General features: G+C 46.6%; 4 protein-coding genes and 1 long non-coding RNA gene across 5 annotated transcripts; 3 read left to right on the top strand and 2 right to left on the bottom strand.

Moving 5' to 3' along the window:
* Positions 1-13,983: 13,983 nt before the first annotated feature.
* On the bottom strand, positions 13,984-16,053 carry LOC120692298 (THO complex subunit 7B-like). Its single transcript, XM_039975565.1, has 3 exons — positions 15,792-16,053; positions 14,737-15,348; positions 13,984-14,393 (listed from the first exon to the last, which is right to left on the bottom strand). Exons 2-3 carry the CDS (start codon positions 15,328-15,330, stop codon positions 14,259-14,261), a joined length of 729 nt encoding a protein of 242 aa, XP_039831499.1. The 5' UTR covers positions 15,331-15,348; positions 15,792-16,053; the 3' UTR covers positions 13,984-14,258.
* A 2,248-nt stretch (positions 16,054-18,301) lies between these two features.
* LOC120691867 (pectinesterase-like) lies at positions 18,302-20,550 on the top strand. The gene is made up of 2 exons (XM_039975067.1): positions 18,302-19,586; positions 19,675-20,550. The coding sequence occupies exons 1-2, from the start codon at positions 18,551-18,553 to the stop codon at positions 20,397-20,399; spliced, it is 1,761 nt and encodes a 586-aa protein (XP_039831001.1). The 5' UTR covers positions 18,302-18,550; the 3' UTR covers positions 20,400-20,550.
* A 2,057-nt stretch (positions 20,551-22,607) lies between these two features.
* On the top strand, positions 22,608-25,037 carry LOC120689197 (inactive anthranilate O-methyltransferase 1-like). Its single transcript, XM_039971514.1, has 4 exons — positions 22,608-22,682; positions 23,265-23,534; positions 23,788-24,016; positions 24,756-25,037. Exons 1-4 carry the CDS (start codon positions 22,608-22,610, stop codon positions 24,893-24,895), a joined length of 714 nt encoding a protein of 237 aa, XP_039827448.1. The 3' UTR covers positions 24,896-25,037.
* Positions 25,038-50,215: 25,178 nt separating this feature from the next.
* Positions 50,216-52,134, bottom strand: LOC120693000 (F-box only protein 13-like). Its single transcript, XM_039976405.1, has 2 exons — positions 51,796-52,134; positions 50,216-51,655 (listed from the first exon to the last, which is right to left on the bottom strand). Exon 2 carries the CDS (start codon positions 51,629-51,631, stop codon positions 50,420-50,422), a length of 1,212 nt encoding a protein of 403 aa, XP_039832339.1. The 5' UTR covers positions 51,632-51,655; positions 51,796-52,134; the 3' UTR covers positions 50,216-50,419.
* Positions 52,135-66,409: 14,275 nt separating this feature from the next.
* Positions 66,410-67,358, top strand: LOC120687764. Its single transcript, XR_005680828.1, has 3 exons — positions 66,410-66,507; positions 66,742-66,832; positions 67,037-67,358. It is a non-coding gene; the product is annotated as an uncharacterized LOC120687764 (long non-coding RNA).
* The last annotated feature ends 4,153 nt before the right edge of the window (positions 67,359-71,511 follow it).

The raw sequence follows: 71,511 nt of genomic DNA, 5'->3' as shown, positions 1-71,511 counted from the left end.
TATGCAAAGGCTACGGCATTTATTTCATGCCATATTTAGTTCCTAAAATTTTTTTCTACAGTACCTATCACATCGAATCTTTGAACACATGCATGGCGAATTAAATACAGTTGGAAAAAACTAGTTACATAGTTTAACTACAAATGACGAGACAAATTTTTTAAACCTAATTAATTCATGATTGGATATTAATTGCCAAATAACAACGAAAGTGCTACAGTACCAAAATTCAAAAAAATTTGCGAACTAAACACTAAACACAGCCGCAACGTCACTTTCTTGAACTAATTTGAATTTTTGAATTCCCTGGAATCTTACGGTTTAGAAAATCCTTTATACGCCGTGTGATGACATGACAAATAAAGGAGTGACGGGATTATTAGGCACTGACAGAGAAACGACGTTGACTCTATAAACACACCGTATGATCTCCTATGATGGTTTTCCTCTTTCTTGGCTTTCAAGTGAGCGAGACGGAATTGTGTCGACATGATTGTGCTGACGACCCGACGAGCTGGATAAGATGTACGTACGTCGGGGGGTATTTAAATTGAGAGGAATGGATAGCCGAGAAGAGGCCGTTCCCTGGAACTTTGTGACATTTTCCCCGAAATGAGCTGCCAAATTTTCAGCTTTTGTGGCCTTCAATGAATCACGCCACCGCGAAATCCCCAAAGTTTTCCTTTTCAACTCGCCGTGCACGCAATTTCAAATGTTTGAATAAGTTTTTTCATTAAAAAGATGAATAAACTGAGGAACCGAAACTGGCGACCAGAGGGGGTGAATGGGAGCCGAACAAAATTTCTCCGAAATTTGAAACGTCGGCCTATGTCCCAAAATCACCGCAAGCCCTCGAACCTAGGTCAGCGAGAATAGGTATGGACAACCTATCTCGAAGCAGAAGACCCAGGTTGCAGCGCGGAAACAAAGCGAGTCGAAACGTAGAACTGGACTGCAGAGACCGGTCAGACCGGTTGCACAGACCGGTCAGATCGGTCGGGCTGGGAATTCAAACTGCAGACCGGTCAGACCGGTCGCTCGCAGACAGCCCGCCAACATAGCTCCAAATGTCAAATCTCGAGCAAACGAAGTCCAAATCCAACGAAACTTGGAGGAAAGGTTCGCATCTACCACATGAACATATTCCCAAAGATCTTTCCCAAAAGATTAACAGATCGTGAGAAATTAAGGGAAGATCAAAGAGAATTGGGGTTTTCTCAAGAACCCAAAAATCTCAATCCGTGAGAACTCGCGATTCCTGCAGGTTTGGCACTAGGCTAGATAGATTAGAATCGTCACAACGAGTCCATCAAACCACGAATCGAAGAACTTGACTCCTCCAAACACAAAACACCTCAAAGGAGGAAAAATCAAGTCCAAAAACACAAAGGGAAGGGGAGGACGAAAAGCTCAGCACACACGGGTGAATCTCAACACAATTTCATTCATAATTCACGAAGGAATTCACCTATACAAAGGCTAGAGCTGACCACACCATCATCCACCCTCTAAATCGAAGAGATTAGCTATAATCTAACCTCCCTTTGCGTTGGAGACCTTGGCCCTAACCTAGAGCAGGGGCAGGGAGAAGGAAAAACGAAGAGAAAACAAAAGGCTCAAGAGACTCAACCAGCCACGGGCTGGTGGGAGGTATTTATACCCGGCTGCTGCGGCCAGACCGGTCAGACCGGTCGGGTCAGCAGCACCCCGCTGTACAGCCTCGATCGACGGCGGAGCTTCTTTCTTCGACTCGAAGTCTTTGCTGCGATGCCGCCACGTCGACGAAGATCCGGTCCGCGGTTTTGGAGGGTCCGCGAAACCCGGGTAGGTGTCCGGTTTTGAGAAAACCGCCAAAACCTCACGCGCGGGAAGATTCCCGCCTCCACGTCGTGGCCCTAGACGCCGTTCCCACCTCGGCCTTCTGACGGCCCTAGACGCCGCCCGACGCCCGTCATCTCCTCGCCCGCAGCGGTTTGCCCATTCTGAAAACTAGCCGTTACAACTTGGGCAGATTAACCAACGTATCATCGGTTTAACCGGTGAGTGTAGTTGTCCACTGATCAACTAAAAAACTAAGTCTCTGGACAACTGCACTGACATTAACTCAAATCCATCGTCGGTTTAACCGGTGAGTACAACTTCTGAAATCCCTGGAAAAACCATCTCACTGGTCAATTGCACCGACGTCTCATTTCAAATAGCGTCGGTTTAACCGGTGTATTGAACTTGAAATGCCCTGGAAAAACCAACTCTGGACTAATGCACCGACGTTAATTCAAACAACATCGGTTTAACCGGTGTATAGAACCTGTCCAGACTCTGCTGACTGCGTTTAACCGACGTATAGAAAAGTGGAAGCGTTAGTTAAACCGGTGTATAGACTTTTTCTGATTTTGTCTTTTCTGATTTGAGTCTTGAGTGAAATCCAAATATTCTTGAGATATAAGAAACCTGAGTGACCATAGTGTGCATCCATTTTCAAATGACCATGTCCATGCTCAAGTTACTTGACCTTAACCCCTCTTAATAGTGCGATCACTACAAAACTATAAAACCTATACTAACCTAAGTGTCATTCTCAACCTTACAACACTTAGAACTAGAAAGATCCTTACTCTTGTTATATATTTGAGATGAATACCGAGATTGCCTTTTTGAATAACAAAATTGAGGGGCCTCTTTTGACATATGACCAAATGAGCGATAATGATCTATTAAGCTACACAAACTCATTAGTCACAATAATGGTTGTCATTAATCACCGAAACATACCTTGAGGGCCTAGATGCTTACACACGATCATACCGCACGGTTGACAATTCACTCATCATAGGCAGGGTAGAGTACTCATATTCCTCAATCTCCCCCTTAATGAGTGCATTGTCAACACACCACCTGAAATCAGAGAAGTGATAAAAAGAGAAGCAAGAAAGTGAAGAACTCAAGTAAGTGACACAAAGCTCAGAAAGGCAAGAACAGTCACTTACTCAAGCAGAGATCGATCCCCTAAGGCAAGGGCAACGGCTCGACGCAATCGATCAAAAGCCAAAAACATGACTCCTCAAAGACAGAGGTAGCGCTCGACGCAGTCATGCAAAAAGCAGAGGGAAAACGAGGAAAACCAGGAGCCAAGAACAAAGCAAAAACTCCCCAAGCAAAGCTTTTCCCTCTCACAAGTGTAACTCTCCCAAAATGATGCACTCTCAAAGCCCTGTGCACAACAAGTTTTTCAAAAATCAAACAAGTCTCCCCCTTGTTCGATCACTTCTCTCAAAATTCTCCCCCTTGTTGGCACATGCACACATCAAGCCTAAAAAGACCTAAAGCTCCCCCTGAAGCTGAGACTCCCCCTGAACAGATGCTATGCAATGAATACGATGCAGGAGGTGTAAGGGAAAGCATTCAGGGATACAATGATATGAGCGACATCTAGTCACAAGCACGTGTGCATCCATAAACAAGACCTGCATCTAGTTCAACAGGGTATATCAAATCAATCTAGAGCTAGTCAAGTTCAGTTTAGGAGAAGTAAAAGCAAAGCATCACCCATGATCTAGCACTAACAAGTAGGGAATGGAAAGCAGTGCTACTCAAACTCATACAGGTGAGCCAAACTAGCCAAAACAAGTTGCCGACATTCATTTTTCAATCAAATTTATAGTAAGCCATTCTTAATGTCAGGGGTTGAAAGCTTGTCATGCTTTACTTAGCAACGAGGCCAAGCCTATGCCAAAGACAATCAGAAGCTTAAGGCACTCGTTTCAGTCATGCATAGCCTTGCCCGGGTTCTCACAAGTGCAAGTGTGAGCCGTCCCGAAAGCTCGATCAGTGCGACAAGCAATCCCACCTGGGTCTTTTCAATCCATTTCCAGAACATTTCAAGCAATTTTATCAGATTTAGATCATTTCAAATATGAATTGCTGAACGAAAGGCTACACTAGCATGAATAAGATAGCAAAGCACATCAACACGCCCTAACATGCTAGTAGCCAAAACAGGGTGATCATATTTTCAGATTTTCAAATCAAAATAGCTTAACTCAGATAATGTCATATACACAGTGGAGCAAGCTATACATGATCAAATTTATCAACTCACACTAGCAGGCACTAGAAGATCATAGCAATGTACACAAGAATGCTAGTGCAAGTGAGATAATGCAAAATGCAAACATGTACAATGCATATGCACAGTACAACTACCAAACCTAGAAAACCAAGAAAAGCAAATAAAATCTACAAAGCTAACCAAAGAAAAGTCAGTAATCAAAAGGGGTAACAAACCCCAAGCTCCCCTCACAAGCGAGCAAAGGTGTCCTGCTCTAGCGGTTTGGTGAGGATATCTGCGGTTTGCCTCTCTGAAGGGACATGGATCAGGTTTATGTGTCCTCTCTCATGGTTGTCTCGCAGGAAATGGAATCGGATGTCTATGTGCTTGGTTCTGGAGTGTAGGACAGGGTTCTTTGCAATGCTAATGGCTGACATGTTGTCTACAAAGATGGGAACCCTACCGAAACTCAAGACATAATCCTGCAAGGTTTGTTTCACCCAAAGTATCTGGGAGCAGCATCTAGTAGCGGCAACATACTCAGCTTCTGTGGAAGAAAGCGCTACGCTAGCCTGCTTGCGAGAGGACCAAGACACCAAAGATGTACCGAGAAATTGACAAGTGCCGGATGTTGACTTGCGATCCAACCGACACCCACCGAAATCGGCATCAGAAAAACCCACCAAAACCAGAGAAGAATCCGCAGGATACCAAAGACCAAATTCAGGGGTGAATTTCAGATACCTGAAGATGTGTTTCACCACCTGCCTGTGGGAGGTGCGCGGCAAAGCCTGATACCGTGCGCAGAGGCAGACGCCGAACTAGATGTCCGGGCGCGTCGCCATCAGGTACAGGAGAGAGCCGATCATGCTCATGTACTCCTTCTGGTCCACCGCCTCACCGTCCAAGTCCTCATCAAGCGCTGTAGATGTGCTGATCGGAGTCGGCTGAGGAGACAAGTCACTCATGTCGAACTTCCGCAGCAAGTCTAGTGTACTTGGTTTGATGGACAAAAGTACCCTGAGGAGTTTGCTTGATCTGCAGCCCGAGGAAGAACTGCAACTCACCCATCATGCTCATCTCGAACTCCCTGGATATCTGCTCAAAAAACTTGGAGACAAGAGCGTGAGAAGAGCCACCAAAGATAATATCATCCACGTATATCTGAACTAAAAGAAAATCAGTGACAGATCGCATGAGGAACAAAGTTTTATCAACACATCCCATTTTAAAGCCCTGAGCCAGCAAAAAGGTTTTCAATCTATCATACCAAGCTCTAGGTGCCTGTTTCAAACCATAAAGAGCTTTCTGAAGTTTATAAACACGGTTTGGAAACTTGGGATTTTCGAAACCAGAGGGTTGCTTCACATAAACCTCTTCTTCGATAAAACCATTCAAGAAGTCAGATTTAACATCCATTTGGAAAACTTTAAAACCCTTGGAAGCAGCAAATACAAGAAAGATTCGAATAGCTTCCAAACGAGCAACAGGGGGCAAAAGTTTCCTCAAAATCAATACCCTCTTTTTGGCAAAACCCTTGGGCAACAAGACGAGCCTTGTTTCGAACAACCAACCCATCCTCACCCAACTTGTTTTTGAAAACCCACTTCGTTCCGATGGGATTACAAGCAGGTGGAGGCTCGACTAAAACCCAAACTTGGTTTCTTTCAAAATTTTCAAGTTCCTCATGCATGGCATTGACCCAATTAGAATCAGAAAGAGCGTGTCCAATATCTTTGGGCTCAAAAGAGGCAACAAACGCTGAATGAGCAAAGCCAGCGATACTTGTTACCTTGGACCTGGTGACTCGCTCGTTGAGATCACCTAGCATCTATTGAGGTGGATGGCGATGCTGAATGTGTCGCGGTGCTTCCCATGTCGAAGTCGCCTCCTCCTCAACCAAAACTGGTGCCTCCTCAGGTGCAGCTGGTGAAGCCTGAGTCACCTCCTCGATCAGCCCCCATGAAGTAGACGTAGTCGGATCGGGGCCGTCATCATCGTCCGAGCTCGTGGCGGAGGCAACTGGGTCCACAGCACGCGTGGTAGCCTCAGCCTCGCCCTCAACAGCTTCTTCCTCCTCATCTTCAAAGATGGAGGTGCCGAGCTCATCATCTCCTGCAACTTCAAAGACAGAAGAATTGCACGGTGCAATCTCGTCGAAAGTGACTTCACAAGTCTCTCTGACGATGTTAGTATCAATAATCAGCACACGGTACGCTCTAGAGTGAGAAGCATAACCGAGAAAAATACCGTCAGACGAGCGAGACTCAAACTTATCAAGATTTCCATCTTTCAGCACAAAGCACCAGCAACCGAAAACTCTGAGATGGTCAACACGGGGCTGGCGTCCAAACCGCAACTCATAAGAAGTCATGTGCATGAAAGCACGCAAGAAAATACGGTTGGACACGTAACAAGCGGTGTTAACCGCCTCAGCCCAGTATTTGCGAGGAGTCCTATGCTCATCGAGCATCGTCCTCGCCATCTCAACCAGCGTTCGATTCTTCCGCTCTACAACTCCATTCTACTGTGGAGTGTAGGGAGAAGAATACTGGTGTTCAAGCCCTTGATCACTTCAAAAGGCGTCAAAACGAGTGTTTTTGAATTCTGTATCATTGTCACTGCGGATCGCTCTCATTTCCTGGGGTAACTCGTTTTTCAACCTCAAGATCAAGTATCGAACAAACTCGAAAGCCTCATCCTTGGTTCTCATGAAAAAGACCCAAGAATAGCGAGAAAAGTCGTCCACAATCACAAGAACGTACCACTTCCCACCAACAGACATCGCCCGAGAAGGACCGATAGTGTCCATGTGTAGCAACTCTCCAGGGTGAGAGGTCATCACCTGATTAACAGGCGGATGTGAAGTGGCAATCATCTTCCCGTGGCAACACAGATGACAAACAAGGTCCTTTTCAAACTTCAATTTGGGCAATCCTCGGATCAGGCCAAGTGAGCTCAGTCTCGATAACAAGTCAAAGCTCAAATGTCCAAGTCTCCTATGCCACTTCCACAAATCAGAAGAAGGACCAGCCAACAAGCAACGAGAAGGGCCAAGAGGAGTTCCAGAGAAGTCAACCAAGAAAACCCGATCGCGAGGTGTAATCCGACAAACCAAATCTCCTATGGAATCCAAAACACGCGAGCAACCCTACTTGAAGCGAACCTCAAACCCCTCATCAAGAAGTTGCGAAACCAAGAGAAAATTAAAGCCAAGATTCGAAACCAAAGCAACTTCTCTCAGGGTAAAGCGATCAGAAACTCGAACAGCTCCAAGTCCACGTACCTTTCCTCTTCCATTATCCCCGAACACAATGTACTCCTTTGAGCGCATCGGGGAGAGGCTGGAGAACCATTTGTCATTTCCGATCATGTGGCGCGAACAACCGGAGTCCATCATCCACCTGTTCTCCAAGCCTCCGACCTGCACATCAGTAGTGAGACAAAGGGTGAGCAAATGTCTCAACACTGGGGTTAGCAAAGTGAGAAGCAAACCAGTGTCGAGCCATTTGCTCTACAGAAGGGTTAGCAAAACCAGACAAAGCGTATCCCCCATCCCGTCTACCGCGTGACTGACGAACACCACCACGAGGAAAGCGTGGAGCCTCAAAACCTCCACCAAAGCCTCGGTCCTGTGGTCCATAGTCGTACTGAAAACGACCAGGAGCACGACCGGCAAAGCGACCACCCGCTGGAGCACGGTAACCACCACCGTCTCCCTGACCTCCACCTACACGGCGCGCCCTTACATCTTGCCTACCACCACGCTGAGAAGGACCATGCACCCGAGCAGAGTACATGTCCGCGTTCCGTCTCTCCTGTTCTCTCCTCATAGCCCGCTTCCTCCTGAAGCAAAACTCCTCTAGGTGACCTTCCCTGTCACAGAACTCGCAGTGGTACCTCACCTCACGCTTGGGAGGTGGAGGCCTAGCCTGCGGACGGGGAGGAGCAGCCCTCTTCTTCTGGGCAACCTGGGCTGTGGCAGCAGGGAGCGTGTCGAGGGGGTTCCTCACCGCATTGGGCTTTAGAACCCAAACCTGCTTCTGCGAAGGTGCTTTCGGTGGTTCTTTAAGCACACCATCCGCGGGGTCAACAAGCGAAGGCTGCGTGCTCGTGCTAGCAGTGTTTCCAGCAGCCTTGCCAATCTTACCATACAACCTGTCAAAGTCTGACTTCGTGTATGTGTAACCGACCCCAAACCCATCACTACGCTTGAACTGCTTAATCATCATGCACAACTGCGGCTCACTGCTAGAAACCCAACTCAGAATCGCCCTAAGATAGGTATTCTCATTCTCTAAGTTGGCTTTCTCTACCGCAAGACTATCTAAATCAGCAATCAAACCACGGCAAACAGAGCAGTCAATATGTGGGCTAGACTCTACGACCTTAGTCTTTCCAAAAGACTTGATCAAGTGTTCTTCTCCTCTAGCTCCGACCTAAGCGTGGGACAAAACTTACAAGCGCCAAGCAAAGCAGGCCTAGATCTAAGCTCCTTTAGTTCACAAACAACAGTAGCAAACTTGGACTGCAAAGAAGCTAGATCAGACTTGAAGATAGGACACTCATCGCATTCAAGCACATCACTAACAATGGGAGCGTCCTTGACAAGTTCAAGCTCATGCTTGGCCTTGGCTAGCTAGTGAGACACGTCAGAAAGCAAAGTCTTAGCAACATCTAAGTTCGCGACGTTCTCATCATGCTTGGCACGGAGAGCAACAAGATCATTCATGTGAGATATGCAGCCAGCGCACTCATCCTCACTAGATTTCTCCCTAGCACAAGCCAGCTCAGCCCTAAGATTTCTACGCTCTCTAGCTGCTTCCTTAAGCAGCCTCTTCTGATTGTCGAGAGCGGCGTACAACTCCCTAACCTCTGTATCAAGCAGGTCGACCATGGAGTTTACCTCTGAATCGCTCTTGGATCCAGGAGAAGAGCCGGATTGCGTCGGTGTAGCATGTCCACCCAAAGACGCACGAGCACCATCAGCTTCGCCCGCCATGGTGCAGAAGCTCTTGCGCCGACCGGTCACCAAGCAAAGGCCGATGAAGCCGGTGGCTTCCTTGTCCCGCTTCTTCTTCTTCTTGTCGTCGTCGTCGGAGGTCGGTGAAGAAGAGCGGTCGGTGTCGGAGCTCTTGTCGAGGTCGTTGAGCTGCGCCAGGAAGGCCTTCTCCCGCTTCTTGGCCTTGTACTGGAAGCGCTTCTTGAGCGACTCCTTGTCGAAGCGTCCTCCCCGGTCACGACTGCGGTGCTTGTGGCGCCGACGCTCCTTGTTGGAGCCTCCCTCGTCGCGGTCGTGGTGGCGGTAGTAGTCGAAGGAGTTGTTCTGGCCACCGCCGGACTTCTTGGGGCAATCGGCGATGAAGTGGTTCAGATCGCAGCAGTTGTAGCAACCGGGGTTCTTCTTCCTCTGCCTGTTATGGTAGACGCGCTGGAACTTGCTGATGAGGAGGCACAAGTCGTCGTCGCCCAGCGTCTCCAGCTGCTCATCTGAAATAGAAGGCAAAGAGGCAAGAGAAAAGCTAAGAGCAGAGTTAGCGTTAGAGCTCGATCCACCTGGGCCAGTCACAAGAGCGACGCTCTTAGAAGGAGGGGCACCATTGAGCTTGGCTCGTGTCTGGTTATCCACCTCCGTGGCATTGAGCTTTCTGAAAAGCTCGTTCACGGTCAGAGTCTCATAGCCTGCAGACTCAATGATCGTGTTCACCTTGAGATCCCACACAGAGTGATCAAGTGCGTAGAGCAACTTGAGAGCCTTCTCGTGCTCTGTGTACTCAAGGGCACCAGCAGATCTGTTTGCATTGACTTTGTTCACAATCGACTGAAAATGACTGACATCAGGTCAATGCTCTCACTCGGCTCCTGTGTGAAGTTCTCGTACTCACGCCGGTGAGTCTCGAACAGTCTGGCCTTCACCTGAGGTGTACCCTCGTGGTAGTTCTCAAGACACGTCCAAATTTTGTAGGCTTCCTGAAAACCCTGGACGCGTGAGAACTCTGCACGAGAAATGCCAGCGAACAAGGCATTGACACCCTTGGCGTTAGCCTCGTGCTGGGTCACCTGAAGAGGCGTGGTCCGAACAGCCAACACCTCGTAAAGCTGGTTCGTGGTAATTTCCCAGACCTTAGCTCCCATGCTCTGCAAGAAAGCTCTCATGCGAACCTTCCAATAGGCATAGTCCTCGCCGGAAAACACCGGGATCTTAGCAAGACTCGCCATGGTCGCCGAGTGGTTTTCGAACCGGTTAAGGTACTGAAAACCTCAACCGAGCTTTGATACCAATTGAGGGATCGAAACTGGCGACCAGGGGGGTGAATGGGAGCCGAACAAAATTTCTCCGAAATTTGAAACGTCGGCCTATGTCCCAAAATCACCGCAAGCCCTCGAACCTAGGTCAGCGAGAATAGCTATGGACAAGCTATCTCGAAGCAGAAGACCCAGGTCGCAGTGCGGAAGCAAAGCGAGTCGAAACACAGAACTAGACTGCAGAGACCGGTCAGACCGGTTGCACAGACCGGTCAGACCGGTCGCTCCCAGACAGCCCGCCAACAAAGCTTCAAATGTCAAATCTCGAGCAAACGAAGTCCAAATCCAACGAAACTTGGAGGAAAGCTTCGCATCTACCACATGAACATATTCCCAAAAGATCTTTCCCAAAAGATTAACAGATCGTGAGAAATTAAGGGAAGATTAATGAGAATTGGGGTTTTCTCAAGAACCCAAAAATCTCAATCCGTGAGAACTCGCGATTCCTGCAGGTTTAGCACTAGGCTAGATAGAATAGAATCGTCACAACGAGTCCATCAAACCACGAATCGAAGAATTTGACTCCTCCAAACACAAAACACCTCAAAGGAGGAAAAATCAAGTCCAAAAACACAAAGGGAAGGGGAGGACGAAAAGCTCAGCACACACGGATGAATCTCAATACAATTTCATTCATAATTCACGGAGGAATTCACCTATACAAAAGCTAGAGCCGACCACACCATCATCCACCCTCTAAATCGAAGAGATTAGCTATAATCTAACCTCCCTTTGCGTTGGAGACCTTGGCCCTAACCTAGAGCAAGGGCAGGGAGAAGGAAAAACGAAGAGAAAACAAAAGGCTCAAGGGACTCAACTAGCCACGGGCTGGTGGGGGGTATTTATACCCGGCTGCTGCGGGCAGACCGGTCCAGGGGACCTGTCAGACCGGTCGGGTCAGCAGCACCCCGCTGTATAGTCTCGATCGACGGCGGAGCTTCTTTCTTCGACTCGAAGTCTTTGCTGCGATGCCGCCACGTCGACGAAGATTCGGTTCGCGGTTTTGGAGGGTCCGCGAAACCCGGGTAGGTGGCCGGTTTTGAGAAAACCGCCAAAACCTCACGCGCGGGAAGATTCCTGCCTTCACGTCGTGGCCCTAGACGCCGTTCCCGTCTCGGCCTTCTGACGGCCCTAGATGCCGCCCGACGCCCGTCATCTCCTCGCCCGCAGCGAGGCCCTAGACGCCGTCGACGCCCGTCACCTCCACGACTTGGCGTCTTCAACCGCCTTCCGCCTCCTTGGTTTTGTGGCGCAAACCAAGAAACCCGCCTTCTGTCGTCGCTTGCGCCCTCGATACAGGAGTGGATGCCACAGCTGCCGTCCGGTCCGAGCTCCGGTCCCGGCTGCCCTTCTCCGCCGTCCACCGCACGGTCCATCGGCCACAGCACCTCCACGGCAGCTCCCCGCCGACACTCGACGCCCGTGTACCTGCAATCCAAAGACCAAGCGCACGATCACACCGCACGGTTGACAATTCACTCATTACAGGCAGGGTAGAGTACTCACATTCCTCATAAACAATTTTAGTGCAACCGAATCGAGTAGTACTGTAGCTAGCAGTATGATGCATCCAAGGGCGGCACGGCAGTGGACATTGCGGCTTGTCCCCAAGAGAGCCAGCAAGGCTGCACGCGTGAGCCATAAACAACGGATGCCTCCATGTAGCCACGCAACGGGGGCAATGATGGTTGATAGTATCGGCGAGTGTCCAAGCGAGCGTGAGGGCAAAGGTGCGCCAAAAGGGCTGGATTCCAGGATTCCAAGTGCCCTTTCCATGTCCTAAATGGACTCGAGGTTTCTCTTTTGAGAGAGTAGCTATGAGTGGTCAAACGATGTCATTAGTCCTACTAGTGATTATTAGCATAGGTTCCGTCTATAATGGACACATGCCCGACACTAGATGTTGTGCAATGGGGACTCATGATAAGTTGATCTTGACATTTGTTGAAGGAAATGAGAAAGATGATTGGTGAACTTTTGCGCAGACTTTGCGGAACATTCTTGCCTGATTTTGAAGCACATTTTTGCGTGATGTTGTGCTAGCTTTAAGACCTGAACTTAGAAAAGCTTTGGTAAAACTCTGGATAGCTTACGATAATACGATAAAGAACGAATTAGAAGATTGAGAAGTTGAGCAGAGTTAAAATTGTAGAAGCAGACAAACTCCAATTCAGACGCTGAACAGTGTTGTTTGGTTTCCAGGACAGACTCATCAATTTTGCATGGTGGACACTGCAAATTGTCCATGTCATGTATAGGATTCAGGATGCTAGGCACCCTCCAATTCTATGCTTTAAAATAGCGAAAAGTCCGGTTTACACCCTTCAACTATCGCAAAAGTCTAATTTTCAACTTTCAACTACGAAATCGGACAACATAAGCCACCCAACTGTCAAAACCGGGCAAATTTGGCCCCTAGGGTGGATTTGAAGGTGATTTTCCATTTTGTGAGAATTAAAAATATTCAATTTTACACAAAAAATTTATAAGTAATTCATTTTAAGTCAAAAAATTATGAAATGAGTATCAAAAGTTTTCTAAAAATATAATCTATCTATTGTCACATGACTTGTGAGCTATTCAGATCTAATTTTTTATGTTCATAATATTTGACTACTTGCAGTTATGTCTATTATTTTTAATAACTAAGATTCAAATGGAGCAATAATAGATATGTTACATTTTTAGAAAAAAATTGGTACTAGTTTCATATTTTTCTGATTTAAAGTAAATTAGTTTTGATTTTTAAAATATAATTAGATTTATTTAATTTTTTAGAAAATGCAAAACCACCTTCAAACCCACCCAGGGGCCAAATTTGTCTGGTTTTGACAGTTGGATGATCTATGTTATCCGATTTCGTAGTTGAAGGTTGAAAATCAGACTTTTGCGATAGTTCGAGGGTGAAAATTGGACTTTTTCCTTTAAAATACGATGTTCCATTTGGCTGTATTCGCTTGGCTGTGGCTGATGGCTGGTGCTGATTTGTTATAAGAGAATAGTACTACTGACTGGTTGGTAGCTGGTGGCTAGTGCTAATTTAGTACGACAGAACAGTACTGCTGGCAGGTTGACTAATAAGCCAAGCGAACACTGAAACCGGGGTGCCACTTGCATGGTTAGGGACGGCGCCACACCAGGCCCTGTGATCTTTTCATGTCAACAAAGGGGTGGGATTGCTCTGCAGTACTGCGTGGTCAGTTACGTGTGGGGTTGGGGCCACAGGCAAGTGACCCGACTGCAGCCTGCAGAGGATCCTCTTCCCAATGGACCCTCCCCAGGCCCATCCTTGCCCTTGCCCTACGGGAGTCCTTGATACCATCGATATCCAGTGTGGATTGTAAAGAAACTTTAAAGTATCTTTTCAAACCATTTATCATTTTATTAATTAAAATTATTTAATAATGCATTTCTCAAATTACAACTTAAACTGAAACTATTCTTTATAGAGAATCTTTATTCTGAGCAAAAGAACGTAAATAGTCTGTGTATAAATTTTTTTTGCGACTTCACGATTCTGATAGCAGAGATCACTTTGGATCTGTGAGAGATCCAAGTACCATGGATGGTTTTGCATGAAACAAAGAAGCGAACCTCGCAAAAGAATAGAAGAAAGGAAGAAGCAAAGATGTTCAGATGCTGTTGAGATTCACCATTCCACTTCAACCAGAATGACAGTAAATCATTGTTCAGTGCACAAACATATTGGAACCCACTACAGAGTATAGAGAACTGAGTTTACTTGTGTGCTTCAATTTCTCTTCAAAGTACACAGCCAGCCAGTTAGAAGCAGCATACAGTTCAAATGACACATCCTACCAACTTGTTAGGGTTCAATATGTCCCAAAAACAATGTGGTGATTTGTGCAAGCAAAGGTTTGCAACATATGTGAACGTATCTTGATCAGTCAACTGCCATGGCATCTGAAGCACCGCCACTTCCTTCTTCTATGCTCATCTTCTGCTCTTCAGCGATAGCTCTCAGCTCATATGCTATACTCTTTTGCTCATCTTCAATCGAGTTCTGCAATTCATCAACCTGTAAAAGGTACAAACACATAAACAGATATTTCAAGATCAATCCACTATACATGTGGCTGTATTAAACTATTCTATCTGAATATGTAAGGAGGCTTCCAACGAAAGAGAACCGCACGAGAATTACCATTTAATAGGAAAAGACTGTACACTTTCTATTTACATGACATATGAGACACATGACTGGATGCAAATCCAATGAGAAAGGCAAGTTGATAATTAAATGCTCACACAGAGTTGGCTACTAGATTAATTGGGTGCTCTATTTCTTTGTGCCACTGTAACATACATAGAGAACATGAGCTGAAAGAAAAAGGGAAAAAGGACACTATGCATAAACTCACCACATGAAGAAGAAGGGCGAATTGCTTCTTCCTTAGTTCCAAAGTCCTTACACATGCTATATTCTCACCCTCCAAATCAGCTATCTCCTTCTCAAGGTCTGCAATGAGTTTCTCAGTTTCTGACCGCGGAGGCTGCAAAGAAACCAGCTTCCGGATTGCTTCACATTCCTCTTTGTGCTGTCTCTCGATCTTGCTCTGCTCAAGTTGCTTCTTAAGATCCTCAATATCAGTCTGAGCTTGCAAGATCTGACGCTCAATCTCAACCTGCAGCTCATTAAAGCTCTCCTTCTCCCTAATGTTTGCATCAACAACAGCCTTGCTTTTCAGAAGAGGCAGCTCAAAGGTGTTGATTTCCTGCAGGAAGGCCTTGTACAGTCTCTCACAGTCACTTATGTTATCTGCATCCTTCTCAATCTCAGTGGCAAATGACATGAACTTTTTCTGAAGCTTCTTTAGTGGTGGTTCACCCCTGGTAGTTGTCGTCCTAGTCAGAAGCCTGTGTTTAATAATCGCATCATCATCTTGTGGTCCAAACGCATAATGTGCAGACATTTCTTCACTCCTTCCAGCTAACTTCCTCCCTTTGGCAAGCATTTCGCAGTGCAGGATCCCCTGAAATCAGCACAGCACTGTGAAAACAGATATATTTATAACCCAAAAGTCTGGTAATTAGGTTGTTCCATTTTTGTGATACTGCTACAACAAACTATTCATAACTAAAAATTCAGATGAGTGTTTGTTATGCCAAGCCGTCAAAACTATAACAGAGGGAGGGGGAAAGAACTGATGCGTTATGCAAGTTCTTTGGTAGTGCATCTGATTGAGCACAATTATCTCATTTCTGAACCTGGTGCGCTAGCATTTAATTGTAAGAAAATGTCATTTGGTAAAAGCTACTGGCCAACACAAAAAATAAAACAAACCTAACTAGCACATCTGAACAATTTTGCACATCTATTATCTGCACCCCACAAATCCGAGCAGCTACCTGCTACTGCTACCCTGAATCCCAGCCATAATGGATAGTGAGGAACTGAGGAAGCGAGAACGCATACCACAGAAACCAGACGGTGTCAGTTCGCGGAGTGTGAATCTCTGGTGATGGTGAGGTGCGGCGGCGGAGGGGAGGGGCCGCCGGCTCGTCGCGCACGAGGTGGGTCAGCTCCGGCGAGGTCCTGGTGGCGCGGTGCGGCCTGCGGCGACGGGGAGGGGGAGGGCCGCCGGCTTGTCGCGCTCGAGCTGGGGCGGATCCGGCGAGGTGAGGCGGCTCGCTCCGGGGCACCGCCGATGTGGGGGAGGGATCGAGGAGACGGGGTAGGGCGTAGGAGCGGTCGGCGGCGGCTTGGCGCCAGGCGCGTCCGCGCGTGAGCCGGTGGGCGTGGGCCGTGGGCTGCTGCTGGGCGTTCGCAAGCCCGCTCCTGCCAAAAAAAAAACTGTTGGCCTGCAATCGAGGTTTCAAGTGGGCTCGCCAGCTAAGGCCCTCTACGCACAATGTGGGGGGTGTGGTGATGCTAAGAAAAAGTCAAGCCCACTGGCATCAGTCTATCGGTCTCTTTTTCTTTTCTTTTTTTTGATAAGAACATCGGTCTCTTGGAAGCAGCCCATAGCGTGAGCATCCGGGGAACGGGGGCTAGCTTTACAAGGTACTTCCTCCCAAAAAGTACCTATCATCCGGATGATTTTCTTTGTAGTTATCACTCACTTTTTAGACCAATCATATAGTGACATGTCAATGTTAAATATAAAAACGAGATCTAAGTGATACAACAATTTCTATCACCTAAAAAAAGCAACAATCTCTCATAGCAAGAAAACCAAGTGAGGTATCGTCTTGGATCGGTCTTGGATCGGTCTGACCGAGGTGCAGGTCTTCCGGAAGGCATAACTCCCTCATTCGGATTTCAAATTTAACGTTCTATATATGCATTTCGATCGTCTCAACGAGATCTACACAATAGTGCAGTCTAATTTGTAATTTGACAAACTTGTCTAGACCAATCTAACCAATTCATATGAGAGGTCTGACCAGTCTTGCCCAAATTGTACCTGAATGGTGCCACTTTTGGGTGTCAACACCAGCCCAATGAACACCGGCCGAGGACCTCCTACCAAAAAATCAACACGTGAAACAAAAAAATGGAGTGCACCAACTTACCGAGGAGCAAGTCTGAAGGCAAAGAGATTGATGGAGCCGCCCGCCGGCGGCCACCTTGACCTTTCGTCGGCGCCCTGCCCTCGCGTCGCGACCCTAAGGCCAACGGCAATGGGCTCATAGAATAAACAAAAAATGTCCCAACAAACACTAACCGATTACTACTTATGTAAGGACGCGCAAATTGGCTTGTAGTCCAATGGTAGGACGGTCCAGTGAGACGTTACCCACCAGGGTTCAAATCCTGGTGCTCGCACCTTTTCCTGAGATTTTCCTAGGATTTACCGGTGTTACACGTTAAGTGGTAAGCGACGTTCCCGTCGACGACGAGGCGCGGGTGTGAGTGTGCGTGCGCGTGCGTGTTGTGGACGTCTTCGTTGTACCGTGTGATTCTAAAAAAAACTTATGTACGGACGCAGCACGAATCTTGGGATGATCTTAACCACACAAAATTGAGTGAGAAAGAGACAGAGAAGCACCCGGGTGATGTATAGAAATTTCGAAGAAAAAAAAAACTTCACAAGTCACAACCATCAGGACAACCATGCCGACGCTACGTGACAGTCGAAATTGGGTTGAAATCCAAATCTTGAATTCGATTTCTCCGTAGGTTCGGTGTGCTATCTTTCGGGGTTGAGTCATCAACCTTCTGAGCATGGCCACGCTGCTGATCTAAGATTCAGTGTTGCCTTGACAATTGGTATTGACACCAGGAGTTTCCAATGTACTACTCATTCCGGATTTCCGGTTCTTAAATATAAGATATTTTAGTTTGTATTAAATTAAAATAATCTAAGTCTGATAAAATCTATAAAGGAAAATATTTTCATCTAACTTATCAAACAAGTAAATTATGAAAATATATTTTATAGTGAATTTAATCATTCGCATTTCACATTCAAAATATTGTTACTCATACCGATCCTAAGATTCAAGAGTGTCTTTATTGGCTTCTTCTTGGCATGGCTCAAGGTGTGGGGCTTGAGGTTCGTGTCCAGATCTAGTATATATCAAACTGAAATATTTACCTATTTTTAAAGCACGTAATGTTTTTCACCTCTATTTTTGGTTTAGTTCAACTTCTACCATTAACAGGTGGATCATAGTTCATTCCGTATGCAAGCCGATACAGCCTTCCATCCATGATTCGATCATACATGTAGAACGCACAGCCAACTATACGTCTCTGATATATACACAATCTTTGTATGTAGCAATGCACAAAGATATTTGCCTAGTAAACTTTTAAGTACTTATCAAATTGTGCTCATTTCCACTATTAGTAGAACAATAATAACGTGCTCTATAAAAGTTTTTCGTTTTCTTTCCTGAAAACAAGAGGATGGACCGGGTGGTTATATATAGATAGAATAGAATGCTGCCGGCACAAAAAAATGATCCAACCAGCAACTAACCCTCTTCCTCCTCAGAACAAGGGCAGACCACAACCCCGTACCAAACAGTCATCATCAGCCAATGCAAGCACTCCTAAAACAAACTTCCTCCTGAATCCTAGTCGTTCCTAATCATAGTCTCTGGACCTCGCCGTTGGACACGTTGGCCTCCATGCTTATATTTTTATCGACCTGATCGACGCCCGCCCCGCGTCGACGTCGCCGCCGTGCCCACACCAGATCCGCCGGATCTGGCCCGCGCGCGCCAATGCCGTCGTCCGATGATGGCGACCCTTCGCGCAGGCGGCTCGTCGTCGGCGTCCTGTCGGCGCTCATGCTCGTGGCCATGGTCGTCGGGACGGTGGCCTTCTTCCTGAACGAGAAGGCCGAGGACGAGGAGGTGAGCAAGCGCAACATGAGCAAGACGATGCGCAGCGTGGAGCTCTTCTGCGCGCCGGCGGACTACCAGGGCACGTGCCGCGAGACCCTGGAGGGCGCGCTGTCGCGGTCGGACCCGTCCGAGCACCCGCACACCGCCGCCACCGCCGCCATCGCCGCCGTCGAGCGGGCGCTGGAGCAGGGCTTCAACCGCTCCTCCGTGCTGGACGCCGTGCGCCAGAGCAACGACACGCTGGTGTGGGAGGCCATGCGCGACTGCCGGATGCTCCTGGGGAGCTGCCGCGACAACGTCGAGCGCGCGCTCGCCAGCATCGCGTGGCGCGGCGTCGACGGCCCCGTGCAGGACCTCCAGGCCTGGCTCAGCGCGGTCATCACGTTCCAGGGCTCCTGCATCGACATGTTCCCCAAGGGGGAGGTCCGCGACGAGGTCCAGACCACCATGGAGAAGGCGCGGGAGATATCCAGCAACGCCCTCGCCATCATCAAGCAGGGCGCTGCCCTCGCCTCCATGCTCGACCTCCACGCCGGCGAGGACCTCAACGGCAAGACCAGGGGCGGCCGACGGCAGCAGCTAGAGGAGGGGGAGCAGCCTGCGTGGGTGTCCAGGGAGGACCGGGAGCTGCTCGCCGGCGGCGGCGGCAAGGGCGGGCTCACGCCCAACGTGACGGTGGCCAAGGACGGCAGCGGCGACTTCAGAAACATCTCCGCCGCGCTGGACGCCATGCCTGGCAACTACACCGGGAGGTACTTGATCTACGTCAAGGAAGGGGTGTACGAGGAGATGGTGAACATCACCAACTGTATGGCCAACGTCACCATGTACGGCGACGGCTCCAGCAAGTCCATCGTCACGGGCAGCAGGAACATCCTCGACGGCACCAGGATGTGGAGAACGGCCACTTTTGGTACGGCCAAGGCCAATTGTTTTGATAGAAGTATCTGCTGGATCGTCGCTGACGCTGGTGGTCTTGCCTGCATCATTGTTGGCCGCAGCGGTGGACGGCGACAGCTTCACGGCGATGAGCCTGGGCATCCGGAACACGGCGGGGGTGGAGAAGCAGCAGGCCCTGGCGCTGCGCGTCAAGGGCGACAAGGCCATCTTCTTCAACTGCCGGATCGAGGGCAACCAGGACACGCTCTTCGCGCAGGCCTACCGCCAGTTCTACCGCAGCTGCGTCATCTCCGGCACCGTCGACTTCATCATGGGCGACGCCGCCGCCGTCTTCCAGCGCTGCGTCATACTCGTGCGGCAGCCGCGCAAGGGCCAGCCCGCCGTGGTCACCGCGCACGCGCGCAGGGACCACCAGCAGACCACCGGCTTCGTCATCCACCGGAGCCAGATCGTCGCCGACGAGCAGCTGCAGGCCAGCACCAAGGTGTACCTGGGCCGGCCGTGGAAGGAGTTCGCGCGGGCGGTGGTCATGGAGTCCGACATCGAGGGCTTCGTGCACGGCCAGGGGTACATGCCGTGGGAGGGCAAGGAGAACCTCGGCACGGCCTTCTTCGGCGAGTTCGGGAACGCCGGCGCCGGCGCCAACATCACCGGGCGGAAGGGCATGCAGGGGTTCCACGAGATGAACAAGGACAGGGCGCTGCAGTTCACGGTCGGGCACTTCTTGCACGGCGCCGAGTGGATCCCGGACAGCGGCACGCCGGTGAGTTTAGGGCTGTCCGGATCCGGCGCCGGCGCCGACACCGGAGAAGAGACAGCAGAGTAATGCTCTGTACCTGCTGTAACTGATGGTCAATACGTAGTACGAGCTTTCGTGTATGTATACTGTACATGTGTGTGCATGGTTGGTTGGTCGGCTTAATTCTGATGTACGTAGAAATTAATTAATCAATCATAGTGTTCGTACATATATACACATCATACAACATAGAACACAAGAGACACAGGCGTATATATTTCCAACCGACAACGGGGGGCTACTATGTGTTGGTCCAACTGATGACCTATTTAACATTTTACTGAAAAAAAATGTTGAACCAGTATCATAAAAATATTGAACCAACATCTCAAAAATGTTGAACTAGCATTTCAAAAATGTTAAACCAATTTTAAAAATGTTGCACAAATATTTTTTTCTCCGTCTTCTTCTCCGGTGCCGGAGGCTGGCGGCGGCGCGGGGTGCGGGCGGCGCGCGTGGCCCGCAGCAGCGCTCGTGGCCCGCGGCGGTCGGCGGGGGCGCGTGCGACGCGCAAGGCCGCCGCGACGCGTGGCCGGCGGAGCACGCGGAGGCGCACGGGGCCCGTGGGGCAGGCAGGGCGTCTGTGCGTGGAGCACGGCCAGCGTTGCTGCAGGGCGCCGGTGCCGTGCCGCGCGGCGCGCGGGAGGAGCTGGGGAAAGAGAGGAAGGAGGAGGGAGGGAGGGAGAAGAAGCTAGGGTTTAGTTGGATTCAAGGGCTATAGTTGTTTACACGAATCTCAAACACTGGAAGTTGGATATGAAAAAATCTTGTGGAAGATGTATATGATTGACGACCGACAATTCCACATTGGAAGCCAGGCCCGCCACGAGAATAAGTGATGGGCCCAAAGTTGTCTCGGCCAGGGCGCCAGAGCGCGGCCCAGCTCGGCTGCCTTATACATATACATTAGTTAGTGTACGTCGGTACGTGTACATATACATTAGTTGGACTCCAAGTGCCTTGAATTGGTTTGCAAAACTCACAGTAAGAAATCAAGTAAATTTAGAAATAAAAACTCAAGAACGGAAAGCACACAACTCATTGACTTTAACATCTTTTTTTATTAACTACTCCCTCTCTCCTAAATTATTAATCGTTTTATTTTTTCTAAATACATAGAGAGCTATGTTTCAGACCAGCTGGGCTCACTGCTGGAAAAACCCACATTCGTCCGCTGTCATTAGTACCGGTCACGGTAACGTGCCAATTTAGTACCGAGCCAAAGCTACAGTGCCCATGGGAGCTGATTAGTACGGGTAGTAGCTCCAACCGGTACAAAACTGCTCCACCGACAGCGGTCCGCAATGGCTAGCGACCATTTAGTACTGGCTGGTGGCTCCAGCCAGTACTAAATGGCCCCCATGAAATTTAATACCGGTTTGTGGCTCTAGCCGGTACTAATGCGCCCACTATAAATTCACCCCTTCTTCCTCCCCGAGCCCGAGCCCGAGTCATTTCACTCAGAGAGCAGCTCGAGCTTGGTTCCTCTCTCATTTTAGAGTGGTGCCGCCATTTGATCCTTTTTTTGTGTGATTTGCTGGAGTATTTGGTCGGTGGAAATAAAGTTTTTTTTTCTTCTAGATGGTTTCTGAATATTGAAAAGAGTGTTCTCATGTAACTGAAGGGTGTCAAAATAATTAGGAATTATAAAGATTTATTTCAATTAATCTATTCAGATTTTCTGATTGAGAGTTCATGTGATTTTGCATTGTAGATCTTAGACACTTACCAGGAAGTGTGAAATGTAAACGAATTAGTGTTGCTATTGGGGCATTAGTCACATCGTGCCTGCAATGTCGCAACTCTTTCTAGACCCTTCATTATGTTGGTAGGGTGAGGCCACGAGCGACGAAGAATAAGGGCTTAGACAGAGTTGCGACATTGCACGGCACGCAATGATGACTAATGCCTCAATAGCAACTGTAATTTGATTACATTTCAGACTTTATGGTAAGTGCCTGTAAAACTCGAATATGAGGATATAATAATGTACAAATTTTAATTATAATTGTGAGAGTAATTATTAGTGTTTTTATATATTTTCATTGTTATTTGTAAGAGTAATTAATGTGATCATTGTAATTGTAATAGTAATTAATATTTGTCTTGTAATTGTAAGAGTTTTTTCAATCAATTTGAAAATTAATGTGATTTATTTCAATAAATTTATTCGGGTTTTATTGTAATTGTAAGAATTTATAATGTTGTGAAAAATAAAAGTGTTTTCCAGTAAATATGGCTTCTATAACTGGAGGGAGTGGCATCGGTGGGGGTGATCGTTGTCCTTATGGAGAGAAGGGCACAACTCCAGTAGGTCGCCGGTCCAAGAAACCTAGCGCTTTTCATAGGGCAGTGCTCCGTTTTTGGAAAAAAAATATAGAGAATGTGTGGCAAGGGGCGAGGAACCTCCGTTTGATCTTGAGGATTTGTTGCGGCGTTACGGTTCATCACCCCCAAACCCGGAGGTTTAACATATCGTTTCTTTAATCAACATAAATATTTCATAACCCATCTCTCTCTCTCTCTATATATATATATATATATATATATATATATATATATATATATATATATATATATATATATATATATATATATATATATATATATATATATATATATATAGTGTATGAGACAGCAACAATGAAACAACCTATGTGGCTACTACGTATGTGAGTACATGTTGGATTTTTGCTGCCGCAGCTCGATGATATTGTAACTATTGATAAATATTGCAAGAAAATTTTACACTATAATGAATTGTTGACTATTTTTAGATGAAGTAGTATGAATTTGGATTCTTTAAAATTCATAATAATATGAAACTTGAGAATGATAGTATGTTAAAATATTTATTTTCTTTTTTATGTTTTATGCATATATATGTGATAGGTGCCGGAGGAACTCTCAAACGGAACTTATCTGAATGAAGCAAACATTTATATTGGGAAGATTACTCCACCAACTGTGGTTAAACTGTTCCAAGAGCAATTTCAGAAGGAGTTCAAGTTGTTCCTTACATTGCGGTACAAGGAACTTGTTGGTGGTGGCCGTATGGTGCTGACATTTCTGGGCAGAAAGACTGAAGCGATGTTGTTGCACGGTGAAGTCGACAGCATGTGGGAATTGCTTTCCAAAGCTCTCCAATCTTTGGTCCAAAAGGTAAGTAAGTTTAGCTTCTGAGAATATGTCGATCATTCAAAAGATTTCCATGACTACTCATTCATCATAGAACTAAAGCATTCTATTGTCTAAAATCTCCAAATATAAGGGCCATCCAAAGATCAAACTGGTAGTGTATCCAAGCAGCAACTACACCTAATTACACAGGAGAAAATTGACAAATGTTTTATTGCCACATCCCAGCTGCAAATTGCATTATTATTGTGAACTTAAGAGTGTACTCATGCTGTAGGGTCTCGTCGAAAAGGAGAAGCTGAACTCCTCTAACCTTCCATACTATGCACCATCAGTGGATGAAGTAAAGGCATTGATTGAGAAGGAGAACCTCCTTGACATCGAACACATAGGACTCTTTGAGTCCAACCGGGATCCACTTGATGACTCAGCCAGTGATGTGGTGCTGGATTGCGCCAGTAGTGGCAGAAATGTCGCCAATAAATGCATAAGGGCAGTGATGGAGCCTCTGATCCAGTGGCGGAGCCAGGAGAAAAATGTAGCTGGGGCAGGTACAACGGGGACTTCGCCGCAGGCTACTTGCAGCCTGCAGGACCCGGACGCGCTGCAGCAGGGCGTCCCCTCTGGTGGCCCGCCGTAGCGCCGCTAGTGGTTCTCCCATCGGTGTCGAGCTCCAGCACGCTGAACTCGACGGCTGGCCTAAGCCCCGCCGCCAACAACAGCCACAATAGCGGTGGTAACGGGTCGTTCGAGCTGTCCACGCAGGAGAGCTGCAGCGCCAGCCAGCTGCCCAGCTGTCGTGGCTGGAGCTGGGCACAAGTAGCGGTGCTGCCGCCGCCTTGGACCAGTACGGCGCAGGGGCGAGCCCTTGCCGATCCTGCTCTCCCACCATGAAGGCTGCGCCACCGCCGCCGCGGCGTGCCCGCGTTGCCGATGCCGAGCGGCGAGCGCTAGGTCTGAGAGGAGGGAGGGCCGAGGGGATCGATTGGAGTCTGGAGCCTTGGAGTGGTGGGCCGTGGGCCTCTCACCTGGTTGGCTTAGCTATTAGACTTTGTTTGAGCTTGGGCCGCTGCCTGCCTTCTATGCTGGACGCGAGAGAACGAGCGGTGGGTAACCGCCGACCGGCGAGGCGAGGGGCAGCCGGAGCTCTGGAGGATTACCGGAGAAGACAGGGGTGTAGTGGAGCAACCACAGCGGTAGGTGGGGCAGCTGCCCCACCGTGCGGTATGGGCAGCTCCGCCTTTGCTCTGATCATCGAACACTTTGGTGAGGCCATACTTGATGAACTGTTCCTGGCGTTTGGCTCCATGGTTGCAGAATACCTCGAAACAATGAAGGCCAAGTACCCTGTCATTGTTGTCTCCTTGAAGAAGGCCATGCATTGAATTGAACTTAGGAGTATATATGTGACGTGGTGGTTGCAAATATACACACAATATTTATCTTTGAGCAACTGTGAGCTTTATGAAATAAACCAAATTTGTGCTTCTATATATTATCCAAATAAAATGAAAGTTGACACATTTTGTTGGAAAGCGTATAAAAGCATCTCCATTTTTGACTCTTTATTTGCCTCTTCATAAAGATTCACTACAAGAAATGTAACCTTCTATGACGGATTTCTTGTGACATTTTTATAGGACGTCACGAACGCCATGACATCTATGGCGTTTTCATGTTTTCCGTCATTGATGTGCATTCTGGATATTGAGGCCCAGACTTTTGTGACGTTTTATCAAATCTGTCACAGTTCGGCCAACATGTTAGTGACGTTTCTGCAAATTCGTCACAATCAGCATGGACGCACCAGTAATGTTAGATAAATGTTTATTTAATTAAAAATAGGGTAAAAAAATTGGGCGCAGTATGGACCTACCTGTTATGTTGGACAAATGTTTTTTAATTAGAAAAGGGTAAAAAAAATTGGGCGAACCACGCTGCCTGTTATGTTGGACAAATGGTTTGTTAATTAGATTAGAAAAGGGTAAAAAAATTGGGCGCATGAAGGGACTTGAAAAAATTTGGCGCACCATGTACAAAATAGCCCGCTATTGTCCGCTATTACTTTTTTAAGAGATCTCCTGCTACGCTATACAACATTTGTCCGCTATAGGGTTTTTTATAGGATTTAGTGATAATAAATGTCCGCTACTTCCACTAAAGATGTAGCCAAAAGAAATAAAAAATCAATATAAGTATGGTGGACCATAGACAAAGCATCACGGGCACAATTAGGCAGTCAAGAGACGTGTTGAGTCTATTTTAGAATGTTAGACCAATGATGCTTCTAATTTTGTATGTATTATGGACGTATGGCTATGAAAAGTTTGCTGAAATTGGTTGCATTACTGGTGTTATTGGCCACATTATGCATATTTTTTTTGCAAACCACTAAATGGATAGCTCCGCTATAGCTCTCTTAGCTTTTTGGAAGGGTTTCCGCTAAACGTCTTAGCCCGCGATTTTATACCTTGGGCGCACCACGCTGCCTGTTATGTTGGACAAATGGTTTTTTAATTAGATTAGAAAAGGGTAAAAAAATTGGGTGGGACTTGAAAAAATTGGGCGCACCACGCTGCCTGTTATTTGTTTAAATTTTATACCTTGGGCGCACCACGCTGCCTATTATGTTGGACAAATGGTTTTTTAATTAGATTAGAAAAGGGTAAAAAAATTGGGTGGGACTTGAAAAAATTGGGCGCACCACGCTGCCTGTTATTTGTTTAAATTAGAAAAGGGTAAAAAAAATAGGGCGCATGGAGGGACTCGAACCCTGGTCACACAGACCATTCTCAACCTGCGCTGCACTACCACACGCCTGCGCTTTGTTTGTGTTTTTGCACGATTTTATTTTAGATAACACTTCTTTTCTACCATCACGGCTGCAAATGAGCCTTAGAGCACTCCAGCCGGGCTTCTATTTGGGTGACTAAACTCACATTTTAGTCATTTTGCTCAAATTTCCATCTCCAACAGGCCCCTACTTGGATGACTAAAATAAGGGGGTGACTAAATTTCATCTCCCACCCCCTCAATTTGGTCACCCTCTACTTAGGCTACCAAAAGTAGAGCCCACCATTTTTTAGTCTATTTAGTTGGTGCTGCTGGAGTAGAGACTATATTTTGGGTGACTAAACTTGAAAAGTGGGTACCTAAAATGAGATTTAGTCACTCAAATTTAGTCACTCCACTGGAGTTGCTCTAAGCGCCCTTCATCCTCTGAGTCGCCCGCTTCTCTTCCGACGGCGCCTGCCAGGCACGGAGGCGCCCGCTTCTCCGCCTCCTGCCCACAGCGTCCGCCTGCCCTCCTCCCTCCGCCTGCTCCCCTCCATTCCAACCTGCTCGTCGCCCCAAATATGCGCGACATCACAGGCGTGGGCGCAGCTGCTCCTCTGCCCCCTCTCCCTCCCTCCCGCCCGTCGCCTTCAGATTTGCGCAGCCATGTAGCCCCGCAGGTGCGGGTGCCGCGCCAACGCGCCGCCATGCCCCCAGCTCCCCCGCTGCCACGTTGGTAAAACAAATCGGCTGCCCTCGCCCTCCTCCAGCGGGTACAACAAGTTACTGACTTTTCTTCCTTCACTCTGTTAGAACGTGTAGCTTTGAATAGGTGCATAATTATTCATTAGTGGTTTTCTGCATTGTTTGGTCAGATGGATCGAAATTGGGTGCATGAGAGAATGTTTTCCACTGAACACATTGATGGAGTCAAAGAATTTATGAGCTTCGTTCAAGGAAAATTCAGTGAGAATGTTGAAATTTTGTGCCCATGTGCTAGATGCCTTATTCAGAAGTACCTTTGTCAACCCCTTGTCAAGAAGCACATATTGACGAATGGAATGGACAACAGTTATACTCGGTGGATTCATCATGGAGAGAGCTTAGATGTAGATGTAATTGATCATCCTAATGATATGCATGACAATGTTGCGGGGGTATATGGGCAATGTGTGACAGACGATGATGGTGCTGATCATTTGGAAGGGATGTTAGGAGACCTACACACTGCTGCTGCAGAACAAGCAAGAGATAATGGAGAAAACCAGGATGGTGATACAGAATCTCATCACCAAGAGTCTTTTTTACAAATAGTCATGAGAGAGGCAAAGCGTCAACTTTATCCTTGTTGTACCAAATTTTCAAGATTCTCTTTTGTGGTGCAGCTTCTTCATATGAAATCACTGTATAGGATAAGCAATTCTGCATTTTCAGCAATATTGAAGCTATTGGCTGAAGATTTCCCAGAATGCAATGCACTCCCCACTTCATATAATGAAGCAAAGAATCTTCTAAAAGAGTTAGGTCTTGGATATGAATCAATACATGTGTGCTACAATAATTGTGTGCTGTTCAGAAAGCAATATGCCAAACATGACAATTGTCCCATTTGTGGTATGTCAAGATGGAAAGACCCAGAAAGAAAGAAGATTCCACAAAAAGTGTTGAGACATTTTCCATTGGCACCTAGGCTAAAGAGAATGTTTGCGACCAAAGAAGCATCAGAAGAAGCACAATGGCACAACTTAAAGCGGCAGCCTAGTGAGAAGGAAATGAGCCACCCTACTGATGGTGAGGCATGGCAAGATTTTGACAGAGAATTTCCGGATTTTGCAAAAGATGCAAGAAACCTTAGGCTTGGCCTTGCCACTGACAGGTTCAATCCATTTTCGAAAAAGAACACAAAATATAGTATGTGGCCTGTGTTTGTGTTGCCATACAACCTTCCACCTTGGGCATGCATGGAGGAGTCTAACTTCATGATGGCTTTTCTTATTCCTGGTCCCACATCACCCGGGAAGGATTTTAATATATTTTTAGAACCCCTTGTAGAAGATTTACTTGAGCTCTGGACAGGTGTGCGTGCTTATGATGCTCTTGCTGGCAAAATGTTTAACCTTCGTGTTGCAGTTTTGTGGTGCATTCATGATTACCCAGCTTTGAGCACTCTATCAGGGCGTACAACAAAGGGATATTTTGCATGTACTTATTGTGACAAACACCCACTTTCCTATCACCTAAGGAGCAAAATTGGGTATTTTGGACACTACCGTTTTCTTCCAAAGGGACATCGCATGAGGAGAAACAATGAATTTGCCGGCCTTCATTAAAGCAATGATCCACCAGATGAATTCTCTATAGAAGAACTTCTTGCTGAATTGGAGAAAGTTACAAATGTTAGACCTGGGAAGGCGCAAGGTAGTGGGAAAAGGAAGCATTCTGACATGGAAGGTGGTCATGTGAAAATTTGGAGCTGGATTTTTAGTTTATGGAAATTGCCATATTGGCATAAATTGAAGCTAAGACATAACCTTGATGTCATGCACATTGAGAAAAATATATGCGAGAGTCTCATTGCAACAATTCTAAATATAATTGGAAAGACAAAAGATACACTCAAAGCGAGGCTTGATCTAAAAGATTTGGGAATTAAAAAGGAGCTGCAACTTAGAGGGGACGGAGATTCTTGTGAAATGCCTCATGCTCGATATACCTTGTCAACAGAAAAAAAGAAGGCCTTTTGTGATTTTTTACGGGAGATAAAGTTTCCAGATGGATTTTCTTCCAACATCTCAAGTTGTTTGAATGCTGAGGGAACCAAGGTACAAGGTCTAAAAATACATGATTGCCACATTATTTTGCAAAGAGTCTTACCAGTTGCAATGAGAGGATTTTTGGATCATGATATTTATGAAGCAATTGCAGTGTTAGGGAAATTTTTCTGGGAATTGTGTAGCAGAACTCTTAACAAGGATGTGTTGGCTGAAATGAAGAAAGAAATCCTTATAATATTAGTAAACTTTGAGAAAATCTTTCCCCCGGCATTTTTTGATGTGATGATGCACCTTGCTGTACATTTACTGGATGAGGCATTGCTATGAGGTCCTGTGCAATATGGGTGGATGTACCCAATTGAAAGGCGGTTGTGTACATTGAAGTGTTATGTGAGGAATAGAGCACGGTCGGAGGGTTCAATTGCTGATGCATATATTGCTGATGAATGCCTGATATTTTGCTCTAAATACATGGACAATGTGGAAACAAGATTTAATCGGGAACCAAGGAACAAGGGTTTTTCTAATGAAGAAGCCTTTGATGTTGACGTTTTTGGGCATGGAGTTAATTTTACATCCGCGCCTAAACTTTTATATGATGAAAATTGTTTTGATCAAATGGTGTGATTTGTGCTGAACAACTGTTCTCAAGTTGATAATTATGTGGAGTATGTTCTATTTTCTTGAGTTGGTTCATTGAATTGTGTGTACTATGCTTTAATTTACATAAGCTGACTTCATTCTATTTTCCTGCAGGTTGTTCAGAGATGAATTGGAGAGACAAGGGGTGCCAAACATTGAAAGAACCCTTCGGTGCGGATTTCATAGTTAGTTCAGGAACCATGTAGGTGTTCATAGGCATAGAGTTTTAGGCTTTTGGGTTCCACATATTTTCTATGGATTTTGATATATATCTGTTTCATGTGGCAAATTATGATGAAGCGGAATGCTGGCACAGAAGAGGTAGATGATGATCTCTTTTCCTTGGCATGTGGTCCTGATTTTAGAGTTAAAAAATACTCCTCATGCATTGTCAATGGTGTGAGGTTTAACACGGTTGACCGTGACAAGAATAAGATGACACAAAATAGTGGAGTAATGACACAAAGTATACATAATGGACAAGTCACGGATTTCCTTGGCAATTTGAAAGAGATAATTCAGTTAGATTATAACGGCGATGAGAGGTCCGTAGTTTTGTTTAAATGTGACTGGTTTAAACTAGATGGAAAGAAGACTGCACTTAAAGATGATGGGTTTTTTAAAAGCATCAATGTTGGAAGTTTGTGGTACAAGGATGATTGTTATATTTTGGCCACTCATGCTAGGGAGATCTTCTATTTGCCAGACACAAAATTTGGTAAAAATTGGCAAGTTGTACAGACATTTGACCACAGGCATCTTTATAATGTGAGTCAAACTGAGGCTATACCATATAATGCTCCTGCCTATCAAGAGGATGAGTCTTGTGAAGAGGAGGGCATGCGAAAAACAGTTTCTGACATTGCATATGAGAAGCCCTTAAATAGAGATGATGAACAAGGCCCTATCTTTGAAGCTTCTGAAATTGGTCGGATGATGAAACAAACTAACAAGAAAGTGCATCTTCACAGTGATGGTGAAGATGAAGAAGATGACACGCTTTTGGAGTACTGCAGTGACGATGAAGGAGGTACCACAATTGAGGTCGACAGTGATGATGAATAAACTGTAGTGAAATTGCTCCAATTTGTAGTGAAACTGTTGTGTTGTCAGGGCCATCCAGTATAGGACCCGGCTACTTGTACTTGAGACCATGTTTCCTTGTGGAATCACATTTATGGTTTTGTTTAATTTAATAAGATTTATTTTGACCGTACAATATTCAGTATGATTGCAAGTCCATTGGTCCATGCTGGAAAGAGTACCATTAGTCTCTGTTTAAGAACAAGGAGTCATGCTCATCTCAGCAGATTGCAAAATGTGTTCCTGTAGTTATTGCCATAAATGTGTTTCTGTAATTTTGCCTTGTTTATTTATGTAATCTGACACTTTCCTGTGATGCTTTTGTATTTTGAGACATTTTCCTGTGAAGAACCTGTGTTTCTATCATGCAAAGTGGGCAACAGAATGCAACATGGCAGTTCGAAACCATGTGCCTATCTTAAAGCACTGGAAGGACTACAAAAAGCAACTTGCGCTGTTCGATCTCTTTATGGGATGTCTTCGTGTAAGTACATTTTCTGATCCTTTTCCCCATGTATTTGCAATAAGAACCATTATTTTGTGAACTATTTGTAGGTCATATACTGTAACACCCCGTCCTCCAAAGCCGCACTGCCCAGCCCTTCCGAGGGGCGGGCACGCGTACACATAGCACCCTGCTTACACTTTCGTTCTCTCTTCGTGTAAAAGGGTTAATCCGAAGGTGCTATGACTGGGGGACAAAGGCTTATAAGTTGACACCACCCTTGCTCAACTAGCAATGTGGTACTAAACTCGCGCATACCATGCTCATGGGCCACTACTGGGCCGAAACAAATGGACCGGATGTCACACCCCCCCAAGAACTCGACGTCCTCGTCGGTCCAACTCACCCACACTGGGCAAATGTTCAGGACCGCCCCCTCTTGGTGCACGCCTGTACGTCCAGTGCCGGTGCCATATGCCATGCTGTATGTCACATCCGGGCCCACACGCGCCATGCGCCATATGCCCGCACACTGACCCGTACGTGCAATCGCGAGGGTCGGCTCTGATACCATTTGTAACACCCCGTCCTCCAAAGCCGCACCGCCCAGCCCTTCTGAGGGGCAGGCACGCGTACACATAGCACACTACTTACACTTTCGTCCTCACTTCGTGTAAAAGGGTTAACCCGAAGGAGCTATGGCTGGGGGGACAAAGGCTTATAAGTTAACACCACCCTTGCTCAACTAGCAATGTGGTACTAAACTCACGCACACCACGCTCATGGGCCACTACTGGGCCGGATGTCACATATACACCATGGTCTTTCTGGTTATTTAATCTATTCAGATTTATTTTCCTATCTGTTTAATCTATTTAGATTTATTTTCCTGGCTGTTTAATCTATTCAGATTTGCAGCAGTGTTTCTCAAATCTTTTTAGATTTATAGAATCTACTACCACCCTTGCTTATCTATTTTAGATATTCAATTCCTTCTTTTTTGAATAGGCAAAGTTTGTTATAGACACAAGTGATGCTATAATTAAAAAGACTTGTCTTAAGATGATGATGAAAGCAGTTCGCCAACAACATTACAAGCTGAAGAAGAAGTATTTTGATCCTTTCCCACTACATCTGGTTAGGAGAACTTCTCCTGTCGCTTGCATGTCCAATGAACAGTGGATTGAGATTGTGGAATCATGGAAGTGTCCCAAAATGATGGTATGTCTCTTCCTAAAATCAAAATTTTTACTTCTATATGCTATTTTATTTCTTCCTAAACTGAGGTCTAATGCGTGATTGAACAATGGATTCATTGTCTTTGATGGTAGGAAACATATCAAGTGAACAAAACCAACCGAGGCAATGTTAAGTTCCATCAAACTACTGGATCCTGTAGCTACATGGTCTTTGTTGAAAATAATGTTGTAAGTTACTCATGTTGATGTGCAGTACATTTATTTGGATGTATTCTTCTATATAGCATACACCTCTCTAGAATGACATCCTGTACTAGCATAATTCATTTGTCTTAAATGTGGTTCATAATTGATGTCGTCACTAGCTGCCACTAGCAATAGCCCTGTCTTTTTTGTTTGAACTGAACATGCTTTCAACCAAACATGAACTGAACCTGAACCTGTTATGCTTGTGTGCTACATGAACCTGTGATGCTTTGTGCAACTAGAACCTGTGATGCTTTTACTACTTCATTTTTGGAACCTGTCAGTTAAATTTGAGAACATGTCATTATGCTTCATTTCAGTATATTTTGAGAACATGTTAAGTTTTTATTGGCTCATATATGTGCTGTCCACTGATTATATATATATATATGTTGATTTATCCATCAAGGCAACAAATATGGGGACATGGTGTCCTTTTTTCTTTCAAAATTAACCATACAGATCAACAAACAAGACAGCACATTGGATGGATATACAAATTGTTTTCTTGCTGTCAAAAGTAATAGCCCTGTCTTTTTTGTTTGAACTGAACACGCTTTCAACTGAATATGAACTGAACATGTTGTTTTGTCATTTTTTTTCATTTGGAAGAAATTGAAAATAGACAATACTTTAAATTCAACTGAACATGAGCTGAACACAGCAAGCAAGTGTCTAACTGCTATATCTAAATGATATTTTCAGGGAGAGAAATACAAGGATGAAGAACCAAATGCAATTGATTTGTTCAAGGAGTGCCACTACAGCAACAAAAAGAATGGCTACACGCCTCAAGTACAGTCAGCCATAGTAAGATAACTATTCAATTGTCCTCGTTGAATGATTGTTTTTTATCTATATTTCATGATCATAACCATGTGAAGCGTCCCCTCATAAGAGAAGACTTAAATGTGATACAATATCAGTCCCAGGAGGCTGATAACACATTTATTACATCAGATGGTACATCACCGTACAACTCTTACGCAGTAATGGGCAGTGAAGCGCCACTATCACGAGGATAACAACTAAAACCCACACAATGATATTAACTACGAAGAGATCATCAAAGTCTTGCGTCATACGGAGCTCCTGCGGGTGACCCTATCCACAGGCAAGGTTGGGTGCAGGACGGAACCCCTGCTCAACGTCTTCGGGAATAAAGTCTGGATCTTCTTCTGTAAAAATTAGAAAAGGGGTGAGTACAAACGTACTCAGCAAGTCCAACCACACCCACGGAGGGGGTATAAACAGAATATAATGCACAGGGTAAACCAAGGGTAAGGCTAGGGTTTAATTTGCGGAAAGCTAATTTTTATGCATGGGTTTATTTAAAAGAAAGGAGTTTTCAAAAGCCATTATCTTGCACTGAGTAGCACGTAGGGTTGATCCACACAGGATCCAAGTTTTAAATTGCTACCGGACTTCTCGTCCACCGTAGCACACGGCACAACTGCCGGACACTTTCCCAAAATAATTCACGCCAACCCATCCATTCCCAGAAGAAACACTAGTTGTGTGACCAAACCGTAACTCGCCCAGTACCATGGGCACGGCTATTCGAATAGATTTTTAACTCTGCAGAAGTGTGCAACTTTACCCACAAGTGGGGTACCACAGCACGATCACCTTAGTGTCGGTGCAGATCCCAACAGAGCCATTACCCACCTTAGCTAGACCTGACTAGCCACCACGGGATCCACCAAGGGGCTATTGACCTATCACCGAGGTTTAACCGGGGCATAAGTCACACAGAGCTTATCCCTTCTCCTTGATCACTCGTTGTTCTCAGCTCTCCTGCTGGCTATCAGACTAACTAGTGAGGTTTATGCTAAGCCGTTGCCCATACAATGATCAAGTGGTTTGCACGATAGTGGAGTTAGGTAAGATGACACACCAACTCAGTCCTTAATTGTGACAAGATGGATATCTCCCTTCCTTGCTCAACCACACAGGTACGAGCACACCATTTGGCAATTCACACAGAAGTGCCATCCATCCCGTCTAAACTCATCTTTCGAAAATTTCACATTTTCCCTTCCCACACACACTCACACATTTTTCCTTTTGTAAAACAAGCTATATCATGTTTAAGGTCCTAAGCGTTCTAGCAGCGATTAACGTCCAAACAAATCACATTCAGACATTAATCTAGGTGGTCAAGGAATGGTTATAGCAAATCAAGGGGTGGCTATCCAACCATGTTTTCAGCAGTCAAAATGTATGCAGTTTTGTAAAACAGGCCAATAGGTTGTGTTTATAAAACTGGGACAAAATATGCATCAAAGTATGGAATTGAACTTGCCGTTCTCAAATCCTTCCGGGAAGTCTTGCTCGAGGTATTGTCCTTCGGGTCGGGGCTCACGGAACTGGTCCTTGTTCACTTGCTCGCAGTACTGCTTGTCGACGGGTTCTCCCTCGTCCACACCGTGATCTACGACGCACACAATCAAGCACACAATCAAGAAAAAGAAATAAAGGTTTTATCGTTGAGTTTGAATCGAGAACAATTAAGATATGGAGATAGGAGTAATATTTTTGGGCGGTTTCCTAATGGCATGGACAAAATTATGTTAGGGATGGCACGGTAAAGTTTCAGGTCAATCGGAGAATGTTTGGCGCATGAAATTATAGGTCGAAGAGGGGTTTAGAGGTTAAACTAGGGTTCAGGGGCCTCTTTGTAATTATTTTTGAAAGGGCAAGGGCCTGATTGGAGTTTTAGAAAATAACCAGGTTATTTAAAAAGGGTCAGGAGTTTATTTAGAATTAAGTTTATATGGTAGAAGGGTTTGTTTTGGAATATAATAAAGGAGAGGATTTATTTTGCAAAAAGGCTAGAGAGTGGAGGGACTCTTAATTAAAAAGGAAAAAGGGCAGGGGGTCTGGGCAAATTTGCACTTCTTCCACCTCCCCCCACGCAGAACAGAGGAGGGGGGCGCAGGGTGCCGGCGGCGGTCCTCGCCGGTGGCCTAGGGCATGGCGGCGGCCGGGACCAGGGGGAGAGAGAGAGGAGGCCATGGGGAGTCGATTCCTCTCCCCAATTTCAGAGGAGGGAGCCCCGCAGGGAGGGGCGCGACGGCCATGGCCGTGGTGGGCAGGCAGCGGCCGTGGGCAGCGTGGCAGGGGCGGCCAGAGGCGAGCACCGGTATGGGAAAAGAGAGAGGAAGGGCCAGGGCGCCTACCTTAGCCCTTGGCTCGAGCGAGGAGGCAGCAGGGCGGGCCGGCCACGGGAAGCAGGTGCGGTGGGCGGAGGCGCTAGCGGCGGCAGCGATGTAGGGCCGAGGAGGGGGTGTGTGGTGGCTGAGCGGCTCGCGGAGCTCGGGGGCGTCACGGAGGACCTCTTTATAGGTGTGGGAAGGCGGTGGGGCGGTCGGGGCGCGGTGGAGGCCGGCGTGCTCGGTGGGCGGCCTTAATGGCGCTCGGCGTCGCGGCGCGGGGAGCGGTGGCGCGATTTGAGGCGGCACCAGGACGATGCGACGGCTCGGGGAGGTCCTAGCGGCGCGCAGGCACGTGGAGGGGCTGGCTGCTGTGCTCGGCGTCGGGTTGTGCGGCTCGAGCGGCAAGGCGTTGCCCTGTGCTCTGCAGTGCGGCGGCGCGAGCGGCAAGGCAGCATAGGAAGGCGGTGGCGTTGCACCGGTCGACGGGCGGCATGGCGAGCGGCACGGCCGCGTGGAACACGTGCCGCGCACAGGCTCGTGCGCGTGCAGCGCGTGGGGGCACAGGAGGGGCCGGCGGCGAGCGGCGCGGCGAGCAGCGCAGCGAGCGTGGTGCACGTGCGCACGCCTGGGCAGGGGCGCGCGCTGAGGCGATGTGGCAAGCGAGCAAGGGTGCGCGCGTGCCGCGCGTGCCGCGCGTGGAGCAAGGGCGGTGGCCGGTGGTGGCGCTGTGGGCTCGGGCGGCGCCGAGCTGCCCAACTCGTGCGGCGTGCGGCAGAGAGGAGAGGGAGGAAGGAGAGAGAGGGAGGAAAAAGAAAAAGAAAAAAGAAAAGGAGAAAGAAAAAGGGAGAGAGGGAGAGAGAGAGAGAAAAGAGAGAGATCGCGACGGCGGGATTCGCAGCGGCGACTGCGTTTGGACGAGCACGCGCGCCGGTCGGCGACGCGCTGCGAGGGGAAAAAGGGAGATGGAACGGTGATTGAATTCAGGTGTCGGGACAGAGATTCGATGGGAAAGGTTTCGGGGGATTTGGGGTTTAGGGATGATTTGAGCCCAACGATAAAAGGAAATTTTTGAAAATTATTTTTAGCGTGTGGTTTGTTTTGGTAAATTTTCGGGCTGTCACAAACCTACCCCACTTAGAATGAATATCGTCCTCAAGATTCGGCTGGCTCCTAAACAGATGGGGAAACTCTTTCTTCAGAGCATCTTCTCGCTCCCATGTAGCTTCTTCTACTCCATGTCTGCTCCACTGAACTCTGCAAATCCGTACTTCGGAGTTTCTGGTCCTCCTAGTGACAGTGTCCAAAATCTTGACAGGTACTTCCTGGTACCGAAGGTCTGTTTGTAGATCTATTTCTCCTTCTGGCACATGTTCTTTCTCGGGTACCCTCAAACATCTCCTTAGATGGATACATGGAACACCAGGTGTATATCTGACATTCCTTCTGGTAGCTCCAGTCGGTATGCTACAGCTCCGACTTTGTTCAGAACTTGGTACGGTTCAATGTACCGAGGGGCCAACTTTCCTTGTACCTGAAATCTTCGAGTTCCCCGAATAGGTGAAACCTTAAGGTATATGAACTCTCCCGGGTTGAAGTTTATTTCTCATCTCTTCTTGTCTGCATAGCTCTTCTGTCGAGACTGGGCGGCCTTCAGCTTTTCTCTAATCTTGGCCACTCTTTCTTCTGCTTCCATTATGAGTGCGGGTCCGACTAGAGCACGTTCTCCAACTTCTGACCACATAAGGGGAGTTCTGCATTTTCTTCCATAAAGAGCCTCGAATGGTGACATGCCCAGGCTTGCTTGATAACCATTGTTGTATGAAAATTCCGCATAGGGCAGACTCTGCTCCCAATCCTTACCATAGGTAAGGACACATGCTCTCAACATATCCTCCATAATCTGATTCGCCCTTTCTGTTTGGCCATCCGTTTGTGGGTGATAGGCGGAGCTGAAATCCAATTTGGTGCCCATTGCTTTATGCAAACTTTTCCAAAACCTAGAGGTGAATTGGGTCCCTCTATCTGAAACAATTCTGCTAGGCACACCATGCAACTTTACTATGTTTTCCACATAAACCTTGGCTAGCTTTTCTCCACCGTAATTGGTCCGCACGGGTATGAAATGAGCCGCTTTATTGAGTCGGTCCCCTATTACCCATATGGAGTCATGTCCTTTCTGTATTCTGGGCAAACCCACTACAAAGTCCATTCCTACCTCATCCTATTTCCAAACCGGGATGGGTAGGGGTTGCAACAATCCTGCTGGCTTCCGATGTTCGGCCTTGATCCTTTGACAAGTATCACAATGGGCGACAAACCGTGCAATATCCGCCTTCATTCTCTTCCACCAATATTTTTGTTTTAAGTCCATATACATCTTGGTGGATCCTGGGTGGATGGAGTAGGCCGAGTTATGGGCTTCATCCATGATTATTTGCAAGAAGTCTCCTTCCTAGGGCACACAAATCCTATTTTTATACCATAAAGTTCCCCCATTATCCACTCTAAAATCTGGTGCCTTATTTTCTCCAGTCTGCATTTAGATTTCCATCAAGTCGTTGTCTGAACTTTGGGTTTTTTTGATTTTATCCTCCAGAGTGAGTTGAATGCTCATGTTGCGATTGGAACCTCGAGGGACAATGTGCACATTCAATCATGCCATTTCTTCCTGCAGATGGGCATCCTTGGGTCCATAAGATTTCCGGCTTAAGGCATCGGCTACCACATTAGCTTTGCCAGGGTGGTAATGAATTTCCACATTATAGTCCTTAACCAATTCTAACCACCTTCTTTGCCTTAAGTTCAAATCTGGCTGGGTGAAAATATACTTCAAACTCTTATGGTCGGTGTAGATCTGGCACTTATTTCCAATTAGATAATGCCTCCAAATCTTGAAGGCATGCACTACTGCTGCAAACTCCAGATCATGTGTTGGGTAATTCTGCTCATGAGGCCTGAGCTGTCGGTAAGCATAAGCTACTACCTTCCCATCTTGCTTGAGGACACATCCTAATCCTTGTCAGGATGCATCGCTATAAATGACAAAATCCCGATGAATATCCGGTAGGGTCAGCATTAGGGCGGTTGTCAACCTATTCTTCAATTCTTGAAAACTTCTTTCATATGACTCTGTCCAGGTGAATTTCTTATCCTTCTTGAGCAGCTCCGTCATGGGCCGGGCTATCTTGGAAAATCCTTCAATGAACCTCCGATAATACCCAGCTAATCCAAGAAAGCTTCTGATTTCAGTAATATTGGTCGGTTGCTGCCAGTTGGAGACTGCTTCGACCTTCTCAAGGTCCACTGCTACTCCTTCTGCGGTCAGAATATGACCAAGGAAAGCTACTTTCTCAAGCCAAAATTCACACTTGCTGAATTTGGCATATAACTTATGTACTCTCAGCTTTTCCAATACTACCCGCAGATGTTGCTCGTGCTCCTGGACACTCTTGGAGTAAATAAGTATGTCGTCGATAAAGACTGCGACAAACTTATCTAACTCGTCCATAAACACCTTGTTCATGAGATTCATGAAATAAGCAGGTGCATTGGTGAGTCCAAAAGACATCACCGTAAACTCAAACTGCCCGTAACGGGTGACAAAAGCTGTCTTTGGGATGTCGCTTTCTCTAATCTTGTGCTGAAAATATCCTGACCTCAGATCAATCTTAGAGAAGTACTTGGCTCCTTTTAGTTGATCGAAAAGGTCATCAATCCTGGGGAGGGGGGTACTTATTCTTGATGGTAACTTCGTTCAGTGCTCGGTAATCTACACACAACCTCATACTCCCATCCTTCTACTTGACAAATAGGACTGGGGCTCCCCAAGGCGACGAGCTTGGTCTGATGAAACCAATTCGTTGTAGTTCTTCCAATTGCTTCTTTAATTCTGCCAATTCAGAGGCTGCCATCCTATAGGGTCTCTTAGCTATAGGAGAGGTTCCAGGGAAAACCCCAAATTTTCGGGCTGTCACACCATGTTTCCTGCTTTCTTGCTAGACTCAAATGGAAAACACAATGTCAACAACTATAGAAGGTGAAAAACCCAAGTCTGCGAATGAGGTTGTAGCTGATGTGCTTGGTGAGAACACAAAGAAGAGTCAGTTCCTTCTAAATGTGGGGATTCAGTCTGCGCTGCCTACATCCAGTGGACAAAACAATCAAGCAGAACGGGAAGCAGAGAGGAGGGTAAATGCTGAGGTCCGCTCGATTATCAACACCCAGCGAGCACAAATTGAAGGTTTGTTAAAGAAATAGCAGGAGACAGCAGCAAATGGTCAGTGACAGGGAGGTGATGAGAAGAGACAGATAGGTGATGAACAAGAAGCAAGCTAAGCTAGATGCGAAACTTGAGAGATTGCTGAACCGTTAGGTCCACTCTTGAGCTAAATTTGTGATGTATTTTCTTATAAATGTTGTGCTATTTTTCTGAAACTTGTGTTGTTGTCGTTGCTGGGAGCATGTGCTGTTGCTAAAATGGCTTGTGAGTGCCATGGTCATTCTGGATGAACACATCTAGATGAATTTTGGTGGAAATTTAAATTTCTGAATGAACATGTATTGTTGCTGTTTGATACTGTTGTTATTCTGGTTGATGACAATGAGATTCTGGATGGTGGGAAAAATATAATTTGATTTTGTTTAGAATTCTATATTGGCAATATTGATTATATGGGCTTTATATTTTTTATTAGGCTAAAAGGGCGGCCTGGTGCAAGTGGTAGTGCTTGCCGCCTGTGAACCGAGAGGTCACAGGTTCGAGCTGTGGTCTCCACACATTGCACGGTGTGTGGAAAAGACCTCCCGCTAATAATCTCCCCCAGACCCCACACAGTGCGGGAGCCTACGGCACTGGGTACGTCCTATATTTTTTATTGGGCTAGAAAAGTTGCTTAAAAATGGGCTGAAATTTGGTGAAATAAATATTGCAGAATTTAGTAGGCTAATTGGACAGTGAAACAACAAATGGGCCAACAATAAATGGCCACATGTTTTTTTTAAAAAAGTGTCATGTCAGCATCCATGTTGGTGTCCACGTCATCAGCCACATCACCAGCACAGTTTTGAAGATGACATGGCATATTCAATCTATGACGTATTGTAAGGATCGATGGACCAAGAGGGGGTGAATTGGGCCTTTTTCAAATTTCTAAAACAAAATAAAGCAACCTTAACCTATACAATACTAGTAAGGCTCAATTCACTAACCGGTTACCTAAGCAACCTACACAAGATATAAAGGATACAACAAGATATAAAGCTAAGCAAGGTAAAGCTAAGTTATGATCTCTAGGGTCAAACACATGATTAAATTGTATGAAAGTAAGTGCTTGAATGTAAAGAGTGGGCAAGAGACGACCGGATTTTTTCCTATGGTGTCGATGTGTTGGCACACACCCCTAATCCACGTTGTGACACTCACTAAGAGTCTTGTCACCTCCCAAGTCACCGAGACGAGGGTGCTCACTAAGAGTCTCTGTTCACCATCCCGGTGTGGTGGAGCTCAAGCCACGTACAATCTTTTTCGGGCTCCCACAATCAACTTGGCAAGCTCCGCAAGAAACACCTCAATCACCAAGATCGCCTAGGTGGTGCCAATCAAAAAGAGTAACAAGCTAGGGCCTTCACTTGAGTAAGAACGGATGCACACAAGCTTCTCCCTACTCAAGTCCTTAGCCTTGCTTCTTGGATGATTGAATGATCAAATGAGTGGAATGTGAAGCTCAAGGTGGCTCTAAACAATAGAATGAGTGTATGAGTGCTGCCTTGTATCAAGAGACTTCAAAATGACCCATTGGAAGGGTATATATAGACAGCTCACGTGGATAGAGCCGTTGGATTTCTAGCTGCCAGAAAAGTACGCAACGCCGGTTAATCCGACGGCCCTCCAAAAGTCATCGTCGGTTTAACCGATGAATGTAAACTACCCATTTGAAATACTAGCCGTTACAGCTCGGGCAATTTAACCGATGTATCATCGGTTTAACCGGTGAGTGCAGTTGTCCACTGATCAACTGAAAAACCAACTCTCTGGACAACTGCACCGACGCTAAGTCAAATCCTTCGTCGGTTTAACCGGTGAGTGTAAGCCTGAAAACCCCTGAAAAACCGACTCTCTGGACAACTGAACCGACGTTAATTTTAAACATCGTCGGTTAATCCGGTGAACACTGTGTCCAGACTTCAGCAACTGCGTTTAACCGACGTATAGAAAATTGATGTCATCGGTTAAACCGGTGATAAGACTTTTTCTTGATTTTGCTTTTTCTAATCTGAGTCTTGAATGAAATCCAAATATTCTTGAGATATGAACTGAATAGCACTTGTTTGAGCTTCCAAGAACCTGAGTGACCAATGTGTGCATCCATTTTTGATTGACCATGTCCATGCTCAAGTTACTTGGCCTTAACCCCTCTTAATAGTGCGACCTCTACAAAACTATAAAATCTATACTAGCCTAAGTGTCCTTCTCAACCTTGCGACACTTAGGACTAGAAAGATCCTTAGTCTTGTTATATACTTGAGTTGAATACCGAGATCGCCTTTTTGAATAATGAAATTTAGGGGCCTCTTTAACATATGATCCAATGAGCAATAAGATTTCATTAAGCTGCACAAACTCATTAGTCATAATAATGGTTGTCATTAATCACCGAAACATACCTTGAGGGCTTAGATGCTTTCACGTATTTTTTTGTCATTAACATTGGGCCCGGGCTGGGTTGTATGGGCTTAGGGTGATTTTGTGACGGTTGAGAAACGTCATAGATTGTGTTAATATGTGACGTTTTTACAAAACCGTCACGAGGGACTTTCTGTGACACAGAATGCATGTGTTATTTAAAAACGTCATAAACAGTGTTTTGTGACGGTTTTTGCGGCCTTTATGACATAATTGATTTTTTTTACGGAAGCTAACATCTCTTATAGTGATTTCACTCCAACACACTCTCAATTTCCCACACTTCAAACCCCAACACTACATTCAACTCTCTATGCGCGTGGGGCCCATACTTGGCCAGCCAAGATTGGCTAGCGAATGGGCCAATTTGGAGAGCTGGATAGCTTGGCGAGTTGGATATAGCTAGTCTGTTAGATAGCTATTTTGGTGTTGAGTAGCCAAAATTTGGCTAGTTGAACTATTTGGCTAGTCTCTAGGAGATGCTCTAAGGCCCAAGTGAGTTGAAGAACGTCTCATTGATCACATGCATATTAGTTTGTAGGGAATTTGTTTTCAATTGGTTAGAAAAAATTGTAATCAAGCGTGTTGTAATTTACTTGTGCTTTAGTTAAAGTAACAACATGACCTAGAAAAACGGTTAAGATGTAATTTACAAGTTGAATGGACCAAACCTACTAATTAATTCTTTTATGTTTTTATCCTCACTTTACACAAAAAGTTACAACTGGAGTTAATAGTTTCCTCAAGCTCAGTATTTAAGCTGATCCAGCTTCTCCTGCCTAGATAATATGGGATTAATGTCCCTGCTGCTTGTGCACCTAGCACTAGCACGAGCGCTGGGCTCATTTCAGCCCAACAGCCACGAGTTGGGATGTTACATTAACCAAATATGATCACTTGATCTATGTGTCATGCATTGTCCTCCCAGCAGCTCGCTGTTCATGGCCGGGATGGCTATATATCACCTGGGCTACAAATTCTAAATCCATCACATGAAGGATAGCACTCCGGTTTTTGGGCTGTTTCTTTGGCCATGTTTGGCTAAGGGTCTAATCAAGATTTCACAAAAATACAAATGCCCGCATACAGTACTAAATGAAGTCTATTTGCAAAACTTTTTTAGAAATGGGTGTAAATTTTTGAGACGAATCTAATGAGCCAAGTTTCATCATGATTGGCTACAGTGATGCTACAGTAACCGTGCTCAAACATTCTCTAATCGTACGGTCAAAGGTCTCATTAGCTAGAGCAACTGCTACAGTGCCATAGTTGTGGAGGTAATTTTATAATTAGACTTTATTTAATATCCTTAATTAGTGGTCAAAATACTATTTCTCTCATGAAAACATTTCTAGCCCACAACCAAAACATAGCCTTTAGCGCGGTTCGCCGTGAATTGGCCCAATAAAGTATTTCAGTCTGTCAAGTCTAATTATTGCAGGACCTACTAGATATTGTTGGTGCCTATCACAATATAGACTGACTACATGTCGCTTTCGTTGCATGTCTCTGGGTGTGCTGCGGGCAGATAAAGTATCCTTTCTTTGTGTTGCTTTTAGTTTTTCGTTTCTCTCTCTTTCAACTTTTGACCTGTGTGTCATTTATTTTTTCTTAATTGATATCACACATTCTCTTTTCATGTGTTTCATTTTTTTCTTTTCTCTATTTTAATTATTTTGTAGTTTTATTTTTTCAAGTAATTTTTGTTTTATTCTTTTTTCTACGTATTTTGTTCTTTCAAACTTACTTTTTCCTTTTCTTTCTCTTATGGTCCTTGATTTTTTACTATTCATCATTCGATATGTATCTTTATTTTTCATAATTGAATCTAGAAAATAGATATGGGTACATATGTGTAATAGAAGGATGTGCATATACTTTTGCTCTTGACGTCACTATATGAGTGCATGGCTGCATGCAAATCTATCCACTAGCTAGTTAGACGTGCAACCCTATCAGTACATGCAAACCTATCCATTAATTAGATACTTAGATATACATTATATTTATATATTTTATCTATTTTGTTTGGCTAATCAATAATATTTTAAAATGCATTTGTACACTATTTTTGCTTCTTTTATTTTTCTTCATATTCTTATTTATTTTTTCATATATTTATTCCTCTCTTTCTTTATTCCTATTTCCTATTCCTTTGCGTCGATTTCTTTTATTTTTCTGATACTTCACATCTGTTTTTTATATTATATTTTTTTATTATGACCCTTATGTACTTAACCTATATTTTAATTTTTAATTATCTTTTATAATTCATATCAACCACGTTTGTTTCAAATGTTAACAGATCTATACTTACATGTTACTATAGTATAAATATTTGTTCACATTTACGAGCGAGTCATGCTAAATGCATACTAATTTATTTATATTGTAGACTCATAAATGAGCTGTGAGATAAGATATTTCCCTTATATGCTAACTTGTTTAGCATGTGTATATATACTTATAAAAATATTTTTTTACGCTGTAGATACATTTGTCTTCATGTAAAATTATTTATTTGCGTGTAACTAATTTGTTCGCTATACCAAATTATTTGTTTGCTTTGTAGATTGAATTGTTTCATGATGTTGACTCATTTGTCGAGATATTTTTTTTATTTATCCTATACAATCAAATGTTCATAATATTTAATATTTTATTCGTCGCATATTATTATTTGTTCCTTATGTTTAACTTCTTGTTCATAGAAAATAGTCATTTGTGTTAGAAGAAAAATAGTTAATTAGTGATCAATTAGTGTAATATTTAGTTAATTATATAATTAGTGGATAATTCCCATTTGGGGAACTGCCACCCCCAAAGGGTGCCCGAATGGGTCATCCCAAAGAGTCATGTCCTTTGGGAGATGTCTCTTGGTCTTGTATATAAGCACAATCAATCAATAGAGAGAATAACTATTCACAACCATTCACAATATGTTAAAATATTTATTCCCAGTAATAAAAAATTATTATTGAATATTAAAAAAATATGTTTTAAATATGGTCCAAACATAGGCAAGTGTGCTCTTGTTTTGAAAATTTTATTATAAGAAAGATAATGATGCAATTCAAATTTAATTTGATACACGATTAAAGATTTATATTTTTAAAGTCCTAAACTTTCTTATAAGTGGAATGATATCATCAGTTTTATCTTTTTTGCATGCATGCATTGCTGCTCTCTATCTCGAACCAGTGGAAACGGACCGAGCTTAGGATGGATGAATTAAATAAACGGTGTATCTAGATTATTAGGCTGGCGACCATTAACCACGCACGAAAATTTTTTCTTCTGGCGACGGTTGCTGAACCATCACCTATAGGCGATGCATATCCGCTCCCGTTCCTGGCCATTGACCGTTTCACTGCCGCCGGCCGCTGGTGCGCTGCCAGCCTGCCACTGCCCGGCATCACAGTACCGCTGGTGTTTATGGAGTTGTTTGGATCCCGAGGCTAAATTTTAGATTGTCATATCAAAGAGAATATTGGTATATAGAATTATTAAATAAAATCTAATTACAAAATTAATTGCAGAATTCTAGGGCTAAACTGCAAGACGAATATAATGAGGTATATTAATCTATAATTAGCGAACAGTTACTGTAGTACCACTGTAGCAAATTATGGATTAATTTGGTTAGATTCGTCTCACAAATTAGCACCTATATATGCAAAAAGTTTTATAAATAAATTTTATTTGATACTTCTAAATAGTAAAATTTCTTTTGATGTGCCAGAAGCTAAAAAGAAGCCCTTGAAAACAAACATGCTCTATATCTCCTTCAATGACAAAGAAAGAAGAGGCTTGCTCTTTACCTATGAAATGTGCAACGTTTCGTACGAACGTGGCACAAATTTTTAAAAATGTATGAATATATAGATCTTCATCCGTTCTGTCGTGCTATACCTACGGCGAGCCCTGGGCCTGCGCTTACAATGACAGGTATAGCCTTTCGGCTTGTTCGGCTTAGCTGAAATGGCTAGGTTGGAGATGCCGCTGGAGCAGCTAGCCAAACCAGCCACGAGACGGCGGCGCGGGGAGGCTCAGCCGTTTGTCCAGCAAATCGAGCAGGATGTTTACTTGCAGGGAATTCCTAACTATATTACTATTGGATAAGAAGAAGACAACGTACACTTGTAATGAGAGAGGTTCGTGTGCTGCCAACCCATCGGTTGCTCTCGTGCACCCGAGCAAGTGCAGCCGTCAGATGCAATATAAACCGTGCAGATTCAACATGATTTCTACTACCAGTAGCATTGCTATTTACTTTTGCGCTTCACTGATTACAATAGTAACGGGCCATGATTTACTGTACATGGGCCAACATACACAACACGCGTTGAGTTGATGGGCCCTAACTGCAAGCCAGCCTGCTGCTCGGCCCAGCATTGGCATGTGGACGAAACAGGCATATAGCTGCAACAAGGCACATGCCAAGGGCGGAGGCTGCAGCTTGCGATTAACCTTGTACCATCACACACGGATAAAATGGGAATGGTGCTGCTACGGCAGGTTCCCGTGCTGTTTCATACGAGCAGCTCCTTTCCATCGTCCTCACAGAAAAACCCCTTGGCCCAGTAATTCAGTCCGGTGTTCTTCAGAGATCCAAGTGGATCAGAGTCGTTGTCGGTCTTTCCTCAGAAAACGGGAAGAAAAGGAAGCGTCAGAGCCAAACGCATGCCTTCGCGAGACAGCAAGAAGCACTGAGAAGCAGCAGACAGGGCCTAGCTAGCGGCGAACTCTGACATCGTCGCGAGAAAAAGAGATGAGGAAACGCTAGCTTTTCCGTTTCGCGCAGAGGCCGACAGGTAATGATCGCGAGGAATTCGGTTAGTATCAGGCTTACGGTGGATTGTCAACCGCTCCATCATTCCCCCTCCCATCATCCACGGATGCCATCATGTCCCTGCCGTCTTTCACCTTTTCGCTCCAACAGGCACGCCATTGCCATCGAGCATGCATGGCCCAGTCATCCTAGCATCCTACTGCCCCGGTGCCTGCCACCGCAGCTCCACGGTCCACGCTTGCGACCTTCATCACAAAGTTGCCTTTGTTCCTCCTCGTGGAATCCAACAGCAAAAACCTCAAGGCTGAATCTTTGCATCTGCGATTCTGTAATCTGCATGTTGAGTCCACGCAAACTAAGGGAGGTAGCTGTATTTACATGCGATGGAAGCAAAGGGTAATACTACAACTATAGGTAAATCTCTGCGAGGCAGCAGGCTGAGCTGCTCCTAAAGCGGTAATAAGCACACTTTGGGAGCCTTGTTTGCACTCGCTAAAGCCGAATCATCCCCTCCTTTCACAGGCCAAAGCAGAACAAAAGCGACGCCAAAGCACACACACCTGCCAACAGTCTCAAAGCTCTCGCTTGCAACCTGCAAAAACCACGGCGCATTACTCAGTTACCAGAACTCCAGAAGCCTTGAGACTTTCAGGCACGCAGCAGGGTAACAATTTGCAGTGGCGCACCGCATGCCAGCTGCTGCTGCGAGTTCGATGCTTTTACCCCCTGCGATCCCAAGCTCTATGCTATGATAAGGCTCTTTTCTCTTGTCTTGGGTAGTGGCCTGAAGCCACCCACCGGGCGGCCTTCTTCCTTCCAAAGCAAAGGCGCCGGCGGCGACTTTTGCCGTCGCATGGGGGGCGTGGGCATGCGCCGGGGGGGAAAGAGGACGGACGGCCCCCGGAAAGCTATTTTACTTGCCACATTGGTGTTTGTTTCCTCCCTTTATTCCCTTTTTCTGATTTTGCTCTACTGGGGTATCAGGAGGAGCAACTTTTGCATGTGCAAACCACATCTTAATGAATGGGAAGATGTAGTAGCGATGAAAAGAGAAAGGGGAAGGGTATGTGTACGGTGCTCTCTTTTTATTCCTTTTTCAGCGGGATGGCTATTTTTTTCAGGTCTGAATTGTTTTGATTCAGACCTGAAAGTTTTAGCTAATAGGCCTTCTCAAACAATTGAGTCTCTGAACGACCATCATGAAATCCTATGAAATAGCTTATTCTATAGGTATATGTACCTTCTGGGGTATCAGGAGGAATTTCGTTTGTGTTAGTTGATCCTAAATTTTGGTTCTTGGCTATTCTCTCTAGTCTTTGTTCACGTGGCAACAAAGGAGAGCTGGAACCTGGATGTGGCTAAAACCATGTAATGGAGTACTTCTTTTTCTGAAATGGATGTGATGAGGTACATTTCCTTTACATTAGATCTTTGTAATTCAGGATTTAATAAAGATTGATTGGTGGAGCAGAGAATCATACTCTATGTAATAAAGTACTTTGCATAGAGTAAGATTCTCTGCTGCACCAATAAATTTTTTAATGCTATTGCTCGGTTACAAAGATATAGCATAAAGGAAATGTCATGTTCAGGGAGAAAAAAGTTCGCAAAATAAGACTTGACACTCTTGCCTTTTCAAATCTTTCTTCGCATTAGTGTTTGTTTTCTCCATTTACTCTTTGTTATTATTTTCCTCTTAGGCCGTTTGGAAGAAGAGGATTGCTTTAGAAAACTTTAGGATTTAGCTCCACATTGCACTGAATGCTAGGGATTTGGATCCCAAAAGCCCTTTCCAAACAAGGCCTTCATCAGTCCTAGCATGGTTTGTTCGTCTTGAAGGAATTATATGCAAAAATTTCCTTGTGTTAAACCATTCTTGCTTTTTTTTGTTAAATGTTTGATAGCCCTTTATGTTTTTCTTTGCTATTTTATATTATCATGATTCATGTGTGACAGAAGAGAGATGAATGAAGTGGCCAAAACCATGTAGTGAAGCATTTCGCATAGAATCAGATACTCTGCTCCACCAATCAATCTTTACTGAAATCCTCCAATATCCAAAGGTGTAGTGCAATAGAAATGTCACGTTCAAGGACAAAAAAGCATTTGTTTGCAAAATAAGACTTGACACTCCTCTTTTTTTTTCAGTTCTTTCTTCAAGCTCTTTTCATTCCTTGCTTGGTGGGATTTTTCCTTCCTGTTTTTTGAATGTTTTTTCTTCCTCCTTTTAGTTACAGGGAAAACTTGCTTCTACTTTATCTCCCAAGTTTGTACCAAAAATTAGGGGTTCTGACTTAGTGAGCATCTGGAAATACCCTATGCAATGGCTTGTTCTCGGCGAGCATCTAAAAATTCTCCTTCTAAAAAGGAGCATATTGGAGGAATTCTATGCAAAAAATCTCTTATGTGATATTTGAATGTTTTCGACAATCCTCTATGTGACTATGTTGTCCTCTGATTGTATTCTACATTATCATGATTGATTCATTCATGTACAACAGAAGATAGATGGATGAAGTGGCCACTAAAACCATGTAACCAAGCACTTTGCATAGAATCAGATACCCTGCTCCACGCCTCCACCGATCTCAATCTTTTTATTAAATCCTCCGATCCAACGATGTAGCACTAGGGAAATATAATATCGTGCTCAAGAAAAAAAGATATTATTACCAAAGTAAACCTTGGCTTGGCACTCTTCCCTTTTCGATTCTTTAGTTTTGTTTCATGTTGTTTTCGCCCCCTTCTTGGTGCAATTTCCCATTCCTACTTTTGGTTGCAGGAAAACTTGTTTGCCCTGTGCTCGTAAAGTCTGACGAGAAGATTCCCAACCGCAGTATATGTTTGGCAATGCGCTTTGGCACTGCAGACAAAATCACAAAAACCTACAACTTCCTAAGAATTAACCATGAACAAACTGATCTTTTTTTAGGGAAGAACAATCTGAAATTTGATCTGAGAGAAACAATACAATGTCAGCGAACAGTGACACTACAATCTGGTAAGTACATCAAGTCATGCACACATCAAGAAATCAATCACACAAACAGGAGCGAAACCAAAACTAAGCTCCTTAATCGACACAGTAATCACACACTGCTGATCGCAAGCACTTAGACGGCGATCTCCACTCTGGGATCGAAGGAGAAGGCGGCCAGGAACTCGCTGGCCTCCCCGTCGCCATTGACGTACTTGGGCAGCTCCTCCCACCGGTTGGTGCCCACGTCGCACATGAAGCAGCCGTTGGGCGCCTCGCCGGAGCTCACGCACACCAAGAGGCGGTCCCCGTGCCCGACGCAGTTGATGTCGGCCCGCTTGCCGTGGAACCCGTGCGACATGGCGGGCGGCATGGCGGCCACCTGCCGCCACGCGCCGCCGGCGAACTCCCACACCCGCAGGCTCGCCGTGTCCAGGTACTCCGAGAGCACGACGGCGTAGGCGGCGGCGCCGCACGCCACGACGTCGATGGAGTACTCGAAGTAGACGGGGAGGATGCGGGGCAGCTCCGCGAACGTGCGGCGGGCCGTGTCGCAGGCGACGACGGTGCCCGAGTGGCTGAGGAAGTAGGCCACGGCGTCGGCGCCGCCCGCGGGAGACGGCACGACCACCGAGGAGTACTGCTTCGACGCGCTGCGCTGCATGTTGGTGGCCACCACGTCGCCGGACTTGCTCAGGAAGTAGACCGTGTCGTCGCCGCCCTGCCCCGGCGCGTCGGGGCACGAGTCCTCCTCGGACCTGCGGGCGAGCGGCACGGGGCCCTCCCACGAGTCGCTGGACGAGTCGAACACCGCCATGGACAGGTCCGGGAGCTCTCCCGTGAAGAGGGCGACGCGGTAGGGGGCGCTGCCGTACATGGCAATCGCCTGCAGCTGGTGGTGCGGCGGCGGCGGCGAGGGGAGCGCGCGCGACGCGCCCGTGAGCGGGTTGGCGACGGTGAGCGCGCCCGTGGCCAGCGCGCGGTAGAGGACGAGGCCGCCCGACGCGGCGACGGGCACGGACCCCAGCGCGGCGCGGCAGCGGTTCCAGCCGCGCTCGGCGGCGTCGAAGGCGACGGCCGGGCGGTGACCGTCGGAGTCGGAGAGCATGAGGAACCACGGGTCCCGGGAGGGCACGCGGGCGCAGGCGTCGAGGAACGTCGGGGACGCCGCGGCCGCGCGCCACCGGCGGCAGACCGCGCGGAGGCGGAAGTAGCTCGCCGGCGGGAGGCGCGCGAGGACGCGCTCGAGCATGTCGTCGTGGAGGTCCCCCAGGCCGGAGGAGGGCGGGGACTGCTTGCGCTTCCTGCCGTTGGCCGACGACGGCGCGTCCATGACGAGGAGCTCCATCTGGCTGCTCGAGCTACGAGATCTCTGCAGAAGGGAAGGAACAAGACCAGTCAGTTACACGATTAATGTAAGAATTGGAACGAATTCCAAGTGACGGAGGAACCCAATTGGCTGGTTCATGAGTGTCAGTCTCGCAGCGACGAGATGCAAGTGCAGTGCAGTACCTTGGAGGAGGCGGAGAGGTGTCGTGGCGGCGACTGTTCGTGCTGCGGTGAGGAGAAACCTGCGTGGTGCGGCAGCTTGGGTTTATATCCGAGCGCCGGCGAAGGCGAGGGGCAGGCGGAGACTGGAGGAGTCGTTTACTCTTTTTGTCTGCGTTGACATGCGGCCGGAGAGAAGAAACAAGAAAGCGAGCTCTCCGCGTGCCACTCCACCCTCTCTCCACTCTCAGAGTCACAGGCTGGCCGGGTGGTGGCGGAGACCGGAGCGTGGACGGTGGTGGTGGTGTGGACTGCTTGTCTGTGACGAGCAAGTGTGGGCTAGCCGAAGCCACCACCTCCTGCCTCCCTATTTATACCCGTACCAGCACGGCGACGATGGCTCCGACAGGCGACAGTGTGCCGCGACGGCGTGCGGACGTAGAATTATGAGGCAATTGGCTTGGAGCTAATATAAAAATTCTCAATACCACTGGAAAAAGATTGTGGCTTGGCTTCCACCCAGCCATCAACCCAATTTTATCTGGACTCTGGTGCTCTTGCCATATGATGACTGATGCTGATTTATTATGAGAGAAAAGTACTGCTAAAATTAGGTAGAAGCAACATTTTTTGCAGTGGTATTACAAGAAATTGAGAACTTTTACAATGACCCCAAGGGAATTGCATCTAGAATTATACGTTTCACGGATGTATTTATTTGTAAATCTTGTTTCTTTGGATGTACTAGTAGGGTGCACGTGCGACATGCACGTGTTAGAAAACCGATGTTGCGAAAAAACAAACTAAATTTTAGTTGCCACAAGTGTTTTTAATAGAATAATGACGATAGACCCGATGTGACTGCAAACTATTATTGTTAAGAAGATGCATCAGCCACGATGGTTTATGGGATTTCATGTAGATATTATCTAAAAACCCAGAGTTTTTAATACTAACCTTGGCTAATTGCACCAAATTTTAAGCTGGTCCGGTTAAAAACTAAATTTCGAGGAATGAACGATGCTTCATCAATACGATGAAATCAATCTGATTTGGAGACGTCCACAGAGCTGTGTACAAATGCAGGAGGCGCACCACCAAAAATTCTCTATTAATAACCAAAGAGTTTTATAACCTCTAAATTGTGTTTTCAGAATGCTAACATAATTTCTGTTTGATGATTACCTGATCTTGTTTCGTTCGAGGAAGCACATCCAAAACTGGCAACGCAAATGTTTCCCCTTCGCCTACACCACACGTAGCAAACGTGTCAAAATTAAGTAATTAATTAAAGAAATTATGCATATTCAAATTAATTGGTAGCATAGTTATTACCAGCATTAGCTAGGAGCGTACGCATCTCTGGTGCACGGCTGCCATTTTTTTCATCGTGCAAGCCTCCCTTCTCTCTACATTTCTTTGTGCTTTATGCTCATCAGTTAACTTTGCATATCTGTCTCTAGCCTTTTTGACGTTTCGTTTCCATAGCAACTTGAACTATAGCATATAATAGAATCAAGAAGCTAAACTTGCACCATAAACAAACTCTATATATATATATATATATATATATATATATATATATATATATATATATATATATATATATATATATATATATATAGTATTGCTATATGGTACCCAAGGTCCAAATAGCTATTCGGTCCCCAGCTCCCTTTTACCGAGGAGCCGAACAAGCTGGTTCTCTGCTACATCCTGCTGCATCCCTAGATTGCACCTTGTTGCCTCTTCGACAATGACTTCCTGTTCTTTTCTCACCGGAACATCTCCCTGCTCTCCTACTTCACCAAACTGGAGCCTTCTCGTTGCCATGCTGCTTCACAAAGTAAATGCCAAAACCATCAGCACATTATCCAGTCTGCATCCAGAGATGACAACTTAATTGATTAGCGTGGCATAGGATAGAATATCAGATGAGCAAATGGATAGTGGGGGGAAATCCCTTACTAGCTTCGCTAAATCATTAAGCTACATCATGAAAGCATTAAGCTATTGAATCCTCTCAGTGACATTTAATCGAACACGTGACCTCCATCGTTGGAAAGGGAGCAGATCACGCCATTACGAGCGGACAAACACAATCAAACACTCCAATACCTTGTGGGGCTGCACGCTGGTTTGGAGGCAGAGTAGTCCCCGTTGAGCGCGAGGCAGAGTAGACCACGGCGAGCGTGTGGCAGAGCAGTCCAAGGTGCTTCCTGCGACACCACGCCGTGCGCGCGAGGTCAGCTCCCACGGCCTCCGCCTCCTCGACCAGACACTGGTGCTGGAGAGGACCGCCGCGGCGCGAAGTCTGGAGAGGTCCGTCGCGGCCCGAATTCTGGAGCAGTCCGCCGCGGCGCGCGCTCTGATGTTCTCCGCCTCGAGCGAGAAACGGCTTCCTGCTGTGCGTCTGGATTTCTTGCACGAGCGTGACGCCATTGGGAACCGCCGGGACGTGGGGGTGGTGGGGGGGCGCGGCGGGGCATGGCCGGGTCGGCGGACTGCGAAGGACGAACTGCCGCAGCGAATCGTGGCCGGAGGGAGCGCGGACTGAGGAGCCTTTTCGGCTCGGGGCGGGGGAGAGGGGGTCGGGACCGGCTCCATGTGGACGGCTCGGGGGCTCGTTCTCCTCGGTGGAGATTGGACGCTAGGGACCAAATGCCTATTTGGAACCCGGGGACCAAATAGTGCTATTTACATTTCAAGCACCAAACAGATTCACGTGTTATTTACACGGGTAGGGTAGAACGTTCCGCACCTCCAGCTAAGACGGAATCGCAGCATAAACAAATGCAGTTTTAGTAATGTGATAGAATGCAATATTAATATGTATAAATAAAAACCTTCATCAATGATGGAAGCTTTTCTGGATGGCTTGGTTTTACAAACCAACAAAAGTGGTTTCAGAATTTTATCATTTTTCTGCAATTTATTATGAAAATAACAAGATTTCACAGCAAACAAGCAATAAATCTAAAACAGCATGAAAACTTTATATTCTACCTATACAAATTTTAGATATGAAATATACATGACAAATTTAAGCCAACAAAATTGTTTTCACAATTTTTTTTGGAGCTTCCTAAGATTTATTAGGCATAAAACAGGCTTAGCTAATTCATAGACAAAAGTATACAGTAGTGACATGGACGAACTTATTTTTGAATAAAATTACCAGTCATCAGGATCCTAACAAAACAAGTTTGGCATTTTTCTCATTTTCCTACTATTTTCTATTCATTTTCGAAGTTTGCGGCTATTTAAACCAGGAAGAATATAAAGGAAACTAAGGTCTTTTTACAGATAGACCCTTAGATCTAAAGTCTTTTTGCACACGGGTCCTTGGAACTTTTCCCATACCCCCTTCTCATTCTCTCCTCTCTCAGCCATGCACTACAAAGGGGCCGGCGGTGGCCATGGCCGGCGCCCTGGTCAGCAGCGAGGCCGGCGGCGAGGCCAACCCGCGGCAGGCGAGGGAGCGCAGCAGCCAGCACGGGCAGGCGTGCCCGCGGCTCGCAGAGACGCAGCACGAGGCCATGCTCAGGAGGCCCGCGGCGTGCGGCAGGTGGGTCAGCACGGTGGCGAGGCTGCGTTCCCGGTGGCACGGCGAGCAAAACGGCCGGGGAAGGGGCTGGGGAGGTCAAGGGTGGTGCGAGGGAGCTCACCGGGTGGTCGATTTGGGCGGAGGGGACCCGGAAGGAGGCATTCGACGTGCGGGGGGTCGGGACTGGCGGTGGGACTCCTCTGACGGACCGGAAATCAATCGATTCCGGCCGGGGGAGAGGGCGGCGGTTCCCGGGAAGGAATCAACGAATGGCGGCCAAAGATGGCTTGAGTTAATAGGGACGAGATGGTGCTGAGAACTCGGCCAGGGACGCCTCCGGAGTCCGATACAGGCTTGCAGCAGTCTGGCGACGACGATGATGAACCCCGCTACGGTCGCGAGTGGTGGAGGTAGAGGACAGTGGGTTGGGCAGCTATGGCACCGGCGGCATCCCGCAGTCCCGCACGGGCGTCCAGGCAGGTTAGGCTGAGGAGGAGCCAGAGGACGGCGGCAGCTCGCAAGATGATGGCATCGAGGGAACCCCGCGATCAACGGAACTTGTCATTCAAACGATGGTGGGTGCATGGGGCGGATAGAATTGAGCGCGGTGTGAAAAAACCAGGCGGAACCATTTTCTAGCGATAAAAAACCATCGGTCTGCACCTTCAAACCAAAGTCCACCGCTCTGACAGATAGGGTCACTGTGAGGGGTACATAGTGTTTTTGTCTAGGTACATGCTAATTTCAATTATTTTGATTCTTTATAGTATAGATATAGTTCCTGGATCTGAAAAACTAAAATAGTTTAAAAATCCTATAATAGATTAAAAATGTGGGGCAATGTGACCAATGTCTGGGGATGCTCCAAACACGCGCCCCGTACCATGTTCTCGGTACGCTGTCTTGTGTTTGACCGTAGTGCGTATGTACGTTGACCGCGCGCCCGTACATGTATGGGACACTGATCGAGACGCGTGTCGTGGCGTGAAAATGCGCTGCGCCGCACGCACAGCCACCGGGAGCTAGCGTTTGGCTCGTAGCAGACCTGGCTACGGGGCAGTTTAGTTTCTAAAATTTTTTGGGTGAAAATTTTTGGACAATGTTTGACCACTAATTAGAAGTATTAAATATAAATTAATTATAAAATTAATTGTATGGATGGACGGAAAATCACGAGACCAATGTATTAAGACTAATTAATTCGTCATTAGAGATTGATTACTATAGCACGACATTGTCCAATTATGGTCCAATTAGGCTTAAAAGATTCGTCTCGCAATTTCACCCGTGGGTTGTGGAATGAGTTTTGTCAATTATTCACATTTATTATTCCTAATTAGTGATCAAATATTGTCAGGTACTGTAGCTCCGAAATTTTTTTGAAACTAAACGGGCTCTGCATCGTTCCACGTGCACACACTGTGCATGCGCGACCGATCGAGGCGACTCTGGGTTACTATTCCGCAGTGTGCTTTGTGTAATTAAACTACAATTACTGGTAAGCGCGCGCGCTTTTGGATTAACAATTGCAATCCGGTGATTAGCTAGTAGTAGTACAGGACAGTGCACGGCGGGGACAGCGCACGCTTCAGAGTGTGATTACGAAACTAATAACGCTACTTTATTTTCTCGTGTCACGAGCGTGTACCTGCACTGCTGACGCTCCCTCCGATCCTTGATTAGCTTGGACACAGGCACACAGCAGCACAGGAGGCCTCTCCATCCGATCCATCAGGTTAAACCCGCGTGCGGGGGTTTGACCTCCGCGGGGGCAAGCAGGCAGGAATCTTCACGAATTCCGAGGCCGCGTCACAAGGACAACTGGACAAGGCCAGGCACAGGTGGCACACAACTAGTAGTAAAAAACAAGTCGAGCCAGCTGGGTAGGGCAGGGCATGCACGCACCCGGCTCTGATCCTGATCTGATCTAACCTCTCGCGCCGACTTTTCTACGGGTGGTGGTGTCGTCCGATCGGAACGGGACGTGCGGCCGGAGGCCCGTGCTGCTGCTGATTCCCACCCGTAAACCAAAAACGAAAAAATGTAAAATTTTGTGAAAAAATCTTGCTAATTTGAAGTACTAAATGAAGTCTATTTACAAAACTTTTTGCATGGATGGGCTGTAAATCGCGAGAGACGAATCTAATGAGCCTACTTAATCCATGGTTTGCAACAGTGATGCTACAGTACCGTCCGCTAATTATTAATTAATCATAAATTAATTAGCATCATTAGATTCGTCTCGCGATTTACAACCTATCTTTATAAAAAGTTTTATAAATAGATTTCATTTAGTATTTCAAATTGATAAGATTCTTTTGTAAAAATTTTTTGAAAAAAAACTAAACACGGCCTCGCATGCATCCCCCGACCGTACGATATGAACGCCGTAGATCCGCGAGCGGTGGGCACAAGGCATCGACTGCAGTCTGCAGCGTACTACCAGGGTTTTTTTATCCGACCGACCGGACCGAACCGCCGGTGTCCGGTTCCGGCTAACCGGTCCGGTTTGACCGGTTACCGGTAAAAACCGGTCAAACTCAAATTTGAATTCAAAACCCGCAGTTATACCGGTTTCGAACGGCTAACCGGCCGGTTAGACCGGTTTACCGGTCCGGTTTGACCGGTTACCGGTCGGTTTGACTGGTAACCCGCTAAATTCAATTTTTTTTCTTTTTTTGTTTAAATTCAAATATCCGCAAAGTATACTAAATGAATGTTTGTATAACATGTTTTAGCCTAAATGAACCCTCCAACCCTTTTTTGTACTACTTTTACATTGTATTTGTATATTTTTGTATGCACGTTTTTTTTGTTTAACTTCAAATGCTCGCAAAGTATACTAAATGAACGAATATTTGAAAAAATTTGACATCATTAAATACGTCACAACTTGAAGTATTTTTAAGATTTTTTGGGGATTTTTCCATTTTTTAGAATTCAAATTTAAAATTTGAATTTGGGCCCGGTTTGAACCGGCCGGAACCGGAACCGGTCCGGGCCGGTTAGACCGGTAACCGCGGTAACCGGTCCGGTTCCCAGCGGTTTTTTTAACCCTGCGTACTACACGGCGAAAGAAGGAAAAAAGAGGAGTGGTGTGCTACTGCTACAGTTGCAGGCAGTATTGCTAAAGCTAGAGTGCGTGCCAGCAACGTGGTACGAACGCGCTCTCGTCTCTTGCTACACTAGCACTACATGCGACGCCAACTAACAGTGCAGAGAGACTGTACTACTGTAGACGCAAAAAATGCTACCACCAACTGGTACAGTGCTACTACTAGCACTAAGCAGGAATAATATTTTTTTTTGCGGATCGCTAAGCAAGAATATGAATGGGCGAATTAGCCGAGAAGGTACCAGGGTTTACAATCCCGTTCGGAAACCGCCGGAAACCGGTTTTTTTTCCGTTCCCGGAACTGGGCGGGATTGGAAACCGCCAGGATTTCCCGGAAAATTTCGCCCAAATTTAAAATTTTTTAAAAAATTTGTATGAACGGTAACCGTTGCATCCCGAGCGGGACCGTCGTTTCCCGACCGGTTTCCGTTGATTTTTACCGGGAAATGCCGTCGGCCGAGGGGAAAATTTAAAATTTTGGCAACATTTCTCCGTAATTTTGTAAATAGCATTGCACAAAGTATATATCAAGCATTTATGTATCATTGACAGGGAGATAAACATATAAATAGAAGTTCATATACATATAAATGTTGTGTTCGCATGAGTAGTCCATAAATCACAACAATAGTCCATACAAATCATCAAATACACATCATGTTATTTGTATGAGGGTATATGGTTTTTATGCAACACAATAATTATTTGAAATAATCATTGTGTTGCATAAGAACCATATACCCTCGTACAAATAGCTAGCATACACATATAAATTCATGTGTGTATGACACAGTGCTAGAGGACTATACATTATCTTGCAAAATGTTAGGTGCATAATGATGGGTACATGTATGTGTTAGTAAGTTAGTTGTTGATATTGTAGGAGATGATATGTTAGTGGTAGGATTTATCATATATGTGGTAGTACTTATCAAAATGTTAGGTGCATAATGATGGTTACATGTATGTGACATGTCTATATATGTGTGTGACATGTATATATGTATCTTATATATGTTTGTGCCATGTCATGTATTCAATTTGCACTGAAATGCTGCCAAAATTTTCATTGTTCGTACTAACTATGCAATGCTATGTCCATTATATACATTAAAACATTATATATGGAGTCATTTCTTACGACATGTCAATTGTTCAAATGGAGTCATTTCTTTGTAAAATTTGGCTTCACTGCACCTGTTTTTTTAAATTCCCGGTCACTGTGACCGGTTTCCCGGTCAGAAAACACTGGTTCCCGGTCGGAAAAACCGGTTTCCCGATTTTTGAATTTAAAGTGCCATTTCATCCGGTTTCTGGCGGTTTTCACCGGGAACCGGCCGGTTTCCCGTTCCCGGACTCAGGCGGGAAAACGCTTCCCGACGGAAATGTAAACCCTGGAAGGTACTACCCAACCCAAGTGGCGGACTGGTGGCCACGAGAAAGTAGTGAGCAGCAAGCTGGGGTTTTTTTTTTGAGGTTCAAGCTAGGGACGTTGAAAAACAAGGGAAAGAGCGAGAACAATAATATTCCACGGCTGAACATGCAAGCAGAGGCAGCAGCCCGATATTCCACACCCATCCATGTCAAAGGAAAGAGAGAGAGAGGGGGGAGAACCGATCCGGCTTGTCTGCCGTGCTGAAGCAAAGTCAGCAAAAGGTACAGTAAATCGTGTCTGTGTGAACAGTAGCCTACCGTTAGTTACTGTAGTGGAGGTACTGTGCCGATCTCACTGTTCACAGATTTACTGTACCATGCTCTCTGTATCACTGGATCTCATCCATCCATCCGCAAATGAACGGCCGGGAATGAATCAAAAGTTACCGCTACAGTAATTCACTGACTTGCCTTCAGCAAGTCAGTGAATCCCGATTGGGGGAGAACAAGCTAGTAGAGCCAATAGCTAGCTATAGGGTGGGCGTCCATGGCTGACCTTTGTAAAGCAAAAGCGGGAACGAAGCGATAGGGGGGGCGTGCACCGCAAAAGCAACGGAACAGCAGCCACTGTGGTTGTGGCGCCACGTCCCTTTCTTTACGCCTCATCTCTCTCTCCCTCAGCTCTCTGTGCTTGCTTGCATGGTCTCCGTCTCGTAGGGGGAATCTCTTTCTCTCTCTACTCTCTCTTGCAAATTGCAATGCCGTATGCCCGCGGCCGCATCGCGCCCACGCTTTTGCTTTCCGAAGTCAAATGGGGCCCGCACCACTACGCCCCGCCGCTGCGCCTGCGATCGAGCAACCTACAGCACCAGCAGCAACAGAGAGTGCGACGATGCGATGCGGGTCCCCCGTCCAATTTTTGCCACCAGCTGGGGTCAATCCGCATACAATATGTTACTTTTATACTACGTCCTGCCCGGCACCGTACCTGCCGCACGGCGCTACATGATCCGCACAGGTGCACATTACCGCGAGGGTAACCTCGCTGAAACAGACTGTTCGTTTCTGCCGGAACACACGGATTACCATGTGTGGTTAAATCTGGGCATTGGTCACATTAGTAAAATTTACTTCGTACAATTGACTCTGCTTCAAAATGAAGGGCATTTTATTTTATCTCAAGTCAAATTGCTCAGGTTAGTTTTTTGACTAGCTGCGCTAGCTCTGTACAAAAATGTAGGATATTAACACCAGGCCAACGATAGCAAGTAAACACACTATTGTGAAAAAGGGTATGAAACCTAGCGTGGTTAGGAGAGCTTCAATAGCATCTCAGTTCCTATGTTCAACTCACCGTAAAAATGGATATCATATGATCTAGACGCGTTGTGCTTTTGGTAGTAGGCGATGTTCCTGTTGACAGCGACTCAGCGAGGCGTATGTGGTGGTTTTGTCAATCCTGAGGATTTCACCGTCTCAGTCTACGAAGATGTTAATATGGGTGGGGTTTACGTTCGTAAGGATAAGTGTGTGCGTGCATTGTGAGCGCCTGAATTGTACTGTGTTATCAGAAGATTAGACATATTTCAGGATGGGACCACCGAGATAGATTAAGAATGGAGTAAAGAGTTGTAAACCTTGACCCACTACGATTCTAGCGGGACGGTGAAAGAATGCACATTACAATATTTCAGCGTCAAGCTTAGTTTCCTTCCAAGACAAACATGTTCCCGTCTACCAAGTTGACGTCTTGTGAGTAGTGGTATCATTATCTGGTTCTCCTAATGTGTTACATGATTCTATATAACAAAAAAAGATAACTACTCCTCGGCTCCCATACCGCTGTCGGAGCAGTACGAATTTGACATGTAAAAACGTATGAGTCGAGACGAGCATATCCGCGCAAAATCTCTTCTTACGATTCACGCACCAAAAGAGGGCACATCATTGGGCCACGTCACGTAAATTTCCATCTAGCGTTGGATATCAAACGGACGTCATCGAGCGGTGCTACGTGCGCTGCGTATGCGTGCAGTTCCAAAGGCTTCGTGAAGTATCAAGGAAATCCCGTCCAGAAGAGACTGCTTTTTGACCCTGTGTCCTTATACCATCCGTTCCCGTACGCTCATATCTTCTCTTCCCGTTCCTGGTGCTGTCACAATCGCACCACAATCGCACCTCAAGAGAAACCTCCCGTCAAACGAAAGGTACGTCATCTTCTCCTCTTTCCGTATCGGGCTCTTGGAGTATCCATCCTCTATTCACCCGGGTGGAGTGAATGGTGAATGGCATTCAGCCTCTCTCCCGCCGCGCCGTCTCGCAGTCGGAGGCCTATCCACGCCTCACACTCAACCTCCTCCGCCGTGTCCAGGCTCCCCTCCACGGTGCCCTTACCTCTCGCTCGCGCTGGCTAGACACCGCCCGCTTGGATCCCGCACAGAGCCGGCTCCTCACACACCATGATGGCGGCGCATACCAGCCCCTCGACCTCCGTGCTGGGGCAGCGGCCCCGAACGTCACGATGCTCATGCAGCAAAGAACGGCGAGTCAAGGTCGCCGCGGTAGACAGGCACAGGCGGCCGCCGGCCCGCGCGGACGTCGCGGCCGGGACGGGGCCTGGCGTCGACGCGCTCGTCGTGACGGGGGACGTGGTCGAGACCAGGGACAACTTCAACCGCAGCATGGGGTCAGGGGGTCAGGGTGCGATTCGAGGCCGTCTTCTACGTGCCCGGGAACCACGACCTCTGGCTGCGCCGAGAGAGCGGCCGCTACCACTACTACAAAACATGTCTTTGATCCAGGCCATTTATCCCGGCAGTTTTTGGGTCCGGGACAATAGGTGGTTTTTGTCCCGGGTCCAACGGCTAGCCGGGCAAGCAGGGGGACAGGGGCCTTTTGTCCCGGTTGGAGCCACCAACCGGGATAAAAGGGTGATCTTTTATCCCGGTTGGTGGCTCCAACCGGGACTAATGGCTAAGATTCTATCCCGGTTGAAACAACAACCCGGGACAAAAGGTGATGATCGGCCTCTCCCTCTTGATAGTTTCGAAGTCCGTGGCTCCTCTTTGCCACTCATTTCTCTACTTCTCCTCTCTCTCTACCTTATCCCTCTCTCTGTCTTGCTAGCGCGAGCAGCAGGCCGCGGGCCGCCGTCGACCGCGCAGCGCACAGCAGGCCGCGAGCTGCCGCCGGCCGCGGAGGCGCGCGAGCCACCGCTGGCAGCCGCGGAGCGGGCTGCCGCGGAGCGCGTGAGCAGCTGGCCGCGGGCCGTCGTCGACTGCTCAGCGCACAGCAGGCCGTGAGCTGCCACCGGCCGCAGAGGCGCGCGAGCCACCGCTGGCAGCCGCGGAGCGGGCTGCGCGGAGCGCACGAGCAACTGGCCGCGGTGGAGGGCACCGGCCGCCATGGAGCGCGCGGACGCCGTGAGGAGCTGGCCGCGGGCCGGCCGCCGCCGCCGCCGCCGACACGAAGCGCGCGGGCTCGCCGCCACCACAAAACACGAAGCTTACCGCTGCGCAGAGCGGGCCGCCGCCGGCCACTGCGGCGGGAGCGCTCGAGCAGCGGGCGCCGCGGGTGCCGTCCGTCAGTTTTTTTCTTACTTTTTAGAAATAGAGAAGCTTATCGGATTGTATGGATTGTATCTTGTGATGGATTCTTTGAATGATTTGCTGGATCTATTGATTTTGTATGGTCGATTCAATATTTGGTGATTGATTCTTTGAATAATTTGTCGACACTATTGGTGGGGATGCAAGGGGAATGGGAGGGGATGCAAGCCGCGTGGACGGCGCGGCCAGACCCAGCGAGCGGCGGCGCGGCCAGACCTGGCGAGCGGCGGCGCGTACGGGCTGGCTGATGGAGGCTGATTTTTTTTATTGTTAAAAATTATATTTGTCCCGGTTCTATAGCTGTCAGGATAAAATGTCGGACACATTTATCCCGGACGAGCAGTCCCGGTTGAAAAACCGGGACTATATGCACTTTCTGTAGTAGTGTACGTCAGTGGATTCTCCCCTCTCCCTTCCTTGCTCTGCAACTGCAAGCAAGGTGTTTGACGAAATGCCTTGCCGTAGCTGTTCTTGCATAGCTTAGTCCACCTTGAACGATACAGCTAGCGGCAGCTTAGCAGCTGAATTTGATCCAGCGGTACATTGCAACTTTTTGGCTTGCAGTAGCATGGTTAGTGCGTATCCTTGTTTAGTATGCTGCTTAGAGGCCTAATTTTAGAGTCGACAAAGTGTACCAATGGATTTCTCTCGCGGAGGAATCGGACCAGCAGTAGCCCACGCCTCGCACTTCGACTCCTTGACCTCATAGCGTTTCCCCTCCTGCACATAAACCAAAAGGCCCCTGTATTCTATTCCTCAACTATGTTTATACAAGACTACCTCCAATCAGATTACTATGTGCTACTATGTAAGTTTCCATTATTTTTTTTGAACGAACGGCACTCGACGAGTGCGTTTCTATTGATATAGCAGAAAAATACAAGACTACAGCCCTGGGAGGCCATAGGCAGGAAACAAAAGAAAAAAAGAGAACAACAAACTCGCCCGGTTGGATTGGGATGTCAACATGGGTTACCGCTCACCTATACTCAGTGGCCGGTTAGATTGGGACATCAACACGGCCAAACTCTATTCACAACGACGACCGAGGGGAAAAGGCACAACCGCAGCTTCCACCTACCATCACACTCTTGTGGCTATCGAAACAACTGAAGTGTTCCAGCGTTGATAGAGGAGCAAAAGGGGCAGACACCACCACACCAGGAGGACACTGCCGTGCAGGACCCAACGCCGCAGTGCTGCTGCACCCAAACCGACCGCCCGACGGCATGAAAAACACCAAGTCCGGAGCAACCCAACATGCGGGGGCCTCGCCACTTCCGCCATTGGACGCCACTCTCGCGTGCGTGGGGACCTCCAACCCGCCACTCAGCACGCCTCTCTCGTGTGCGGGGACCTCGAACCCGCCACACGGCACCACGCTCCGTACTCGTTTCAGAGATTGCCGTCGAGGCAGCAAAAAGAGGTGCCCCGCCCCCCCGGGAACTGAACCAAGCCGCCAGACCACTGCCGTGGTTCGAAATCATCACGTTGCTTTCCCCCTCGCACGAAGATGCCGCCCTCGAGCCAGAAGACCGAAGAAGTCGCCCGTGCCGTCTTCCGACGTTGTACCGCACCTGAAGGGTTCAGACGTGCTGAACACCCCGCCGCGATCCGCTGCAGGCCAAGTCATCACTGATTGTTGTCGCCGCTAGCGCCGTCCTTCAAACGCTGTCGCACACCGCACTGGAGACTGCCACACAGCTCCAGGCGCCGCGAAACACTGCAAGCAGGCGAACAACAGCCGAGTGATGACCCCCAGCCACCAACAGAGGAGCAGGCGTCTTGGCGTGAGGTAGGCAACCCCCTTCTCCGCACGCCGTCCGACAGATTTGTCACCACCGGCCGAAGTAGATCGCGAGCAGCAGGCCGGCCAAGTTGCGGAATGGTGTCTCTAGAGACGACGCCTCCAAGGAGTTCACGACGCCCACAGGCGCCGCCGTCGCTCGTCCAGGAGCTAGACCGGGTTTTCACCCAGAGACCTCGTGCAGGAGGGTTGCAACTCCAAAAACACGCCCTCAATAGGGAGAGCGACGCCTGGAGGCGCCGCCACCATTTCACTAGATTGAATCTGGCGAGGGCTTTCGCCCGGAGTGCCGGCACCCCACTGCACGCGTTCGTCGCCTCAAGCCGGCACCATCACTGCGGCCGCCCCAACCGAGGGACGCCACTGTCGCAGCTCCACAAAGCCCGCTGCCGAAGCTCCATCTCCCTCTGCCGTCCTCGCGACCCGGCAACGTGCCGGCGCCACCCCGCACCTCCTCCTGGCACACCGCACCACCGCACCTCCTCCCGGCCGGGCAGAGACCGCCAGCACGGGCGACGCGGCCTCGGCCCGCGCCCCATCTCCTCCTCGCGCCACTGCTCCACTGCCGCGCGCACACATGGCCTCGCCGTACCGCACCTCCCTCGCGCCATCCGTGCGGCCGCCCGGCGCTTCCACCACACCGCCCCGCGCTGCAACACCTCCACGCGGCCTCCGGGCCGGCCCGCCGCACGGCCTCCTCCCTACGCGCGCCGCGGCCGCCGCCAGCGCCGTCAGCCGGCCGCACGCCAGCGCCAACAGCCAGGCGCACGCCAGCAGTGCCAGCCAGCGCCACTCGTGCAAGCCTGCCCGCAGCTGGTCCGTGCCGCCAGCCAGCGCCGGAAGGGCTGTCGCCGCAGCGGCTGGTGGCGGATCCAACCCCGCGGCAGCCGGATCCGGCCGCGGGAGGCCCGGATCCGGCCTCGCCGACGCTGCCGCCACCCACTCCACGGCGGCCTCCTCCGATTCCCTCGGCAGCCGCGCCCGCCAGGAGAGGAAGGAGGTGAAGGCTGCCCCGCCGCCGCCGTCCTCGCGAGCCGCACGGGCTTCCGGCGGCTGGCTCCGGCGGCGGCGCGGCGGTGGGGAGAGGGAAGAAGGGGGCGGCGGCGGTGGCTAGGGGCCCGCCCGTGTCGCCCACGCGGGAGCGACCCGGGGGACATGAAGATATTTAAGTTTCCATTATTTTAATTTCAACACACTTTATACTAACAAAAAATTTACATGTATCTACAGGTAGCAACACCACCAACTGATCCTGAGAGAAGTGACGACTAGGAGTGAAAAAAAGGTAAGTAATACTAACTAACCATTATTCACCTATTTGTATTACTATTTTTATGTACATTACATCATTTGTTTCTTATCTATTACAACATATGCATTTTTATGCTGGTTTGTCATGAGTTACTAATTTATCATCTCTTCTTTTTGTTGTCTTGCAAACCTTAAAGAATTAAAAAAAACTATACAAAGTATACAAAAGTAATTACAGTGCTTCTAATAATATTTCAAATAATTATAGTGCTTGGGACAGTACAGAAAACCATGCCGACAACAACAAGAAGCATGACGAACAGCAAAGAAAGAAGCTTAAAATTAAAGAATGATCAAAGGTAAGATATCCCAACTGTTTGTACTTGCAAGCTTCACCAACCAATTCCATTGACCACGCACTACTTTAATAGTCTTCACATTATCCATTTTTACCATTTCATTTCTATTGCATATACATACTACTCCCAAAATTCCAAACTTTCGAAAAATTTATTATTTTAATTGACATATATAGGTTTCCTTATTTTCCCTCCCTCTGGCAGGGCTACACATCTAACACCTAGGCACACAAACGGAACGACATTTTGGTGTGCAGGAAACAGCAATGTCGGCAGCTGCTTTCGCTAAGTTGCAGAAACAACTTTTGTTAACACACACTCTTGCTAAGTATCTTTTAGTTCAATACATAGAACAAGATATACGAGGTGACATTAGGTTTTACCATACCTAACTTTTGTGCACGAAGATTATGTTAACTGCCTGTGGTAGGCCATCGTATATGAATTTCTGCAACGCCTAGACTGCAACCAATATGCTGTATTACAACTCGCTGCCCACAATGTACCCACAGTTTAGTGGTTCTTACTTTTAGGAAATCAGGGCATTCGCCACATTGTTCTGTTCCACCTGAACTGCCTTTCGACCAATGGTCAAACCAAGACCTACTTCAAATACAATTCTTACCTAGATTAATGCAAAATCCCTCAAACAAAAGAAAACTACAGTGCAATCAAAAAGGCCCATCTATGTTAAAGCCAGCTACCACACTGGCCATTCGTGGCAACGCCACGAACATTTCTAGTAATTACTAAAATGCTGCTACTACTAGGGGTGGAAAGGGTAGGAAAAAAAATGCAATTGCATGGCACTGAGGCAGAGCAAACGCAGCAGCAGGGACACGCTCACTTCCATCCAGCGAAATGTCAGAGCTGCCTGCCGGGCGGGGCCCACCCTGCCCGGCCGCTACCGTGCAGGCTGCGACCTGCGAGGACGTACGTGCTCCAGTAAACATGATGCAGAGCAGCAGAGGGCCACACCGGCCACTAGCGTTTGTCGGCGTGCTCTATAGTACAGGCCGCGTTTGGTAAAATATGTTTGCACAAAAAAATGGAGCACTAAATGGACTCTATTTGCAAAAAATTTTTTGGGATGTGTGTAATTTTTCGAGACGAATCTAATGACGATAATTAATTAATGATTTGCTATAGTGATGTTATAATAATCATCTTCTAATCACACAATCAAATGCCTTATTAGATTCGTCTCGCGATTTGCACGAGGAGTTGTGGAGGTGGTTTTGTAATTAGACTTCGTTTACTACTCTAAATTTTTGATCAAAAATAAAAAAAAATTTCGCGAAATTTTTTTCGGGCCAAACCAAACACGGCCAAGATAGTGCACAGATAGTGCTCTGTTTTTTTGGGAAAACAAATCTACTGCTGAGTGCTCCTCAGATGGTCAGGTAAAGTTTTCAACGCTTGCATCATGCTCATGCAGAGGGACTAGTCGGAGGTGGGATCCAGGACCAACTTACGGTATGCTCATCCAGAGGAGTACTCCCGTTCTTGAATATATGACATTATTGATTTTTTTATTTAATTATTCGTCTTTTTTATAAATATTTATATAAATAGTCAAATCTTCAAGTTAAATTCAAGAGACTCTTGATAATAAACGTAAATGTACTCATTTCACTTCATTTAACTAACTCATTAATTAAATAATATTGGTCAAAGTTGAAGAAAAAAGTCAACAATGTTATATAAAAAATAACGGAGGGAGTATTACAGTAGTACGTAGTAGCGCAGTACAGTACATAGCATGTATTCATAGTAATCCGTACTCATGAATCATGATACGAGTACCATAATATTAGTTTCCCCCTCTTTTATGTGCAATGGGACCGCAAAGATTGCACACTTGGATGGAGCGCCATTTGGAATCCTGCCGCAAAGATTGCACATTTGGATGGAGCACCATTTGGAATCCTGCTGTGTTTTTTTTTGTGAGTGCTTCAGTGCTATTATCCTGAAGCAGCACTTGTTCCACTTCATCAGGCCAGCTGCTTTCTACTACAGTACTACTCCCTCAAGATGCAAAGCTCTCGCCGGAGCCATGAACACGTATTTTGGACATCTTACCGCAGCGGTAAACCCAGTGGGGGCAGGGGCAATTAAGAGAAGGAAGAGGACAGATGCAAGGAGCCAAAGCTTCCGGGAAACCGAGAAAGATGTAGGGTGTAGTGGCAACAACAATATTTTCAGCCACTCCCATTCATAATCTTGGCATAAGTATTAAATGCAGTTGAAAAAAATAATTAATTACATAATTTAACTGTAAATGACGAGATGAATCTTTTAAGTCTAATTAGTCCATAATTAGATATTAATTGTCAAATAATATCAAAATTGCTACAGTATCCAAACCCAAAAATTTTCACCAACTAAACACACCTAGTAGAACACGTCCTGCGATTTTGCATCACACAAGCATGCAGCCAGCAGCCATGCACACGTTACTGCCATTTGCCAGTGGCCAAAGTGTAAGAAGGCTGCGGGGGCTCGTGGTCGTAGGTGGTACGAGCATGCATGCATGCCACAGATCGACTTGTTGACGAATTTTTCACGCGAGGCGGTCCAGTAGTTTTGACCGGGCTGTACAGTAGTACGCACTAGCACTGCTGGTACTTGCACGGCGGCTACCGGCCGGACTAGTGTCGTCGGTCATGTTGAATGAACTACTTCTTCAACAGCCTAAGACCCTGTCACAGATCCCAAAAGACAAAATATAAAACTTTTATAAATTAGTTGCATGGTGTACTAAATGTAGTCGAAAAATAAATCGCATTACACAAATAGACTGTAAATCGCGAGACGAATCTAATGAGCCTAATTAAAACGTGATTAGACACTAAATTGCTATAGTAAACATACTCTAATGATGAATTAATTAAGCTCATTAGATTCGTCTCGTAGTTTACAGACGAGATCTGTAATTAGTTTTGTGATTAGTCTATATTTAGTACTTCAAATGTTGAAGATTCCCTTTCAAAAATCTAAAAGTGCAAAATGCAAAGTGATCTGACAAGATTTGCACAGCTGCTCAAATTGAGCCGCTGGTGGCATCCCTGTCACCTGTGGAGCAGTAATATAGTGCTGCTTGGGCCTGCATGCATGCCCGGCCATCTCCTGATCTTCGGGCTTGATCAGCTGGCGGCATGTTCATGTTCCTTGGACGACCTGTGTGATGTGTGGCGACCTTTGGTAATTTGGTGTCCAAAGATTCCCACATAGTGCACCAGCGACGAGTACTGCGTACGCTGTACATACGAATCCTTATCCGTTGTCTGCACTTATACATACATGTACATATACTCATGCATGCTTATACATAACATATACATATACTTCATGCCTACTGCAGCAGCTGCATGCATGTCAGTTAGGCAGTATGTAGCAGCATGAGCATGTACATAGCTACACAAGTACTGTAGTGTGTTACGTTGCTGCAGGTCATGCATCTTGCGGTTGTTGCGTGCCATGACCCAATGATTGTCCTGGGCGCGCCCGGCGTAGCTTAGCGTGCATGCATGCACGCATGCATGGGCACCCGCACGCCAGCCGGGAGCTCCATGCCGATCCGATCGACGACGACGACCATGCTTGCGCATGCCAGCGCGCGGGCACACAGCGTGTGTGTCAGTGTGTATGCACTACCGGAAACCGCAAGTTCACCGTGTGCCTCAAGGTTTGCCGTGTGCTATTCATCGGGCACACGACGAAAAACCAATTTGTCGTGCGTATAAAATAAACACACGGCGAAGACAAAATTCGCCGTGTGCTCCTGGACAGGCACACGACGAAGCCACAGTTCGCCGTATGCCACAGCCACGACACACGGCGAAGCGGGCTCCACGTGCGCCGACATTAACAGCCGTGGGATGCAGCTCAACGCCGTTAATCTTCGCCGTGTGCCAGAGGCTAGCACACGGCAAACCTAGCTCTTTGTCATGTGCCTCGGGGCAGCACACGGCGATGTGATGGCCCTATTAACCCATTCCTAACGGCTCGTGGACGACGTGTCCTTTGCCGTGTGCTAGGGTAAGTCACACGGCAAACATTAGGTTTTGCCGTGTGCTTACCCTTTTGCACACGGCAAAATAAAAGTAACAGCTCGAACCCACTGAACTAGCTCATGAATACAAATATTATGGATAAATGTTTATAAATTATATAAATTCGAAACGTGAACTAAAAATTATGAAATCTGTCATGATATCATGTCATCATATATGGAGTCTCTGGTAAAAATATGGTTGGATTATTAACTTTTTTCACAAACGCTGCTTACAAACTGTTGTTTCTCCGGAAAATATCCATATACTTTTAAAGATTTAAGTTACATGTGTATGCGTAATGATTTGCAAGTATTAATTTGAGTTCTAAACTTGTTATATGGGCAATACACCACATAAAAGTAGTTCATGTTCAATCATGATAATTTTCTGAATTTGTTTGCCATTTTTTACATTTTTTAGTACTATTAGCATTAAAGTCGGAATATTCAAATTGAGATATACATGCATAGAAAAATACAAAATTTTGAAATAAGCACTTCTAGTGATATGTTTAGTTAATTTGATAATACTTTGCAATGTACATTTTGTTAAATTTAGTGAAACATGTTTGGAAATCAAATTAGTTGAATTAATGGATGAAAAGAAATAAGGTTTGCCGTG

This window comes from Panicum virgatum, chromosome 9N, assembly GCF_016808335.1.
Source record: "Panicum virgatum strain AP13 chromosome 9N, P.virgatum_v5, whole genome shotgun sequence".
NCBI classification, from domain to species: Eukaryota; Viridiplantae; Streptophyta; class Magnoliopsida; order Poales; family Poaceae; genus Panicum; species Panicum virgatum.
Note: the sequence above shows the minus strand (reverse complement) of the source record. Positions and strands in the feature narration are given on the sequence as shown.

Bases quoted from the DNA above. Each gene is read 5' to 3' on its own strand.
- LOC120692298 (XM_039975565.1), bottom strand. From the start codon at position 15,330: ATGCTTGCCAAAGGGAGGAAGTTAGCTGGAAGGAGTGAAGAAATGTCT. The intron at 14,394-14,736 runs GTGAGTTTATGC...TACCTTTTACAG, and splicing joins TCGCCCTTCTTCTTCATGTG to GTTGATGAATTGCAGAACTC.
- LOC120691867 (XM_039975067.1), top strand. From the start codon at position 18,551: ATGCCGTCGTCCGATGATGGCGACCCTTCGCGCAGGCGGCTCGTCGTC. The intron at 19,587-19,674 runs GTACGGCCAAGG...TGTTGGCCGCAG, and splicing joins GTGGAGAACGGCCACTTTTG to CGGTGGACGGCGACAGCTTC.
- LOC120689197 (XM_039971514.1), top strand. From the start codon at position 22,608: ATGGCTTCTATAACTGGAGGGAGTGGCATCGGTGGGGGTGATCGTTGT. The intron at 22,683-23,264 runs GTAGGTCGCCGG...TATATGTGATAG, and splicing joins GAGAGAAGGGCACAACTCCA to GTGCCGGAGGAACTCTCAAA. The intron at 24,017-24,755 runs CTCTGATCCAGT...GCTCCGCCTTTG, and splicing joins CATAAGGGCAGTGATGGAGC to CTCTGATCATCGAACACTTT.
- LOC120693000 (XM_039976405.1), bottom strand. From the start codon at position 51,631: ATGGAGCTCCTCGTCATGGACGCGCCGTCGTCGGCCAACGGCAGGAAG.